The sequence below is a fragment of the Falco rusticolus genome, chromosome 8 (genome assembly GCF_015220075.1).
Source record: "Falco rusticolus isolate bFalRus1 chromosome 8, bFalRus1.pri, whole genome shotgun sequence".
In the NCBI taxonomy this organism is placed as follows: domain Eukaryota; kingdom Metazoa; phylum Chordata; class Aves; order Falconiformes; family Falconidae; genus Falco; species Falco rusticolus.
In genome coordinates this window covers 65,315,542-65,386,180 of record NC_051194.1, presented here as the reverse complement: position 1 = coordinate 65,386,180, position 70,639 = coordinate 65,315,542, and the positions used below count along the sequence as shown (strand labels likewise).

At 43.0% G+C, this 70,639-nt stretch overlaps 3 protein-coding genes and 1 long non-coding RNA gene across 8 annotated transcripts in view; 1 reads left to right on the top strand and 3 right to left on the bottom strand.

Annotated features, from left to right (window-relative positions):
* LOC119152909 overlaps positions 1-13,602 on the bottom strand; it is a 15,577-nt gene extending 1,975 nt beyond the window's left edge. The window contains exons 1-2 of one of the 3 annotated variants that reach the window (XR_005105976.1): positions 9,875-10,398; positions 8,843-8,916 (exon numbers count right to left, since the gene is read on the bottom strand). This is a non-coding gene — a long non-coding RNA (uncharacterized LOC119152909). Of the gene's footprint in view, positions 1-968; positions 1,148-1,276; positions 1,360-8,842; positions 8,917-9,874; positions 10,399-13,591 lie in introns of those variants that run through there. The other 2 variants (XR_005105975.1, XR_005105974.1) reach the window with 2 other exon arrangements.
* A 23,670-nt stretch (positions 13,603-37,272) lies between these two features.
* Positions 37,273-52,486, top strand: LOC119152906 (casein kinase I-like). Of its 3 annotated transcripts, XM_037398688.1 has the most exons (7): positions 49,157-49,237; positions 49,367-49,545; positions 50,780-50,843; positions 51,101-51,127; positions 51,499-51,574; positions 51,740-51,888; positions 52,365-52,486. In XM_037398688.1, exons 2-7 carry the CDS (start codon positions 49,514-49,516, stop codon positions 52,371-52,373), a joined length of 357 nt encoding a protein of 118 aa, XP_037254585.1. In that variant the 5' UTR covers positions 49,157-49,237; positions 49,367-49,513; the 3' UTR covers positions 52,374-52,486. The 3 variants fall into 3 exon arrangements, 2 of the variants coding, with proteins under 2 accessions (XP_037254584.1, XP_037254585.1); XM_037398687.1 differs by lacking the exons at positions 51,101-51,127; positions 52,365-52,486 and having other exon boundaries at positions 49,156-49,237; positions 51,740-52,286; XR_005105972.1 differs by lacking the exons at positions 49,157-49,237; positions 49,367-49,545; positions 50,780-50,843; positions 51,101-51,127; positions 52,365-52,486 and adding an exon at positions 37,273-37,283 and having other exon boundaries at positions 51,338-51,574; positions 51,740-52,286.
* Positions 52,487-54,613: 2,127 nt separating this feature from the next.
* LOC119152544 (caspase-8-like) lies at positions 54,614-60,392 on the bottom strand. The gene is given in 14 exon segments (XM_037397979.1): positions 54,614-54,803; positions 55,104-55,124; positions 55,126-55,283; positions 55,286-55,347; positions 55,350-55,604; positions 56,616-56,751; positions 57,255-57,322; positions 57,659-57,679; positions 57,682-57,714; positions 57,804-57,942; positions 59,133-59,238; positions 59,712-59,728; positions 59,731-59,970; positions 59,972-60,392. Coding segments are annotated over 14 exon segments (1,599 nt in total). The 5' UTR covers positions 60,209-60,392; the 3' UTR covers positions 54,614-54,697.
* Positions 60,393-65,337: 4,945 nt separating this feature from the next.
* LOC119152545 (caspase-8-like) overlaps positions 65,338-70,639 on the bottom strand; it is a 10,307-nt gene continuing 5,005 nt past the window's right edge. Inside the window, 5 exon segments of the mRNA XM_037397980.1 lie at positions 65,338-66,286; positions 67,046-67,535; positions 68,547-68,658; positions 69,037-69,043; positions 69,257-69,344. Coding sequence (XP_037253877.1) covers positions 66,136-66,286; positions 67,046-67,535; positions 68,547-68,658; positions 69,037-69,043; positions 69,257-69,344 — 848 coding nt within the window. The 3' untranslated portion in view covers positions 65,338-66,135.

Below are 70,639 nucleotides of genomic sequence, written 5' to 3'. Positions count from 1 at the left end.
AGAATTTTATTCCATCATCCTTCACTTTGGCTTTATACATAATCGTTGTGAGCATTTTAGGAAGACTCAATAACCTATTCTATTTCATAAGCTTCTATCTCTTTTAAAATAATTCAAGGCATGTCAAATGAAAAATGAGCCGTTCAGCATCAAGCTCACACCCCAAAGATCCACAAGCAAGATCAGCTGCCTCAATCAACAGAAATACCTAATTTATAGCATTTCTTCCTAACTCATGTTTCTACATGACTATTATTTTTGCCCATTTTTTCCCTAGCATGAATTTCTGGAGCTGTGCAGCATGCCATGGGGTGCCAAATGCAGTCTGTCTGAGGCACACTGAGCTGACATAGAGGTCACATCTGATGCACCTTTCCATCATTGCTTATGCTAGGCCACCATGCGGACAGGATTTCCCATAGTTCCCTTTGAAAGCAATTAAAATGCTAAAATTAATTTACAAAAAAGCAGGTTTATCATGTAACTGAAATTCTTTGAGATAGTCTGTACCTAGACTCATGCTGGCTGTGAACAGGGTGAAACGGCAAAGGACTATCAACCAGGCCCAAGGGAAGGCTCAAAGGCTGTAAGAACTAAAGAATAGTCAGGGAAGGGATCTTAGTCCAAGCCCAAGTGGGCAAAAGGAGATGACATTAGTCCTGCTGCCTGCAGGTGTGTGGGAAAATCACCTTGAGGGGGGGGGGAATTTGAGAAAATTGCATCCTAACAGAAGCGTAGTATTATGGAAAGCTTTTTTAGGGTAAATACAGCTATGGCCTTCAGGATGGTTGGCATGCACAGAATCCATATCACTAGAGTTCCCTAAGCAACACCTCTTGGCAGCTCAGCACACGCTGATAGCAGTGACGGAGGATGCGAATAAGGCAAAAAGCAAACCCCTCAAAGCCCAGAACCATTTTCAGGAACACAGGAGTTAAGCCTAAAATTGGTTGAAAGCTGCCTCCTACCTCTTCCCCCGCCACCTTTCCCCCTTCAACATCAGCACATTTCCTTGTGATCCCTTTTCACAAAAAGACTGAGGCCTGTGGTATCAGCTTGGTATTGAAGCACCACGATGCGCCTGATGGCTACATGCTCTCTTAGAAGGCTGACAGCTTCTCCGCACACAACAGCCGAGGCTTCCAGTCTCTCTGGCCTTGCCATGCCCTGTGAAACGTGAGGAAGGCAAAGACCGATAACATCTCGGCGGGTCAGGAGGAAGTCAAGTTGCACTACATTTAGAGCCCAACGCATTACCCAAAGGAATTACCACAACTGAACAAGAGGCAGGAACGATCGGTAGACAGGCAGATAACATGCACGGCAGTAATAGTCAGACTTAAGTCTTAGGGTTAAGTCTTTAAGTTAAGTCTTAACATTAAATCTTAAGGTTGAGTCTTAGGCTTAAGTCTTAGGGATAAGTCTTAAGGCTAATAATTTAGGTTAAGTCTTCAGGTTGAGTCTTAGGGTTAGTTCTTTAGGTTAAGACTTATGGTTAAGTCTCAAGGTTAAGTCTTAGGGATAAGTCTTAATGTTAAGTCTTAGGGTTAAGTCTTAGAGGTTAGAATCTTAGGGTTAAGTCCTAAGGTTGGGTTTTAGGGTTAAGTCTTAGGGTTAAATCTTAGGGTTAAGTCTTTAGGTTAAGGCTTAAGGTTAAGTCTTAAGGTTGAGTCTCTAGGATTAGACTTAAGGTTAAGTTTTAGGGTTAAGTCTTAAGGTTAATTCTTAAGGTTGAGTCTTAGGGTTAAGTCTTAAGGTTAAGTCCTAAAGTCAAGTCTTAAGGTTGAGTCTTAGGGTTAAGTCATAGGGTTAAGTCTTAGTGTTAGGTCTTTTGGTTAAGCCTTAGAGGTAAGTTAAAACATTAAGTCTTAGGGTTAAGTCCTCAGTTTAAGTCTTAAGGATAAGTCTTAAAGCAGAGTCTTAAGGTTAAGACTTAGGGTTAAGTCTTAAGGTTGAGTCTTAGGGTTAAGTCTTAGGGTGAAATCTTAGGGTGAAGTCCTAAGGTTAAGTCTTAAGGTTCAGTTCTAAGAGTTAAGTCTTATGGTTAAGTCTTAAGGTTGAGTCTTAAGGTTGAGTCTTTGAATTAAGTCCTAGGGTTAAGTCTTAGAGTTAAGTCTTAAGGTTAAGTCTTGAGGTTGAGTCTTAGGGTTAAGTCTTAAGGTTAAGTCTCAGGGATATGTCTTAGGGATAAGTCTTTAGGTTAAGTCTTAAGGTTAAGTATTAAGGTTAAGTCTTTAGGTCAAGTCTCAAGGTTGAGTCTTAGAGATAAGCCTTAAGGTTGAGTCTTAGGGTTAGGTTTTTGGGATAAGTCTTAAGGTTAAGTCTTAGGGTTAATCTTTAGGTTAAGTCTTAAAGGTAGAGTCTTAAGGTTGAGTCTTAGGGTGAACAATTAGGGTTAAGTCTTACAGTAAAGTCTTACATTTAAGACATTGGATTAAGTCTCAAGGTGAAGTCTTAGGGTTAAGTCTTAAATTTAAGTCTTAAGGTTAAGTCTTAAGTTTACATCTTAAAGATTAAGTCTTAGGGTTAAGTCTTAACGGTGAGGTTTAGGGTTAAGTCTTAGGGATAACTGTTAGGGTTAAGTCTTAGGGCTAAGTCTTAGGTTAACTTGAAAGGTTGATCTTAGGGTAAGTCTTAGGGTTAAGTCCTAAGTTTAAGTCTTAAGGGTAAGTCTCAAGGTTAAGTCTTAGAATAAAGTCCTAGGGTTATGGCCTTAGTTTAAGTCTTAAGGTTAAGTATTAACATTGAGTCTTAGGGTTAAGTCTTAGAATTAAGTTTTAGGGTTAGTCTTAAGGTTAAAACTTATGGTTAAGTCTCAGTGTTAAGTCTTAGGGATAAGCCTTAAGGTTAAGTCTTGGGGATAAGTCTTAAGGTTAGGTCTTAGAGTTAAGTCTCAGTGTTAAGTCTTATGGATAAGCCTTAAGGTTAATTCTTAGGGTTAAGTTTTACGGTTAAGTCATAGGGTTAAGTCGTAGAGTTAAGTCTTAAGGTTAAGGCTTAATGTTGTTATTAGGGTTAATCTTTAAGTTAAGTCTTTTAAGTTGAGTCTTAGGGTGAAGTCTTAGGGTTAAGTGTTACAGTTAAGACATTGGATTAAATCTCAAGGTTAAGTCTTAAGGCTGAGCCTTAGGGTTGAGTCTTAGGGTTAAGTCTTAGAGGTTGAGTTTTAGGGTTAGGTCTTAAGGTTGAGTCTTAGGGCTAAGTCTTAGGGTTAAGTCTTTAGGTTAAGTCTTAGAATAAAGTCCTAGGGTAAGGCCTTAGTTTAAGTCTTAAAGTTAAGTATTAAAGTTGAGTCTTAGGGTTAAGTCTTAAGGTTGAGTCTTAGGGTAAAGTCTTAGGATTAGGTCTTAAGGTTAAGACTTATGGTTAAGTCTCAACGTTAAGTCTTAGGGATAAACCATAAGGTTAAATCTTAGGGTTAAGTCTTAGGGTTAGGTCTTTGGGTTAAGTCTGAAGGTTAATTCTTAGGGTTAATCTTTAGGTTAAGTCTTAAGGTAGAGTCTTAAGGTTGAGACTTAGGGAGAAGTCTTAGGGTTAAGTCTTACAGTTAACTTTTAAAGTTGAGTCATTTTATTAAGTCTCAAGGTTAAGTCTTATGTTTAAGTCCTTAGTTTAACTCTTAAGGTTAAGTCTTAAAACTGAGTCTTGAGATTAAGTCTTAGGGTTAAGTCTTAACATTGAGTCTTAGGGTTAAGTCTTAGGGATATGCTTTAAAGTTAATTCTTAGGGTTAAATCTTAAGGTTGAGCCTTAGCATTAAGTCTTAGGGTTAAGTCTTAAGGTTGAGCCTTAAGTTTAAGTCATAAGGTTAAGTCTTAGGGTTAAGTCTTGAGGTTAAGTCTTAAAGATAGAGTCTTAAGGTTGAGTCTTAGGGTGAACAATTAGGATTAAGTTTTACAGTTAAGTCTTAAATTTAAGACATTGGATTAAGTCTCAAGGTTAAGTCTTAGGGTTTAGTCTTAGGTTTAAGTCCTTAGTTTAACTCTTAAGGTTAATTCTTTAAGCTGAGTCTTAAAGGTTAAGTCTTAGGGTTAAGTCTTAATGTTGAGTCTTCGGGTTAAGTCTTAGGGTTATGTTTTAGAGTTAAGTCCTAGGGTTAATTCTTAGGTTTAAGTCTTTAGACTAAACTTAGGGTTAAGTCTTAAGGTAGAGTCTCTAGGGTTAAGTCTTAGCACTAATCCTTAAGGTTAAGTCTTAGGGTTTAGTCTTATGTTTAAGTCCTTAGTTTAACTCTTAAGGTTAAGTCTTTAAGCTGAGTCTTAAAGTCTTGGGGTTAAGTCTTAACGTTGAGTCTTTGGGTTAAGTCTCTGGTTAAGTCTTTGGGTTAAAGTCTTAGGGTTATGTTTTATAGTTATATCTTAGGGTTAATTCTTAGGGTTAAGTTTTAGGTTTAAGTCTTTAGATTAAGATTTAGGGTTAAGTCTTAAGGTTAAGACTTAAGGTTGAGTCTTAGGGTTAAGTCTTAGAGATAATCCTTAAGGTTAAGTCTTAATGTTGTGTCTTAGGGTTAATCTTTAGGTTAGGTCTTAAGGTAGAGTCTTAAGGTGGAGTCTTAGTGTGAAGTCTTAGGGTTAAGTCTTACAGTTAAGTCTAAAAGTTAAGACATTGGATTAAGTCTCAAGGTTAAGTCTTAGGGTTCAGTCTCAGGTTTAAGTCCTTAGTTTAACTCTTAAGGTTAAGTCTTAAAGCTGAGTCTTAAGATTAAGTCTTAGGGTTAAATCTTAGGGTTATGTTTTAGAGTTAAGTCTTAGGGTTAAGTCTTTAGATTAAGACTTAGGGCTAATTCTTAAGGTTGAGTCTTAGGGTTAAGTCTTAGAGGTTGAGTCTTAGGGCTAAGTCGCAAGGGTTTAGTCTTTAGGTTGTCTTAAGGTTGAGTCTTCGAATAAAGTCCTAGTGTTAAGGCCCTAGTTTACGTCTTAAGGTTAAGTATTAAAGTTGAGTCTTAGGGTTAAGTTTTAAGGCTGAGTCTTAGGGTTAAGTCTTAGGATTAAGTTTTAGGCTTAGGTCTTAAGGTTAAGACTTATGGTTAAGTCTCAAAATTAAGTCTTAGGATAAGCCTTAAGGTTAAATCTTAGGGTTATGTCTTTGGGTTAAGTCTCAAGGTTGTCTTGGGGTTAATCTTTAGGTAAAGTCTTAGGGTAGAGTCTTAAGTTTAAGTCTTAGGGTGTTAAGTCTGACAGTTAAGTCATTGGATGAAGTCTCAAGGTTAAGTCTCAATGATAAACCTTAGGGTTAAGTCTTAGGGTTAAGTCTTACAGTTAAGTCTTAAAGTTAAGTCATTGGATTAAGTCTCAATGTTAAGTCTTAGGTTTAAGTCCTTAGTTTAACTATTAAGGTTAAGTCTTAAAGCTGCAAGTCTTAGGTTAAGTCTTAACATTGAGTCTTAGGGTTAAGTCTTAGGTTAAGTCTTTAGATTAAGACTTAGGGTTAAGTCTTAAGTTTAAGTCTTAGGGTTGAGTCTAAAGGTTGGTTCTTAGGGTTAAGTCTTAGGGATAAGTCTTAAGGTTACATCTTAGGGTTAAATCTCAAGGTTATATATAGAGTTAAGTCTTAGGGTTAATTTTTAGGGTTAAGTCTTAGGTTTAAGTATTTAGATTAAGACTTAAGGTTACGTATTAAGGTTAATTCTTAAGGTTGAGTCTTAGGGTATGTCTTAGTATTAAGTCTTGGGGTTAAGTCTTAAGTTTGTGTCTTAGCGTTAAGTCTTAGGGCTAAATCTTAGGGTTAGGTCTTAAGGTTAAAACTTATGGTTAATTCTATGGGGTTAATCTATAGGTTAAGTCTTAAGGTAGAGTCTTAAGGTTGAGTCTTAGGGTGAAGTCCTAGAGTTAAGTCTTACAGTTAAGTGTTAAAGTTAAGTCATTGGATTAAGTCTCAAGGTTAAACTTTAGGATTTAGTCTTAGGGTTACATCTTAAAGTTAAGTCTTAGGGTTAAGTCTTACAGTTAAGTATTTAGGTTAAGTCATTGCATTAAGTCTCAAGGTTAAGTCTTAGGTTTAAGTCCTTAGTTTAACTCTTACGGTTAAGTCTTAAAGCTGAGTCTTAGATTAAGTCTTAGGGTTAAATTTTAATGTTGAGTCTTCGGGTTAAGTCTTAGGATTAAGTTTTAGGATTAAGTCTTTGGTTTATGTTTTAGAGTTAAGTCTTAAAGTTAATTCTTAGGGTTAAGTCTTAGTTTTAAGTCTTTAGATTAAGACTTAGGGTTAAGTCTTAAAGTTAAGTCTTAAGGTAGAGTCTTAAGGTTGAGTCTTAGGGTGAAGTCTTAGGGTTAAGTCTTACAGTTAAATCTTAAAGTTAAGTCATTGGATTAAGTCTCTACGTTAAGTCTTAGGGTTATGCTTTATAGTTAAGTCTTAGGGTTAATTCTTTGGGTTAAGTTTTAGGTTTAAGTCTTTAGATTAGGACTTAGGGTTAAGTCTTAAGGTTAAGTCTTAGGGTTAGTTCTTTAAGGTTGAGTCTTAGGGTTAAGTCTTAGGGCTAAATCGTAGGGTTAAGTCTTTAGGTTAAGTCTTAAGGTTGAGTCTTAGGGTTAGGTCTTAGGGTTAAGTCTTTGGGTAAAGCCTTAAAGGTTGAGCCGTAGGGTTCAGTCTTAGGGTTAAGTCTTAGGGTTCAGTCTAAGGGTTAAGTCTTAAGGTTAAGTGTTAGGGTTAAGTCTTAGGGTTACATCTTAGGGTTAAGTCTTAGGTTTAAGACTTATGATTAAGTCTAAAGGGTTAAATTTAAGGGTTAAGACTTAGAGCTAAGTCTTACTTTCAGGTCTTAGGGTTAAGTCTTAGCGTTAAGTCTTATGGATAGGTCTAAATGGTTAGGTCTTAGGGTTAATTCTTAAGATTAAGTCTTAGGGTTAGATCTTTAGGTTAGGTCTTAGGGTTTAGTCTTAGGGTTAAATCTTAGGGTTAAGTCTTAAGGTTGAGTCTTAGGGATAAGTCTTAGGGTTAAGTCCTATGGTTAAGTCTTAAGGTTAAGTATTAGGGTTAAGTAGTCTTAAAGGTTATATCTCAGGGTTAAGTCTTAGGGTTAAGTTTTAAGGTTAGATCTTAGGGTTAAATCTTAGGATAGAGCCTTAAGGTTGAGTCTTAAGGTTAAATCTTAAAGATAAGTCTTAGGGTTAATTCTCAGGGTTAAGTCTAAACGTTATATCTTTAAGTTTGAGCCTTAAGGTTAGGTCTTAGGGTTAAATCTTAGGTTTAAGTCTTAAAGGTTGAGTCTTAGGGTTAAGTCTTAGGCATATAGTCTTAGGTCTCAGTCTTAAGGTTAAGTCTTAAATTAAAGTCTTAAGGTTACGTCCTAGGGTTAAGTCTTAGTGTTAAGTCTTAGGGTAAAGTCTTAACATTAAGTTTTAAATTTAAGTCTTAAGGTTAAGTCTCAGGGTTAAGTCTTAGGTTAATACTTAGTGGTAAGTCTTAGGGTTATGTTTTAAGGTTAAGTCTTAGGGTGAAGTCTCGGTGTTGAGTCTTAGGGTTAAGTCCTAAATTTAAGTCTTAGGGTTAAGACTTAGGGTTAAGTCTTAAGGTTGAGTCTTAGGGTTAAGTCTTAGGGTTACTATTATTACCGGGAACAGAGGTGTATTTCTCAAGTTCTTGCAACTTAGTCTTCTGCAAGATTGATCGATAGATAGATAGTCAGACGGACAGAAAAATTACGCAATAGCTGCCGTAAATGGTTCAGAGATTTGTTTCCATCAGGGTAGGGCGCAGAACTTCCTACATGTGGTTATCTACTTCCTCATGCGGCCAAGAACTCCATCGTGTTTGCCATCACTGCTACCAGTTGCTCTGTTCCTTGCTTCTTTGGGCAACTTTGGAGCCTTTGCTGTGGAAACAGGCTGGTGTGATGAAATTTAGCACATAGGAATACTTCATGGTTTGCTGGCTCTTCAGCAGGGGTTTCCTTCCTCCACTCCCTGCCCAGCTCCACCCCTGTTCTCTTCATTCCTCTGTCCCTCTCCTGTCCCTCTCCTGCCACCACACCGCCCCATCTCACCCCCCTCTGCTGCTCGAAATATTAAGGGAACTAGACCTGTATTGAAAAAAGTGGGGTTTCTCTTTCCTCTCCTGAGGATTTACCACCCAGAGCAGGCTCAGGTTCTGATCCTGCCAACTGCTCCCCAGCGCCTGGATGCTTGCTCTGGGAAACAAGGACAGCTGCTCTAATTCTTTTGCAGGCACAATCTTTGTTTAAATTCTAGTTGAAATGAAATAAAGAGCTGTCATCAGTCCCACCTGTGGCACAGAGAGACACCTGTGTTTCATGCACATGTCTGCACAGAAACACACACAGAGGGAAAAAAGCCCAGAACCGCTTTGTGCAAGGAAGTACGTAAACTCTCCCTATCAGCATTGCTGCTTTGAGCAATTGAATTGTTCTACAGTCAACTGACAAGCCGACACGCTGCCCATCAAATGAGAACCAGAATGTATGCCATTTGCAAGATGGGGCAGCAATAAGCTTTCGACCACTTTCCAGCAAGATCATGTCAAGCAAGGTGGTGTACTCATGGATTTTCTCCTCTGCAAAGCCATGAAGAAAACATGAACCGCACTCCCCAAAGGCAAAGGAGCAAACTGAGGGAGAGCAGCTCATCGGCGCCTTTCAGAGCTTCAACAGTCTGGAGAAATGGGAAAAAACCCCATACAAAGAGAAACAGCAGCCAAGAAGCACTTTTATAAAATGCATATTGGGGCCTGTTCCAGACCTCAGAATGACTTTCAATATTGCTTTGCATGACTATTAGACCAAGGCCTAAAGTGGAGTGATAGCTTCTGCTTGCCGGGGCATGAGAAGATCACTCAAATGAGCGACACAGTAACAAGTAAACACCAAAGGCAACAGCGGAGCTTACCATTTCCCTCCACTGGCGACCAGCTGTGCAGTAAACCAGCTTAACCAGCCTCCCTAAGGATGGCTCTAAAGTCACTGAAAAGGAAAAAAAGAAGGTAAGTTCCTAGCCTGGAATGCAAAGGCACCATCTTGGCTCCCAGGCAGGTGGCACTGATGGCCCAGCAGGGTCATGTCCCCACGTTCCAGGAAAGATAAAAAAAGTGCAGTGTTGCCTTCACAGGCACACGGTGACCTGGGTCAGGAACGGCACGGCGGCCGACCCCTGGCCGCGCGGTCCATTAGCTCACAGACACCAATGTGGTGGATGGCAAATGGCGTTTATTGCTGAACGGCGTGACACTATATAGCCTAGGTTTACACTGTCACTTCCGTTTGCTTACATCATAAACTAAAGCTGTTGGCTACATGGAGGGGGGCCCTGTGTTTCCGTACAGCGCGAGATCTTCCGGTCGCCAGGCCCTACCTAGCAACAGTGCAGGACGTGTTTGTGGGGTGGGTTTGATGCATCCTTTCCGTTTGGTGAAAGCCTGAGGAAGGATGTACCCCACGGTAGGACCGGTGGCACTTTAGACCTGAGGTTAAAAAAGTGCTGCACATCAGTGACACTGCCCAAGCTGCTTTCACCACCAAACAATAAAAGATTTGCTTTCTCCAGTATGGTGGGAATGATGCCATAAAGTCGGTCATGGAGAGAAACCCTCTAAGCCTTGCTTGCAAGTTTCAGAAGGCAGGCATTCTTTATGGCAGTGCTGGGAGCACGGGGGAATGTTTCCTCTGAGCGTGCTCACCCAGTTACTCGAGGGCACGCACTATGGACAGCAGAGCACTTGCACACTCATAGCGCATTACACATGCATTTTCAGTCAGGCACAGGATGGGTTACAAGTTTCTTGCTTTAATACAAATGAGCACACACCCTCAGACAGCACTGCTGAGGTTTTTTACTAGCTCCCCATGCTCCCCAAGCGGGGCCTTGCCCTCTCTCGGGGGGCTATCTGAGTCAGAGGTCGCGATCTCCCCCCACAACAATTACCTCTGCCCGACTTCCAACCAACATTCTGCGGATCGCAGCACTCTATCGGCTTGTCTCCTCCTGTGGCCACAACGTCCTCACCCAGAGGCTCTTTCTGCATCACTGAAGAGAACGGAGATCTTTTCCCCATCCATTCTTTATTCCCCATCCTTCCCAAGGCTGACTCCCTGGATGAGAGGTCCCTTAATTTGTCACTTCTAACAGCTTTAGAGAGTCAGCTTGGCCTAACCTTTGTGCGCAGGTGTGTTTAACGTAGAGCTAAACACCAAATCAGTGTGGTAACTGGGGAGCTCAGACATCTTGTCCCTTTGCCGAGCCAGCAGCCTTCCCTTAACAGAATCCCTGGACATAAACGTATATACAGTGGAATCTATACGGTGGCATCAAACGTCCGCCCAGACACCACATCCGTCCCTAAAATCCTTCCCCCCAAACAACCCTGAAAGACTTCCCTTGACCCCCTCCTCCACCCTGGCTGTTCCTGAAATCATCCCCCACCTCCACCTCCCCGCCCTGTCCCTAAAACCTTTTCCCCCAGACCCTGGTCCAGCCCTCCCCCACCCTCGGTCCGTCCCTAAAATCCTTCCCCCAACCCCCCGGTTCTTCCCTAAAGGCCTCCATTAACCCCCCGTCCGTCCCTAAAACCCTTCCCCCAGGCCCCCCAATCTGTTCTCTAAATAACACACACACCCTCAACCCCCCCCACGCCCCCACCCCCGGTTTATCAATACACACACACCCACCTCCCCCCACCCCCCACCCCCCCCACACCCACTCCCACAAACACACATCCTTGCCCCACCCCCACACACCCCGCTCCATCCCTAAACACCTTCATCCATTCCCACCCGTCCGTCCCTAAACCCCTTCCCCCCGCCCCCTCCCCTGCCCCCGTCCCTCTGTCCCTGGCACGGCCCAACTGCCCAGCACCACCAGACCACTCTGGCCCAAACACCGTAAGGCAATGGTTCCCACCTGCCAATAGCAAGTCGAGGAACATTTTTTTTTCCTAAATAGAAAGAGTTTTACTTCATACGATGCCGACTACGCCAAATTATGTTTTGCTGACTGACTGGATACACAGCAAAGCTGAACTCTACATCAAATATAATCAAATCTATCAAATATATCAAATGATGGAATATATCAAACGCAGTTTCTTATATTACAATAAAAGAAAATAGCATGCAATATGATAAAAGGAACCAGTAGCAGTTACTGTGAGCAATATGATAAAAGAGCAACAGAAGCGAAGCATCCAATTGTTATTCCAAAGTGTTAACATGCCTAAGGAAAGGAGACATCACCAATTCCCACCCCAATTCCCTTCGGCTGGGAGCCCCCTTGCAGCTGGTGCCAGGAGTCTCTCGGGAACTGGGAAATTCCCCTGGAGAAGGTGCCAGGAAGGAATTCTCTTGCTGCTTCCCACCGTGCATGGTAGCCATGTGAGGCACAGCGCAAGGGTTCTGCTCCCTGCTTTCTGTGGTGAGAAAATTGACACAGCACTTTAGAACTCATACAGAAGCAAAACACATGGCTTGGGAAAGTGCAGGGCTGCTCCCCTGGAGAGGGTTCCAGGCAGGAATTCTCTTGCTGCTTCTCACCCTGCCCTGGCAGCCATGTGAGGCACAGCACAAATGTGCTGCTCCCTGCTTTCTGTGCTGAGAAAACTGACCTCTTTTCATTTGCAATCATACACAGACCCCCAAAGTCACCTTGAAAAAGTAAAAGTGCTGCACAGCTCCCCTGGAGAAGGTGCCAGGAAGGAATTCTCTTGCTGCTTCTCACCCTGCCTGGGCAGCCATGTGAGTCACAGCACAAAAGTTCTGCTCCCTGCTTTCTGTGGTGAGAAAATTGACCAAAACCTTCTGCACTCATGCAGAACCAGAGCTCTCTTTGTGAAAGTGCAGCACTGTTCCCCTGGAGAAGGTGCCAGGCAGGAATTCTCTTGCTGCTTCTCACCCTGCCCTGGCAGCCATGTGAGGCACAGCACTAAAGTGCTGCTCCCTGCTTTCTGTGGTGAGAAAATTGACCCATCATGATTGCACTCGTAGAAAGACAAAAAAACACTCCTTGGGAAAGTGCAGCAGTGTGATGTATGAATTCACTAAGCCTTGTAGTTAAAATATAACGAATATAAGAAATATATCGTCATGAAGCTAGTAGTTGCACACAAAAGCTGCTGTGAAATTCTCTGTACAGCCCTGTACCAAGCTAAGAACTTATATTTACTCAAGAATGTAGGTATGGTAATTAGGTCATGTAACCATAGTCTGAAAGAAATAATTAATGAAATAATTAATGAAAGGAGTCTGTTTCTCTTTCTTTAACTTCCCTAACAAGGGGCCTGTTTATAAGTTATCTAGAGGGAGTGACTAAAAGAAACAAGCAGAAGAAAACAAATGGTCGACAAGGACATAAATTAAATCAATCTGGCGACCCAGATGGGACACCTCTCTGCCAGGCTGTAGGACCCGCTGGGGATAGGACTCCCTAGGGTACCCCCGGGATTTCCCAGAGGGACTCCTTGACTCAACGGATCACTGTGGTGGCAGACAAGGACCCCATTGCTGTAAGTGACGGTATTCTTTATTTTGGTTTGTTTGTTTGTTTGGTAGACTGGTCATTTGGAACTGCCCGTAAGTCAAAAGTTAAACTTCTGCAGGGTGGTGTATACTTTTGTGGCTAGCACCTTAAGTATACGTTTGGTTTGTTGGCATTCAATTGCTGTTTGGTTGGCATTTAATTGCTGTTTGGTTGGCATTCAATTGCCGTTTGGAGCCTGGCAAGTTCACCTATAGGGCTCGTTTGGTACGGTCTCGCTTATTACCGTTTTCTGACTTATTGGGTGTGGAAATTTGACTCTGATTATCGTTAGTGTGATTTCGGCTATATTCTTGGTAATTTTGCTTATTAGGTTTTCTGACTTACTGAGTGTGGACATTTGACTCTATTGTTAGTGTGATTTTGGCTATATTCTTGGTAATCTGGCTTTTTACGGTTTTCTGGGTCTGGACTTCATCTAGACATGCAGTAGCCATTTTTTTATCACACAAATGATCCGTGTATGCCTTTGAACATGCACATGCGCAATTTTAAAGCCCCACGGAATGTGTTGGAAAAATCTGTAAAGACCGCGCATGCGAAATCCCTATAGTCTAGCCATGATAGTGACGCATGTAATAAAAAAGGAATGTGTTAAGAAACTATAGTGTTTATAGTTCATTTAAATAATATTGGTTTTTATTATTAAGTGAAACATATAGCTGTAAGTGTTGGTTTTAGGTTTTGTTTTTGTAGGTTATTATTATATGTATTACCCAACCCTTTGGATTTATTTTGAAACCGTGTGTTTGACGCAAAGTAACTTCAATGAACCATTTGACAATCAGTAAAAAACAAATAACAACTTAGTAGCAAACATGAACTAGAAATTGAATAACAGAATAACAGTCCAGCAAAGTCTCATGTAATGTGAAAACAGACTTCACTCGTGAATCCAGTATTTCTCTTCACGAAGTGATGAACAGAAAAGAACAAGCCACTTGGATCCACTATTCAAGAGTAAAGAAAACTCCTGAGAAATCATGGGCCGTCACCCTGGCAGGACCCACAGGACTACGATTCTTCAGGTCATAATTATAGTCAGATGTTTGCCAAATTTGTACTTAACTCTATGGAATAAGAATGTACATTTATCCCTGGTACAAGGCATACCTCAGGCTCTGAATAAAACTGATTGTTGGATATGTACACATATGCCTGAATATGGAGAAAAGGGTATATAATTGATTGGAATTCCATTACCTAGGAATAAATCTTGGGAAAGACTGTGGGAAAATACCTCTTGGAGTATTGAAAATGATGAAATTTTGAAATTAGAGATAAATAGTCCTAAGGTGCAGGAGTCATACTATACGTGTGTTCAGAGATGTAATCCACCCAAAGGATTGGGAAACATGGACCGTAACCCTGTGACCTATGTAGGAATTCAAACTTCTTGTAATACAACTTTAAATATTGGTATCTCGATTTCTGTTAACTCCACAGCTTGGCCAGTGCCAGAAGGAAGAGGATGGTACTGGCTGTGTAATGATACGGCCCAAAAAGTTTTACCGAAAAACTGGATGGGAACATGTACCTTAGGAGCAGTAGTTCCCAATATGACGTTACATGATTCTTTGTCAAAAGGATACTTAGAAATCATATTCAGAGAATTGGACGAGAAATTAAAAATCCTTTGATAGAAAGACCAAGTGCTTTTCATAGCTTTGCTCGATGGTTTATCCCGTGGCTAGGAGTAGGTGAACTGGAAAAGACTATAGTCAATATATCAGTAATGATAGAAAACTTGGAAAACAAAACAATCAGTCCTATAAAGGCACAACAAATAGAAATATCTAGCTTGTCTCAAGTGGTATTACAAAACAGTATGGCTTTGGATTTATTATTGGCTGCTCAAGGAGGAGTATGTGCAATTATTAATACCAGTTGTTGTATATACGTAGATCAGAGTGGAAGATTTTCCACTGATTTAGAAGAAATTTGGAAACAGACCAGAGAATTATACGAGATTACAAAAGATGATCTTTCTTGGGGATTTGAGGAAATGTGGAACAAGTTGACTTCTTGGTTACCTAACCTTCAATGGCTGAAGCAGATTTTTGTTGTAATAATAATTTTTATAATATTCGGAATATTTGTATGTATATTATTTAGATGCATGCTTTGGTGTTTGAATGCAAGTAGATACATATGATGCAAAGGAATTTGCATGTACCTAGAAAAGGGGGGAATGATATTGTATGAATTCACTTTAGGATAGAATAAGCCTTGTAGTTAAAATATAATGAATATAAGAAATACATCCTAATGAAACTAGTAGTTGCACAACAAAAGCTGCTATGAAATTCTCTGTACAGCCCTGTACCAAGCTAAGAACTTATATTTACTCAAAGAATGTAGGTATGGTAATTAGGTCATGTAACCATAGTCTGAAGGAAATAATTAATGAAATAATTAATGAAAGAAGGAGTCTGTTTCTCTTTCTTTAACTCCTTTAACAAGGGGCCTGTTTATAAGTTATCTAGAGGGAGTGACTAAAAGAAACAAGCAGAAGAGACAGATGGTCAACAAGGACATCAATTAGCTCAGACCGATAAGAACACTGCAAACTTGCAAGACCATCACATACCAGGCAAAGGTGAAAAGCACACCATGAAGAAGACCTACGGCCTTCCTCCCAGAGACCACCGCCCACGTCCCGAAGACCCCTGCCCACAATTCTTGGAAGAATTTGTGCAGGCACGAAGGACTGATAAGCTAATTAACATATGAAGTGAGATTAGGCGGGTTTAGGTAGTGAATATGTATAGGCGTTAATTGAATATTCATTGTTTTATTGTATGAATATGAGATAGTTCGTCACTTCAGGCATGCACGCCTGTGGAGGAGCGATCCCCTGTGCATCTGCGCGCAATAAACATACCTACTTCATAACTTTTGAGTTATAGAGTTTAATTCCGTACATCACAGGCAGTGAGGCAACAGACACCCCCTGTAAGGGGTGGCTGCTGTTGGAGGGTCTGGTGCTGTCCTGCCCTGGGTGGCCATGGAGGGGCCCGTGTGAGGAGCGGAGCATCCGCTGAGCACTGCTGGGCTGCAGCTGCACCGAGGAAGGTGAGCGGGGAACCAAGTGATCAACTGGCAGGTCCTGGGGAAAGCCCCGAGGAGGGTGGCAGTGCTGGTGGGGTCTGAGAGGCACAGAGTGGTGGGGATGCCATGCCGTGCTGTGTCGGAGCCAGCAGTGAGGGCTGCCAGGAGCTGGGCAGTGGGGACAAAGGGGAGCTGTGCTGTGTTGGAACCGGTGGTGAGGGCTGCCAGGAGACAGGTGATGGGGAAGCGGGAGGGGAGCTGACCAGAGCTGCAGTGGTGGATGCCGTTGACTGCACCTGCCTCGGGCTTGTGTGGATTGTCCGTGCCTGGCCTTGCTCTCCTTGCAGTGTGGGGGCAAGAAGGGGCAGGTGGAGCACTTACTGGTTGTGGACAGGAGCTGCTTTGGCTGAAGCTGGACAGGCCAGAGAAATCTGGAGAAGAAGGATCACATCTTCAAGAAAGGAAGGAAGGAGGATCCGGGAACTACAGGCCTGTCAGCCTCACCTCAGTCCAGGGAAGGTTATAGAACAGATCATCCTGAGTGCCATCACGCGGCATGTGCAGGACAACTGGGGTGTTTAGACACAGACAGTGTGGGAAAGGCAGGTCCTGCTTGACAAATCTGATCTTGTATGACAAGATGACCTGTCTAGTGGATGAAGGAAAGGCTGTGGGTGTTTCCTGCCTGGACCTTAGTAAAGCCTTTGACACCATCTCCCACAGTATTCTCCTGGAGAAACTGGGTGCTCATGGCTTGGATGAGTGTGCTCTGCACTGGGTTAAAAGCTGACTGGGCAGCTGAGCCCGAAGAGTGGTAGGAGGTGGAGTTACATCCTGCTGGTGGCTGGTCTTCCCCAGGGTTCAGTATTGGGTCCAGTTCTGTTTAAGATCTTTATTGATGCTCTGGATGAGGGGATGTAGCACACCCTGAGTAAGTTTGCAGATGTCACCAAGTTGGGAGGGAGTGTTGATCTGCTCAAGGGTAGGAAGACTCTGAAGAGAGATCTGGGCAGGCTGGACTGATGGGCCGAGGCTGATTGTATGAGGCTCAACAAGGAGAAGCTCTGGGTCCTGTACTTAGGTCACAACAACCCCATGCAACGCTGCAGGTTTGGGAAGAGTAGCTGGAAAGCTGCCTGGTGGCAAAGAACCTGAAGGTGTTGGCTGGCGGCTGGCTGAACATGAGCCAGCAGTGTACCCAGGTGGCCAAGAAGGTCTATGGCATCCTGGCTTGTGTCTGTGGATGCCAGGAGCACCAGGGCAGTGATTGTCCCCTATTCTCAGCACTGGTGAGGCTGCACCTCAAATACTGTGTTCAGTTTTGGGCCCCTCACTTGAAGAGGGATGTAGAGGTGCTGAAGCATGTCCTGAGAAGGGCAGTGAAGCTGGTGAAGGGTCTAGAGAACAAGCCTTTTGAGGAGCAGCTGAGGGAACTGGGGTTGTTTAGTCTGGAAAGGAGGAGATTCAGGGGGGATCTTCTCACTCTCCACAACTCCCTGACAGGAAGCTGTAGGCAGGTGGGGGTCGGTCTCTAACTAGTGACAGGAAAAGAGCAAATGGCCTCATGTAGCGTCAGGGGAAGTTTAGACTGGGAATATTGGAAACATTTCTTCACTGAAAGGGTGCTCAAGCATTGGAACAGGCTGCCTGGGGAGGGTAGGGCATCACCATCCCTGGAGGTGTTTAAAAAATGCGTAGATGTGGTGCTTAGTGATGTGGTTTAGCGATGGACTGGGCAGTCCTAGATTAACGTTTGGACTTGATGATCTCAAAAGGCTTTCCAACCTAAATGATTCTATGATAAGAAATTGAAGACCATCTGGCCAGCAGCTGCCTCCAGCTGCAAGCAAGAGACAGCCTGCCTCTCCTGGTGGGGAAGGATCAGTCTTCATAGTCCACAGCAGGCCAGACTGCCAGCGTGCACTGCAGGGTCTGTGTGTGTCACCAACAGCGTGGTACGGCCACCATAGTGCATGAGCAAGTTTCATTCCATAAAGAGCTGTAAGACACCCATGTATTCCCTTAGGTTGAGGACAGCCAAGTGATCGGAGTTACAGAAGAGGAAGGGAGGAGAGGAGGAGACAAGAAGCATCCGATCAAATTCTCCCAGCAGTGCCAAGAGTGAGAGCTGTGGTGAGTCCTGGGCCTTTACAGTGCTGTCACCCCTCTTGTGCATCGCAGGCCCTCCTGGCCCTTCTCTTTCCCATGATGCTGTGATTTTCTTTTTTGCTACCCTGTACGTCTCCTCTCTATTCTTCACTCTCAGGTGGAGCTTGAGTGACTCTAGCCATACATTCTTTCATTATTGGTTGGTGTAAACTCTGGCTTTCATTTAAAGAACATAGTTGATAAGAAATAGAACGTGCATGCTCAGTGAGGGGTGGTCGTGCCTTGGAGGTGGGTAACTTTGTGATGGAGGTGTTAATATTATAATGAGATTATAATGAGCAAGATTCATCTAAGGAGAATAGTTTTGCCACAGTTGTTGGCCCAGCAGTGGACATCTCATATATTTTCCATTTGACAGCCGCTAAGCAGCTTATCTGTTGTATGGTACCATCAAGTTCCCAGTCCTGCAGGGAGCACAGAAGAGCCTGGCTGCGGGGTCTCCACTCCACTCCACTCTCCACTGCTCTTCTAGGATAGCAGGTTGAGTTGCCCAGGGAACCAGGTGGAGTAGATTTCATGCATGCCAACCGTCCAAAAGTGGCAACTGTGTATTTCCCTAAAAAGGTTGTTATAATACAAAACTTCTATTAGGCCTATAATTTCCCCCCTCCAAGCAATTTTCCCACAGGATCCACCCTGTGACCATAGTCACTCAACTTTCACATGAGGGCATTTAGGTGTTTACATTATGTGGAGTATCAAGGGCATATATACTGGGAACCTGAATGTGTGCCTGTTCAGTAGAGATAGTACATAGGATATTTGTCTCATCATACTCCAAATTTTTACATATATTATGATCACCAAGACAAAAAGTAAAAGAGTATTGATAACACAACAACAGGGTGAAGTATTCTGTTTAGAGTTCCTATGGCCATTGTAAACATCCAAAAGGGTGTCCCACCATTGATGTTGTCCACCTTTCTTCACTCTTTCTAGGACATGATGGATCTCTTCTGCATCATGATGGACTGTAATCAGAGTATTTTGTCCATTGTCCTTGATCTGCTTCAGCACTCGGATCAAGTCCTCTTGTTCTAGTATTTTCTCACCAATGTAAGATTCATTCCAGTGGGGGTAGGAAGTAAGTCTTGAATCAGTGTATAATTAGATCGTAACAGTTGGTTAGTTGTGATGGGAGCTGTATAAGCAAAGTCACATCCTATAGCCTTAACAAAATTACAAACACAAACATTAGAGTGTTTACTTGTATTTGCTCTGATGTTGTCTACAACTACAAAAGCACAAAGGGTTCTCATAGAAGCGCATCGCTTACCAATATATACAAGTACCATTTTGGGATTTTTGTCAGGATGTATTTCAAAATGGCAGATGTTTTGTTCCGTATCAAGACAAATATCTTGAGCTTTGATGTTATTACTTTCACAAATGAATCCTTGTTGTTCTCGCACAATGCATGTGTTAATATCAACGGTTTGCCATTTATTCCCATTTTGTTGGGGCCACACTCTATGCTCGAGTGGAAAGAGTACAGTTCCTTTGTGGTTCAATCCTAATGCAATGATTTGGTATATGGTATATACCGAAGTGTTGCATATGATCAGAACAAAGGCTGTGGCTGTATTGCTGATGGGGTCATAGGTGAAACTGACCAAATACCACCAGGACTGGAATTCCTTTTCAAATTCAATTGCATTATCCCTAATTACTTTTTGAATATCAGTGTACAAGGTACCTTCTTCACCTTCCCTTATGATTGTGGCTGTCATTGACTGTGTCCAGAATTGAAATTGGATACAACTAAGAGCCAAAGAAATATTATTTTGGATTTCTCCAAGTGCATCTACCATCAGTTGGAGGTCCTTTTGATCAGTTCCCTCCCATTGAGGCAATATATCCGATAAAAGCCATTGATTAGTTGCTAAAGTCAAAAGGGAAGTTTGTAAGGGATGTTTCAATTTGTTCAAATCACTGGTTACTGTAACCAGTTTGTTTATTAAGACTTCTGAGTCTATGCTACTTAGAACTCCCAATCCTGTTCCCAAAATACCAATCACATCCCTTTTTGTTCACTTTTGAGAAAAAAAGAGTTTGCTTGTGCAGCCATGCTGTCCATCCTGCATAAGAGGTCTTCAGGAATGGTGCACATGCTGGTTGGATCACAGAAATGTGACTTTGCATTGACAAGTTGACTTGTTTGAGGGACCATGTCAGGTTAAATAACATTTGTGGTTGACCTGTTTTTGATTAAGTAGGGGCCAATGTTATAGATCCAAGGAGACAATTCAATAGGTGGCTGTATTGTTGGAGGTTGAGTTGTAGGATGTATATCCTCAACAACAATTTTGAATTAAAGGCCCAGGTTCGACTGAGAGCTGGGATCTGTGAGTGTTGGATTAAATATTTCAAAGGTATACCAGCACTCATGTTTAAAAGAACAGGTATGTACAATGTGCACAGTCTACACCACCTTCTTCAACATAGTTTGCTACAATGTGTAGGACTTGTTACTCATTTGGTGTTGTTTCAAATTTGGCATCCTATTGAAATGATGTCTCCTTTAATTCCCTTTAGAGATGGGATGTGTTGATTCTTACTATAATTTGGGATGGTCCATTCCTGCCTGTAAAAAGTGATGTTGTGCAGTGCTACTGTAGAAAAATTTAGGTCAGGCATAGGTACATTTAGAAGTATATATTTTTCTGCCCATGGCCACCCTATTGTACACAAATTCCACAATTTGCATTCTACGATCAGGAAATCAATAGTTCTACTGATATGGAGAAATAGTGTGAAATGGGGGCAATGGACATCGATTGTGATTGTATGTGTCTGCTCAAGGAATGTGGGTATGGTGACTAGTCATGGGTGCGGTGTCTGGTCACACAGGCACACAGCTCTGAGGAGACAACTACAGTTTTGAGGAGACGCCTGCCCCTCTTCCTCTAACAATCCTCTAACAAAGGGCAGACGGGGAGACGCCTGCCCCTCTTTCTCTAACAAAGGGGCTATTTAAAAGAGAATGAGAAAAGGATGAGAGACATTCCAATGCTATCTAGAGGGAGGGAGTGCTAAGTCTCCTTGCTGGAGAAGATTGGATGGTCACAAGGACATGAATCACCTACAAACCTGCAAGACCACCACATTCCAGGCAAAGGACTGATAAGCTAATTAACATACGAAGCGGGGTTTAGGTAATGAATATGTATAGGCGTTAATTGAATATTCATTTGATTCATTGTATAAATGTGAGATGGTTCGTCACTTCGGGCATGCACGCTTGTGGAGGAGCGATCCCCCGTGCATCTGCGCGCAATAAACATACCTACTTTACAACTTTCGAGTTATAGAGTCTAATTCCGCACGTCAGTTTGGCGAGCCAGGCAGGAGGATTTCTGCTCGGCTGAGGGACCAGCTGCGGAGCGGACGCTCCTAGGCGCGCCCCGGGAGATTTCCTCGGAGGAGCCTCCTCTTCTCAGCTGTTCACCCGGGAGCAGAAGAGAAACCCCTGGATCCGCGGATAAAACGGTATGTTTAGTGACGGGGCGGCTGGTGAGACACACGGAGACGTCCGGCGCGCAGCGTAGTCCCCAGGAGGAAAGGTACCTTGGGAGGGGGTTTGCTGACCAAGGGGTGGCCGCTAGCGATCTTGAGGGCAGATCGAGCAAACCCGAGGTTACTGCCATTCCTAAAAGCCCGGAGGCCTCGTGACGGAAAGCGGGGGGCGGGACGGAATAAGGCGGAATCTCACAGGAACAAGAGGGACCTCACAGCAAAAGTAAAAGGGAAACTTTTGCGTAGGAAAAAGAGGAAGCTAAAAAACTTCCTTTAGGTTGTCTTAAGAATTGGGGAATTCCTGGAATGTAACAACTGAAATAGCGCTCTGTGTCTTGTTTGTTCTATGTGTTGCCTTGTTACATGTTCAAAACTTGGAGTTATGAAATGTATGTTGAAAAATATTAATATTCTGGTAATTCGTGGCAAATAGCGGAAAACTTAACACTCTGCTTAAGACCAGGAAAAATTGGGTTTTGTTTGTTGTTTGTTTTTCGGCAATTGTTCATTGAAATGCATACTTTGTGAACTGTTAGTGTTCCTAAAAGTTGTGCGTAAGTGCACGGTACCGTATAACATACTGCTTGTGTGACTGCGGGCTGCCCGGAGAGTGTGAATGGTGTGATTGAGATGCGCATTTTGATTTTCCGTGTATAGCTTAATTATTTTGACTGAGTGTGAGTGCAAGAGCGCTTGAGACACGCGTTTGAGTGCAAAACGAGTAAGAAGCTCTATCCGCGTTTCCGACCTTGGGTGGCTAAGGCGGCCGGAGAAAAACAAAGTAATTAAAATTGCAAAATGGGAAATGGAAGGAGTAAGCCCTGTGAAAAATCGCCCTTGGGTTGTATATTAAAACATTGGAGTGATATCGTAGGACATGGTGGTACCAAAAATAGAAGGAAATTGGTTAAATATTGTAATCAGTGGTGGCCTTTGTATAAATTGGAGAGTGATGCAAAATGGCCTCAGGAGGGAGGAACGTTAGATTAAAACACTCTCCTGCAATTAATGTTGTGTCTGAGAAGAGAAGGAAAATGGGACGAAGTATCGTATGCAGACATGTTCTTTGCCCTCCGGGACAAACCCGAGTGGCAAAAGGACTGTGGATTAGTACCCCCTCGGGATCCTATGGTACTAGCACTAGAAAGAGTGCGGGATTAACATCACCTGATCTTTGATTGTGGCTCTAGACAAGGATAGGAAAAAACTGAGACCTAAACTAGAAAGATGTTCTTGTTGAAATTTTTGTGTTTAAAAGCTCAGGTTGCGGTTCCTTCTGCGGAGTAACCAGAATGAAACACGTTGTAAGATAAAAACTTATACTAATGTGACGTGCGGAATTAGACTCTATAACTCGAAAGTTATAAAGTAGGTATGTTTATTGCGCGCAGATGCACGGGGGATCGCTCCTCCACAAACGTGCATACCCGAAGTGACGAACCATCTCACATTTATACAATGAATCAAATGAATATTCAATTAATGCCTATACATATTCGTTACCTAAACCCCGCTTCGTATGTTAATTAGCTTATCAGTCCGTTTCCTGGAATGTGGTGGTCTTGCAGGTTTGTAGGTGATTCATGTCCTTGTGACCATCCGATCTTCTTCAGGTGATTCATGTCCTTGTGACCATCCAATCTTCTCCAGCAAGGAGACTTAGCACTCCCTCCCTCTAGATAGCATTGGAATGTCTCTCATCTTTTTCTCATTCTCTTTTAAATAGCCCCTTTGTTAGAGAAAGAGGGGCAGGCGTCTCCCCGTCTGCCCTTTGTTAGAGGATTGTTAGAGGAAGAGGGGCAGGCGTCTCCTCAAAACTGTAGTTGTCTCCTCAGAGCTGTGTGCCTATGTGGCCAGACACCGCACCCATGACCAGTCACCATACCCACATTCCTTGAGCAGACATATACAATCACAATCGATGTCCATTATCCCCATTTCACACTATTCCTCCATATCAATCCCCCCTTTTCTATCAAACTAAGTAAATTCTTTTACTTAAGCAGTCTTCCCGAATGATATAAAGCATCATACATAAGTGTTACCCTTTTAAACATTCTCCAAACCCACAAATATAACATAATGATTAGTATTAAGGAAATTCCTGAACTGATCAATAAGATCACAATGGGGTGTACCATAGTGTTAAGAATTCCTGTTGCAGAAGGTGACCAGCCAAAGAGAGTATCCCACCAATTATGGTTTCCATCCTGTTCTACCTTTTTAAAACTTTCTTGATCCCCTCTACATCATGATGGATCATAAGAAGAGTTTCATGTCCCTTTTCTTTGGTTTCTTCCAGTATACGTTGTAAATCTGCATGTTTTAATAGTTCTTTTATACTGCTTATATTTAGTCCTATGGGGGTAGGAATTATCATCTGTGATAGGGTAAAGTTGGATTTTAAGAATTGATGAGACACACTGGGGCTGAGTAACTAAAATCTCATCCTGTGATAGTAGTAAAATTACAAATACAATAATTTGAATACTGTGCAGTCTCCTTTACCTCCCCATCTATGGTTACTGTGTTACACTTAGTTCTCAAACACGCACATCCCTTCCCTGCATATATAATTACTGTTTTCAAGTTTGCATTTGGTCGGGCCTCGAAATGACATATTTTCTGATCTGTATCTAAACAAGTATCCTGAGCCATTATAGTATTGCTTTCACAGAGGAAGCCCTGCTGTTCTCGCATAATACAAGATTCTAAATCTACTGTTTGCCACTTGTCGCCTGTCTTTCTGGCCCATGTTCTATGTTCAAAAGGGTATAGGAGCACCCCATTATGGTTAATTCCAAGGGCTACAATGGGGTGTATGGTAATTATTACTGCATTATGTATGGTTAACACAAAAGCTGTGATGGTGTGTGTGTTGGGGTCATAGGTAAAGTTCACCATATTCCACCATGACTGGAGTTTTCTTTCTACCTCCGTAGCATTGTCCCAAACCGTCTTTCGAATTTCCGTAGGAAATATGCCTTCCTCTCCTTCTCTTATTATGGATGCAGCTATTGATTGCATCCACATTTGGGCTTGGATGCAACTTAGAGCCAGGGCGACGTCATCCTGTAAACCACCTAATGCCTTAGTGATGAGTTGATGATCTTCCATGTTTATTTGTTCCCACCTGGGGAGTACCTTCGATATCAACCATTGGTGCGCCCCTAATGCCAATAATGAAGATTTTAGTGGTTGTTGTAGTTTTGATAGATCGGCCGTGGTGGCGGCTAGTTTATTCATTATCACCTCTGAGTCTATGGAATTTAATACTCCGAGTCCTGTTCCCAACATTCCAGTTACATCTCTCACTATTCTGTTTCAATAAATATTTCCCCCTTTTCTTAACCAAGTTGTCCATCCCTCATAAGAGGTTCGTAAGAAGGGGGAACAGGATGGCTTAGCATCAGAAACACTGACTTGTATTTGTAACTCTATTCTTTTAAGAGACCATTCTGGGTTAAACAACATTTGTTGCTGACCTGTATTTCTGATTACATATGGTCCAATTGTATAAATTTTTGGATCTGGTTTAGTTAATTTAAGATCAAGCTTTAATGGGGTTTTTGTAACTGTGGTTGTGGTAGGAACAATGGTTAGCATGATTGTTATTTTGATCTTGTAAGTCAGAGCTGTTCTTGGGGATTCCTTTCCTAGGCATATTATAAAGATGGGCTCGGTTAAGGTAAAATTGTGCCAATATGTGGATAACTGGCTAGCTGAAAAGGGTCACATAGACATAGTCCAGCTGGCTGGACAAAAATGCACATCGCTCTCAGCTTATCTGAAGTAAAGCAAAATACACTGTCTTTGGCTGTCCTTGTTACACAGTAACAGGAAGATTTTGGTGGGAAAAGAATGTTGCAGGTGGGAACAGAAAACTACAGAAGAGAAACTAGGGGCGGGCTTGGTATTTAGGCAACTAACCAATAATGAGCTTAACTTTTGTAATATGTATGAGCTAATTATAACAAGGCATAAAAGGTGACTGTAAGGGACAATAAACGAAGTCTGCTGATCACTCATACTGAGTGACTGTGTCTTCCCTCCGTCGCGACACCAATATTCCCGTGAATTAAAGCACATGGTTGTATTTAGAAGGGTAAATTCCTTATCTACCTTTCTGACATTAATCAGGGTGTCTCCCAAAATCTTGGTGTTATCCTTTTCATTATATGTTTGACACCCTACTTTTATCCTATGTCCTAATTTTCCTCATAATCGGTCGACTATGTGTACATCCTCCCGATCCCATTGATTCCTTTGGTACACCTCATTTTCAGAAAAAACCACCATAGCTAGTTTCATCTTTGAGTCCACCTTTCCCATTATTCCAGTGTGTTTTTTCTGGGCATGATTCCAAGGCCAGTTATCAGGCTCTTGGTTGCAGGCAAGAGAGAGGGTACAAAAAAACCCCAAATGGTTTAAACCCACTATTGATCATTTTAAGAATCTAAACGTTCCTCATATATACATATAAAATCTGTTTTGATCAAAATATCTTTGTTTGAGTTGGGGCTTACTGATAACAAGTTGGGCAAGACTGGCCACTGGCTCAGTCCCAGACTCTTTTGTTCTATATTGTTTGTTGTGGTGCCCTTCCCGTATGGTGGATCCGCAACCGCTCAGGTTCACTTACTTGCCACCCACATTGTTCCCATTTGTCCGAGTAAATTTGAGTTTCAGTTCTTTTTTATCTGGGGTTACTTTCCACGAAGTTGCAGGGGCTTTCTTAATCCGGGTATGGTGAATCCAAGAATTCTGTCCCTCAACCTTGATTGCAGTGTAGGTGGTGAGTAGGACTTGAAAAGGTCCGGTCCACTGTGGTTCCAGGGTTTTATCTGCAAAACACTTAACGTATACATAGTCTCCTGGTCGTATATCGTGAACAGGTCCATCCAGACCCCTACTGCGTGTTCCCATCACATGCTTCTCAATTCTTATTAACTGTTTGTTTAGTGCCACCATATAGGAAGTCATTGTTTCTTCACCAATCTGTGAAGACATCCCCTTTTGTACCCCATAGGGTCGTCCATATAAAATTTCAAATGGGCTAAGCCCCTCTTTTGCTCTCGGTCTAGTTCGAATTCGTGTAAGAGCTAATGGCAAAGACTGGGGCCAAGTTAGATTTGTTTCTTGACCTAACTTGACAATCTGTTGTTTGAGTAGATGATTCATCTTTTCCACCTGGCCACTCGATTGTGGTCGGTATGGGGTATGTAATTGCCAATCTATTGCTACATGGTGGCTGATCTGTTGCACTATTCTGGACACAAAATGTGGTCCTCTATCCAAGGACATTACCGCTGGGACTCCAAACCTAGGTATTATCTCTTGGAGTAGTATTTTGGTCACTTCCCGGGCTTTAGCAGTTCTGCACGGGAAGGCTTCTGGCCAACCTGAAAAGGTATCTGTTAGTACCAATATCGATACCCCCCTTTTCTAGGAAGTTCCGAGAAATCAATCTGCCAATGTTGCCCTGGAACATTTCCTCTACTAATGTTCCCTAGTTTTATTTTATTTGCTGTATTGGGATTATTGTGTAAACATATTTCACATTGCTGAGTCACTTGTTTTATTACAGTATACAAGTTTCGCCCTTTCAATTTCTGATTTAGACTTTTATATAAAGTATCAGCTCCCCAATGCATCTTATTAATAATAGCGCTGTGGTCCATATTAAATTGGATGGTACCACTATACGACCAGCCCTTAAATAAATCCACTTATTTATTTTTATTTTATCATTCATGTCCTGAATTACCTTTAAGTTTTCTTTAGAATAGTTTGGCTCTTGATCTGTACTTTCAGTTTGGATTTTATCATCTGGTATTAAGGATAATTCCTCCTTTCCTACCTCCTGTGTTACTTGTCTGGCCTCATGGTCGGCCAGGCAGTTTCCAATTTCCAAATCAGTGCCTCAGAGTGGGCCATGCCTCACATCAAGGCCTGGCATGGCACATGTTCCCACTGCTCAACGCCTACTGGGTTGCAGCCAGCAGCGGAGCTCAAGATTCTTCTTGGTGGCAAACACAGAGGCCGACCCAGTCTTGCCCTTGACTATGGTAGGAGGCACCTGACCAACCTTATTCCTTGTACTTCGTTGTCAATGCAGTTTCATCTGCACATCCCATAACAAGTCACTGTCATGGTAAAACACACAGATTTACATTAGTAGAACTACTACAGAGTGTATTTTATTTCACTTTTTCTGCCAATATCCCCACAGCCTTGCTGACCAAGGGATATTGTTTTTATCTGAACTGAGCAAGCCTCCCCCTTATCATTTTACTGTAACAGGTAAAGCATTTTTCACCTTTCCTGGAATTTATTTTCAGATACACCTGGTTAAAAATTTCTCTTACTTCAGGGAGGTCCTCTTTTCCTCTTTTCTGCTGAATTAAAGATGAGCTCAATATTTCAATTACTTGATCATATTTAACTTTTAATTTCATTTCCCCTTCTTTAAACGTCTAGATGTTCTAATAAATCTCATCCCAACAAAGATTTTAGTGAATTTGGCCTTCTTATTTGTTTTTTTAGTTTGTACTTTAAAGGTTTCAGGATGTTTTCCTGGTGGCCAGCAGCTCCCACAACTGTTAACAATTTTTTAATTTATTTATTTATTACTGAAGTTTAACAAATAAGTTGGTTTTGTATTCACTAAAATTCCACCTCATACCCATTCCCTGCCCTAGAGGGGCCGTTACCGGTCCTGTTGTACTGCAAATGCTGCAGCAATCGGGGTGACATTGTCAGGTCCTTCTGCTCAATCGTCAGCAACAGCGACCCCCTCCTCCTCACCATCAGAAGGATTCGGGGCAGGAGATGCTCTTCCTGCTCTGCAGGTTACACAGGCCTGCCTCTGCTACAGCACTTCTGTTTTAACTCTTTCTTACCCTGAATGCAAATCTGCTACTTGTTGCTTTAAGTCTGTTATTACATAGAACGCCTTCGCAGGCAAACAGAAAACATCCTGCCATGCATCCCAGCATGATTCAGTTGCACCTTCGAGGGGGTACGGGGGTTTGTACAAACTCACCCCAATACTTCAACACTTTCACAAGGTCGCTGATTCTCCACACGCACACACATGCCTCAGGTTTTACATACATCAGTACAAGTTTTTATATCTTACAACGTGTTTCATTCTGGTTGCTCCGCAGAAGGAACCGCAACCTGAGCTTTTTAACACAGAAATTTCAACAAGAACATCTTTCTAGTTTAGGTCTCAGTTTTTTCCTATCCTTGTCTAGAGCCACAATCAAAGATCAGGTGATGTTAATCCCGCACTCTTTCTAGTGCTAGTACCATAGGATCCCGAGGGGGTACTAATCCACAGTCCTTTTGCCACTCGGGTTTGTCCCGGAGGGCAAAGAACATGTCTGCATACGATACTTCGTCCCATTTTCCTTCTCTTCTCAGACACAACATTAATTGCAGGAGAGTGTTTTAATCTAACGTTCCTCCCTCCTGAGGCCATTTTGCATCACTCTCCAATTTATACAAAGGCCACCACTGATTACAATATTTAACCAATTTCCTTCTATTTTTGGTACCACCATGTCCTACGATATCACTCCAATGTTTTAATATACAACCCAAGGGCGATTTTTCACAGGGCTTACTCCTTCCATTTCCCATTTTGCAATTTTAATTACTTTGTTTTTCTCCGGCCGCCTTAGCCACCCAAGGTCGGAAACGCGGATAGAGCTTCTTACTCGTTTTGCACTCAAACGCGTGTCTCAAGCGCTCTTGCACTCACACTCAGTCAAAATAATTAAGCTATACACGGAAAATCAAAATGCGCATCTCAATCACACCATTCACACTCTCCGGGCAGCCCGCAGTCACACAAGCAGTATGTTATACGGTACCGTGCACTTACGCACAACTTTTAGGAACACTAACAGTTCACAAAGTATGCATTTCAATGAACAATTGCCGAAAAACAAACAACAAACAAAACCCAATTTTTCCTGGTCTTAAGCAGAGTGTTAAGTTTTCCGCTATTTGCCACGAATTACCAGAATATTAATATTTTTCAACATACATTTCATAACTCCAAGTTTTGAACATGTAACAAGGCAACACATAGAACAAACAAGACACAGAGCGCTATTTCAGTTGTTACATTCCAGGAATTCCCCAATTCTTAAGACAACCTAAAGGAAGTTTTTTAGCTTCCTCTTTTTCCTACGCAAAAGTTTCCCTTTTACTTTTGCTGTGAGGTCCCTCTTGTTCCTGTGAGATTCCGCCTTATTCCGTCCCGCCCCCCGCTTTCCGTCACGAGGCCTCCGGGCTTTTAGGAATGGCAGTAACCTCGGGTTTGCTCGATCTGCCCTCAAGATCGCTAGCGGCCACCCCTTGGTCAGCAAACCCCCTCCCAAGGTACCTTTCCTCCTGGGGACTACGCTGCGCGCCGGACGTCTCCGTGTGTCTCACCAGCCGCCCCGTCACTAAACATACCGTTTTATCCGCGGATCCAGGGGTTTCTCTTCTGCTCCCGGGTGAACAGCTGAGAAGAGGAGGCTCCTCCGAGGAAATCTCCCGGGGCGCGCCTAGGAGCGTCTGCTCCGCAGCTGGTCCCTCAGCCGAGCAGAAATCCTCCTGCCTGGCTCGCCAAACTGACGTGCGGAATTAGACTCTATAACTCGAAAGTTGTAAAGTAGGTATGTTTATTGCGCGCAGATGCACGGGGGATCGCTCCTCCACAAGCGTGCATGCCCGAAGTGACGAACCATCTCACATTTATACAATGAATCAAATGAATATTCAATTAACGCCTATACATATTCATTACCTAAACCCCGCTTCGTATGTTAATTAGCTTATCAGTCCTTTGCCTGGAATGTGGTGGTCTTGCAGGTTTGTAGGTGATTCATGTCCTTGTGACCATCCAATCTTCTCCAGCAAGGAGACTTAGCACTCCCTCCCTCTAGATAGCATTGGAATGTCTCTCATCCTTTTCTCATTCTCTTTTAAATAGCCCCTTTGTTAGAGAAAGAGGGGCAGGCGTCTCCCCGTCTGCCCTTTGTTAGAGGATTGTTAGAGGAAGAGGGGCAGGCGTCTCCTCAAAACTGTAGTTGTCTCCTCAGAGCTGTGTGCCTGTGTGACCAGACACCGCACCCATGACTAGTCACCATACCCACATTCCTTGAGCAGACACATACAATCACAATCGATGTCCATTGCCCCCATTTCACACTATTTCTCCATATCAGTAGAACTATTGATTTCCTGATCGTAGAATGCAAATTGTGGAATTTGTGTACAATAGGGTGGCCATGGGCAGAAAAATATATACTTCTAAATGTACCTATGCCTGACCTAAATTTTTCTACAGTAGCACTGCACAACATCACTTTTTACAGGCAGGAATGGACCATCCCAAATTATAGTAAGAATCAACACATCCCATCTCTAAAGGGAATTAAAGGAGACATCATTTCAATAGGATGCCAAATTTGAAACAACACCAAATGAGTAACAAGTCCTACACATTGTAGCAAACTATGTTGAAGAAGGTGGTGTAGACTGTGCACATTGTACATACCTGTTCTTTTAAACATGAGTGCTGGTATACCTTTGAAATATTTAATCCAACACTCACAGATCCCAGCTCTCAGTCGAACCTGGGCCTTTAATTCAAAATTGTTGTTGAGGATATACATCCTACAACTCAACCTCCAACAATACAGCCACCTATTGAATTGTCTCCTTGGATCTATAACATTGGCCCCTACTTAATCAAAAACAGGTCAACCACAAATGTTATTTAACCTGACATGGTCCCTCAAACAAGTCAACTTGTCAATGCAAAGTCACATTTCTGTGATCCAACCAGCATGTGCACCATTCCTGAAGACCTCTTATGCAGGATGGACAGCATGGCTGCACAAGCAAACTCTTTTTTTCTCAAAAGTGAACAAAAAGGGATGTGATTGGTATTTTGGGAACAGGATTGGGAGTTCTAAGTAGCATAGACTCAGAAGTCTTAATAAACAAACTGGTTACAGTAACCAGTGATTTGAACAAATTGAAACATCCCTTACAAACTTCCCTTTTGACTTTAGCAACTAATCAATGGCTTTTATCGGATATATTGCCTCAATGGGAGGGAACTGATCAAAAGGACCTCCAACTGATGGTAGATGCACTTGGAGAAATCCAAAATAATATTTCTTTGGCTCTTAGTTGTATCCAATTTCAATTCTGGACACAGTCAATGACAGCCACAATCATAAGGGAAGGTGAAGAAGGTACCTTGTACACTGATATTCAAAAAGTAATTAGGGATAATGCAATTGAATTTGAAAAGGAATTCCAGTCCTGGTGGTATTTGGTCAGTTTCACCTATGACCCCATCAGCAATACAGCCACAGCCTTTGTTCTGATCATATGCAACACTTCGGTATATACCATATACCAAATCATTGCATTAGGATTGAACCACAAAGGAACTGTACTCTTTCCACTCGAGCATAGAGTGTGGCCCCAACAAAATGGGAATAAATGGCAAACCGTTGATATTAACACATGCATTGTGCGAGAACAACAAGGATTCATTTGTGAAAGTAATAACATCAAAGCTCAAGATATTTGTCTTGATACGGAACAAAACATCTGCCATTTTGAAATACATCCTGACAAAAATCCCAAAATGGTACTTGTATATATTGGTAAGCGATGCGCTTCTATGAGAACCCTTTGTGCTTTTGTAGTTGTAGACAACATCAGAGCAAATACAAGTAAACACTCTAATGTTTGTGTTTGTAATTTTGTTAAGGCTATAGGATGTGACTTTGCTTATACAGCTCCCATCACAACTAACCAACTGTTACGATCTAATTATACACTGATTCAAGACTTACTTCCTACCCCCACTGGAATGAATCTTACATTGGTGAGAAAATACTAGAACAAGAGGACTTGATCCGAGTGCTGAAGCAGATCAAGGACAATGGACAAAATACTCTGATTACAGTCCATCATGATGCAGAAGAGATCCATCATGTCCTAGAAAGAGTGAAGAAAGGTGGACAACATCAATGGTGGGACACCCTTTTTGGATGTTTACAATGGCCATAGGAACTCTAAACAGAATACTTCACCCTGTTGTTGTGTTATCAATACTCTTTTACTTTTTGTCTTGGTGATCATAATATATGTAAAAATTTGGAGTATGATGAGACAAATATCCTATGTACTATCTCTACTGAACAGGCACACATTCAGGTTCCCAGTATATATGCCCTTGATACTCCACATAATGTAAACACCTAAATGCCCTCATGTGAAAGTTGAGTGACTATGGTCACAGGGTGGATCCTGTGGGAAAATTGCTTGGAGGGGGGAAATTATAGGCCTAATAGAAGTTTTGTATTATAACAACCTTTTTAGGGAAATACACAGTTGCCACTTTTGGACGGTTGGCATGCATGAAATCTACTCCACCTGGTTCCCTGGGCAACTCAACCTGCTATCCTAGAAGAGCAGTGGAGAGTGGAGTGGAGTGGAGACCCCGCAGCCAGGCTCTTCTGTGCTCCCTGCAGGACTGGGAACTTGATGGTACCATACAACAGATAAGCTGCTTAGCGGCTGTCAAATGGAAAATATATGAGATGTCCACTGCTGGGCCAACAACTGTGGCAAAACTATTCTCCTTAGATGAATCTTGCTCATTATAATCTCATTATAATATTAACACCTCCATCACAAAGTTACCCACCTCCAAGGCACGACCACCCCTCACTGAGCATGCACGTTCTATTTCTTATCAACTATGTTCTTTAAATGAAAGCCAGAGTTTACACCAACCAATAATGAAAGAATGTATGGCTAGAGTCACTCAAGCTCCACCTGAGAGTGAAGAATAGAGAGGAGACGTACAGGGTAGCAAAAAGAAAATCACAGCATCATGGGAAAGAGAAGGGCCAGGAGGGCCTGCGATGCACAAGAGGGGTGACAGCACTGTAAAGGCCCAGGACTCACCACAGCTCTCACTCTTGGCACTGCTGGGAGAATTTGATCGGATGCTTCTTGTCTCCTCCTCTCCTCCCTTCCTCTTCTGTAACTCCGATCACTTGGCTGTCCTCAACCTAAGGGAATACATGGGTGTCTTACAGCTCTTTATGGAATGAAACTTGCTCATGCACTATGGTGGCCGTACCACGCTGTTGGTGACACACACAGACCCTGCAGTGCACGCTGGCAGTCTGGCCTGCTGTGGACTATGAAGACTGATCCTTCCCCACCAGGAGAGGCAGGCTGTCTCTTGCTTGCAGCTGGAGGCAGCTGCTGGCCAGATGGTCTTCAATTTCTTATCATAGAATCATTTAGGTTGGAAAGCCTTTTGAGATCATCAAGTCCAAACGTTAATCTAGGACTGCCCAGTCCATCGCTAAACCACATCACTAAGCACCACATCTACGCATTTTTTAAACACCTCCAGGGATGGTGATGCCCTACCCTCCCCAGGCAGCCTGTTCCAATGCTTGAGCACCCTTTCAGTGAAGAAATGTTTCCAATATTCCCAATCTAAACTTCCCCTGACGCTACATGAGGCCATTTGCTCTTTTCCTGTCACTAGTTAGAGACCGACCCCCACCTGCCTACAGCTTCCTGTCAGGGAGTTGTGGAGAGTGAGAAGATCCCCCCTGAATCTCCTCCTTTCCAGACTAAACAACCCCAGTTCCCTCAGCTGCTCCTCAAAAGGCTTGTTCTCTAGACCCTTCACCAGCTTCACTGCCCTTCTCAGGACATGCTTCAGCACCTCTACATCCCTCTTCAAGTGAGGGGCCCAAAACTGAACACAGTATTTGAGGTGCAGCCTCACCAGTGCTGAGAATAGGGGACAATCACTGCCCTGGTGCTGCTGGCATCCACAGACACAAGCCAGGATGCCATAGACCTTCTTGGCCACCTGGGTACACTGCTGGCTCATGTTCAGCCAGCCGCCAGCCAACACCTTCAGGTTCTTTGCCACCAGGCAGCTTTCCAGCTACTCTTCCCAAACCTGCAGCGTTGCATGGGGTTGTTGTGACCTAAGTACAGGACCCAGAGCTTCTCCTTGTTGAGCCTCATACAATCAGCCTCGGCCCATCAGTCCAGCCTGCCCAGATCTCTCTTCAAAGTCTTCCTACCCTTGAGCAGATCAACACTCCCTCCCAACTTGGTGACATCTGCAAACTTACTCAGGGTGTGCTACATCCCCTCATCCAGAGCATCAATAAAGATCTTAAACAGAACTGGACCCAATACTGAACCCTGGGGAAGACCAGCCACCAGCAGGATGTAACTCCACCTCCTACCACTCTTCGGGCTCAGCTGCCCAGTCAGCTTTTAACCCAGTGCAGAGCACACTCATCCAAGCCATGAGCACCCAGTTTCTCCAGGAGAATACTGTGGGAGATGGTGTCAAAGGCTTTACTAAGGTCCAGGCAGGAAACACCCACAGCCTTTCCTTCATCCACTAGACAGGTCATCTTGTCATACAAGATCAGATTTGTCAAGCAGGACCTGCCTTTCCCACACTGTCTGTGTCTAAACACCCCAGTTGTCCTGCACATGCCGCGTGATGGCACTCAGGATGATCTGTTCTATAACCTTCCCTGGACTGAGGTGAGGCTGACAGGCCTGTAGTTCCCGGATCCTCCTTCCTTCCTTTCTTGAAGATGTGATCCTTCTTCTCCAGATTTCTCTGGCCTGTCCAGCTTCAGCCAAAGCAGCTCCTGTCCACAACCAGTAAGTGCTCCACCTGCCCCTTCTTGCCCCCACACTGCAAGGAGAGCAAGGCCAGGCACGGACAATCCACACAAGCCCGAGGCAGGTGCAGTCAACGGCATCCACCACTGCAGCTCTGGTCAGCTCCCCTCCCGCTTCCCCATCACCTGTCTCCTGGCAGCCCTCACCACCGGTTCCAACACAGCACAGCTCCCCTTTGTCCCCACTGCCCAGCTCCTGGCAGCCCTCACTGCTGGCTCCGACACAGCACGGCATGGCATCCCCACCACTCTGTGCCTCTCAGACCCCACCAGCACTGCCACCCTCCTCGGGGCTTTCCCCAGGACCTGCCAGTTGATCACTTGGTTCCCCGCTCACCTTCCTCGGTGCAGCTGCAGCCCAGCAGTGCTCAGCGGATGCTCCGCTCCTCACACGGGCCCCTCCATGGCCACCCAGGGCAGGACAGCACCAGACCCTCCAACAGCAGCCACCCCTTACAGGGGGTGTCTGTTGCCTCACTGCCTGTGATGTACGGAATTAAACTCTATAACTCAAAAGTTATGAAGTAGGTATGTTTATTGCGCGCAGATGCACAGGGGATCGCTCCTCCACAGGCGTGCATGCCTGAAGTGACGAACTATCTCATATTCATACAATAAAACAATGAATATTCAATTAACGCCTATACATATTCACTACCTAAACCCGCCTAATCTCACTTCATATGTTAATTAGCTTATCAGTCCTTCGTGCCTGCACAAATTCTTCCAAGAATTGTGGGCAGGGGTCTTCGGGACGTGGGCGGTGGTCTCTGGGAGGAAGGCCGTAGGTCTTCTTCATGGTGTGCTTTTCACCTTTGCCTGGTATGTGATGGTCTTGCAAGTTTGCAGTGTTCTTATCGGTCTGAGCTAATTGATGTCCTTGTTGACCATCTGTCTCTTCTGCTTGTTTCTTTTAGTCACTCCCTCTAGATAACTTATAAACAGGCCCCTTGTTAAAGGAAGTTAAAGAAAGAGAAACAGACTCCTTCTTTCATTAATTATTTCATTAATTATTTCCTTCAGACTATGGTTACATGACCTAATTACCATACCTACATTCTTTGAGTAAATATAAGTTCTTAGCTTGGTACAGGGCTGTACAGAGAATTTCATAGCAGCTTTTGTTGTGCAACTACTAGTTTCATTAGGATGTATTTCTTATATTCATTATATTTTAACTACAAGGCTTATTCTATCCTAAAGTGAATTCATACAATATCATTCCCCCCTTTTCTAGGTACATGCAAATTCCTTTGCATCATATGTATCTACTTGCATTCAAACACCAAAGCATGCATCTAAATAATATACATACAAATATTCCGAATATTATAAAAATTATTATTACAACAAAAATCTGCTTCAGCCATTGAAGGTTAGGTAACCAAGAAGTCAACTTGTTCCACATTTCCTCAAATCCCCAAGAAAGATCATCTTTTGTAATCTCGTATAATTCTCTGGTCTGTTTCCAAATTTCTTCTAAATCAGTGGAAAATCTTCCACTCTGATCTACGTATATACAACAACTGGTATTAATAATTGCACATACTCCTCCTTGAGCAGCCAATAATAAATCCAAAGCCATACTGTTTTGTAATACCACTTGAGACAAGCTAGATATTTCTATTTGTTGTGCCTTTATAGGACTGATTGTTTTGTTTTCCAAGTTTTCTATCATTACTGATATATTGACTATAGTCTTTTCCAGTTCACCTACTCCTAGCCACGGGATAAACCATCGAGCAAAGCTATGAAAAGCACTTGGTCTTTCTATCAAAGGATTTTTAATTTCTCGTCCAATTCTCTGAATATGATTTCTAAGTATCCTTTTGACAAAGAATCATGTAACGTCATATTGGGAACTACTGCTCCTAAGGTACATGTTCCCATCCAGTTTTTCGGTAAAACTTTTTGGGCCGTATCATTACACAGCCAGTACCATCCTCTTCCTTCTGGCACTGGCCAAGCTGTGGAGTTAACAGAAATCGAGATACCAATATTTAAAGTTGTATTACAAGAAGTTTGAATTCCTACATAGGTCACAGGGTTACGGTCCATGTTTCCCAATCCTTTGGGTGGATTACATCTCTGAACACACGTATAGTATGACTCCTGCACCTTAGGACTATTTATCTCTAATTTCAAAATTTCATCATTTTCAATACTCCAAGAGGTATTTTCCCACAGTCTTTCCCAAGATTTATTCCTAGGTAATGGAATTCCAATCAATGATATACCCTTTTCTCCATATTCAGGCATATGTGTACATATCCAACAATCAGTTTTATTCAGAGCCTGAGGTATGCCTTGTACCAGGGATAAATGTACATTCTTATTCCATAGAGTTAAGTACAAATTTGGCAAACATCTGACTATAATTATGACCTGAAGAATCGTAGTCCTGTGGGTCCTGCCAGGGTGACGGCCCATGATTTCTCAGGAGTTTTCTTTACTCTTGAATAGTGGATCCAAGTGGCTTGTTCTTTTCTGTTCATCACTTCGTGAAGAGAAATACTGGATTCACGAGTGAAGAAGTCTGTTTTCACATTACATGAGACTTTGCTGGACTGTTATTCTGTTATTCAATTTCTAGTTCATGTTTGCTACTAAGTTGTTATTTGTTTTTTACTGATTGTCAAATGGTTCATTGAAGTTACTTTGCGTCAAACACACGGTTTCAAAATAAATCCAAAGGGTTGGGTAATACATATAATAATAACCTACAAAAACAAAACCTAAAACCAACACTTACAGCTATATGTTTCACTTAATAATAAAAACCAATATTATTTAAATGAACTATAAACACTATAGTTTCTTAACACATTCCTTTTTTATTACATGCGTCACTATCATGGCTAGACTATAGGGATTTCGCATGCGCGGTCTTTACAGATTTTTCCAACACATTCCGTGGGGCTTTAAAATTGCGCATGTGCATGTTCAAAGGCATACACGGATCATTTGTGTGATAAAAAAAATGGCTACTGCATGTCTAGATGAAGTCCCAGACCCAGAAAACCGTAAAAAGCCAGATTACCAAGAATATAGCCAAAATCACACTAACAATAGAGTCAAATGTCCACACTCAGTAAGTCAGAAAACCGTAATAAGCAAAATTACCAAGAATATAGCCGAAATCACACTAACGATAATCAGAGTCAAATTTCCACACCCAATAAGTCAGAAAACGGTAATAAGCGAGACCGTACCAAACGAGCCCTATAGGTGAACTTGCCAGGCTCCAAACGGCAATTGAATGCCAACCAAACAGCAATTAAATGCCAACCAAACAGCAACTGAATGCCAACAAAACCAAACGTATACTTAAGGTGCTAGCCACAAAAGTATACACCACCCTGCAGAAGTTTAACTTTTGACTTACGGGCAGTTCCAAATGACCAGTCTACCAAACAAACAAACAAACCAAAATAAAGAATACCGTCACTTACAGCAATGGGGTCCTTGTCTGCCACCACAGTGATCCGTTGAGTCAAGGAGTCCCTCTGGGAAATCCCGGGGGTACCCTAGGGAGTCCTATCCCCAGCGGGTCCTACAGCCTGGCAGAGAGGTGTCCCATCTGGGTCGCCAGATTGATTTAATTTATGTCCTTGTCGACCATTTGTTTCTTCTGCTTGTTTCTTTTAGTCACTCCCTCTAGATAACTTATAAACAGGCCCCTTGTTAGAGGAAGTTAAAGAAAGAGAAACAGACTCCTTTCATTAATTATTTCATTAATTATTTCTTTCAGACTATGGTTACATGACCTAATTACCATACCTACATTCTTTGAGTAAATATAAGTTCTTAGCTTGGTACAGGGCTGTACAGAGAATTTCACAGCAGCTTTTGTTGTGCAACTACTAGCTTCATGACGATATATTTCTTATATTCGTTATATTTTAACTACAAGGCTTAGTGAATTCATACATCACACTGCTGCACTTTCCCAAGGAGTGTTTTTTTGTCTTTCTACGAGTGCAATCATGATGGGTCAATTTTCTCACCACAGAAAGCAGGGAGCAGCACTTTAGTGCTGTGCCTCACATGGCTGCCAGGGCAGGGTGAGAAGCAGCAAGAGAATTCCTGCCTGGCACCTTCTCCAGGGGAGCAGTGCTGCACTTGGACATGGTGAGCTCTGGTTCTGCATGAGTGCACAAGGTTTTCGTCAATTTTCTCACCACAGAAAGCAGGGAGCAGAACTTTTGTGCTGGACCTCACATGGCTGCCCGGGCAGGGTGAGAAGCAGCAAGAGAATTCCTGCCTGGCATCTTCTCCAGGGAGCACTGCTGCACTTTGTCAAGGTGAGTTTTTTGGGCTGTGCATTATTGCCACTGAAAAGAGGTCAGTTTTCTCAGCACAGAAAGCAGGGAGCAGCACATTTGTGCTGTGCCTCACATGGCTGCCAGGGCAGGGTGAGAAGCAGCAAGAGAATTCCTGCCTGGAACCCTCTCCAGGGGAGCAGCCCTGCACTTTCCCAAGCCATGTTTTTTGCTTCTGTATGAGTTCTAAAGTGCTGTGTCAATTTTCTCACCACAGAAAGCAGGGAGCAGAACCCTTGCGCTGTGCCTCACATGGCTACCATGCACGGTGGGAAGCAGCAAGAGAATTCCTTCCTGGCACCTTCTCCAGGGGAATTTCCCAGCTCCCGAGAGACTCCTGGCACCAGCTGCAAGGGGGCTCCCAGCCGAAGGGAATTGGGGTGGGAATTGGTGATGTCTCCTTTCCTTAGGCATGTTAACACTTTGGAATAACAATTGGATGCTTCGCTTCTGTTGCTCTTTTATCATATTGCTCACAGTAACTGCTACTGGTTCCTTTTATCATATTGCATGCTATTTTCTTTTATTGTAATATAAGAAACTGCGTTTGATATATTCCATCATTTGATATATTTGATAGGTTTGATTATATTTGATGTAGAGTTCAGCTTTGCTGTGTATCCAGTCAGTCAGCAAAACATAATTTGGCGTAGTCGGCATCGTATGAAGTAAAACTCTCTCTATTTAAGGAGAAAAAATGTTCCTCGACTTGCTATTGGCAGGTGGGAACCATTGCCTTACGGTGTTTGGGCCAGAGTGGTCTGGTGGTGCTGGGCAGTTGGGCCGTGCCAGGGACAGAGGGACGGGGGCAGGGGAGGGGGCGGGGGGAAGGGGTTTAGGGACGGACGGGTGGGAATGGATGAAGGTGTTTAGGGATGGAGCGGGGTGTGTGGGGGTGGGGCAAGGATGTGTGTTTGTGGGAGTGGGTGTGTGGGGGGTGGGGGGTGGGGGGAGGTGGGGGTGTGTGTATTGATAAACCGGGGGTGGGGGCGTGGGGGGGGTTGAGGGTGTGTGTGTTATTTAGAGACCAGATTGGGGGGCCTGGGGGAAGGGTTTTAGGGACGGACGGGGGGTTAATGGAGGCCTTTAGGGAAGAACCGGGGGATTGGGGGAAGGATTTTAGGGACGGACCGAGGGTGGGGAGGGCTGGACCAGGGTCTGGGGGAAAAGGTTTTAGGGACAGGGCGGGGAGGTGGAGGTGGGGGATGATTTCAGGAACAGCCAGGGTGGAGGAGGGGGTCAAGGGAAGTCTTTCAGGGTTGTTTGGGGGGAAGGATTTTAGGGACGGATGTGGTGTCTGGGCGGACGTTTGATGCCACTGTATAGATTCCACTGTATATACGTTTGTGTCCAGGGATTCTGTTAAGGGAAGGCTGCTGGCTCGGCAAAGGGACAAGATGTCTGAGCTCCCCAGTTACCACACTGATTTGGTGTTTAGCTCTACGTTAAACACACCTGCGCACAAAGGTTAGGCCAAGCTGACTCTCTAAAGCTGTTAGAAGTGACGAATTAAGGGACCTCTCATCCAGGGAGTCAGCCTTGGGAAGGATGGGGAATAAAGCATGGATGGGGAAAAGATCTCCGCTCTCTTCAGTGATGCAGAAAGAGCCTCTGGGTGAGGACGTTGTGGCCACAGGAGGAGACAAGCCGATAGAGTGCTGCGATCCGCAGAACGTTGGTTGGAAGTCGGACAAAGGTAATTGTTGTGGGGGGAGATCGTGACCTCTGACTCAGATAGCCCCCCGAGAGAGGGCAAGGCCCCGCTTGGGGAGCATGGGGAGCTAGTAAAAAACCTCAGCAGTGCTGTCTGAGGGTGTGTGCTCATTTGTATTAAAGCAAGAAACTTGTAACCCATCCCGTGCCTGACTGAAAATGCATGTGTAATGCGCTATGAGTGTGCAAGTGCTCTGCTGTCCATAGTGCGTGCCCTCGAGGAACTGGGTGAGCACGCTCAGAGGAAACATTCCCCCGTGCTCCCAGCACTGCCATAAAGAATGCCTGCCTTCTGAAACTTGCAAGCAAGGCTTAGAGGGTTTCTCTCCATGACCGACTTTATGGCATCATTCCCACCATACTGGAGAAAGCAAATCTTTTATTGTTTGGTGGTGAAAGCAGCTTGGGGAGTGTCACTGATGTGCAGCACTTTTTAAACCTCAGGTCTAAAGTGCCACCGGTCCTACCGTGGGGTACGTCCTTCCTCAGGCTTTCACCAAACGGAAAGGATGCATCAAACCCACCCCACAAACACGTCCTGCACTTTTTTTATCTTTCCTGGAACGTGGGGACATGACCCTGCTGGGCCATCAGTGCCACCTGCCTGGGAGCCAAGATGGTGCCTTTGCATTCCAGGCTAAGCACTTACCTTCTTTTTTTCCTTTTCAGTGACTTTAGAGCCATCCTTAGGGAGGCTGGTTAAGCTGGTTTACTGCACAGCCGGTCGCCAGTGGAGGGAAATGGTAAGCTCCGCTGTTGCCTTTGGTGTTTGCTTGTTACTGTGTCGCTCATTTGAGTGATCTTCTCATGCCCCGGCAAGCAGAAGCTATCACTCCACTTTAGGCCTTGGTCTAATAGTCATGCAAAGCAATACTGAAAGTCATTCTGAGATCTGGAACAGGCCCCAATATGCATTTTATAAAAGTGCTTCTTGGCTGCTGTTTCTCTTTGTATGGGGTTTTTTCCCATTTCTCCAGACTGTTGAAGCTCTGAAAGGCGCCGATGAGCTGCTCTCCCTCAGTTTGCTCCTTTGCCTTTGGGGAGTGCGGTTCATGTTTTCTTCATGGCTTTGCAGAGGAGAAAATCCATGAGTACACCACCTTGCTTGACATGATCTTGCTGGAAAGTGGTCGAAAGCTTATTGCTGCGCCATCTTGCAAATGGCATACATTCTGGTTCTCATTTGATGGGCAGCGTGTCGGCTTGTCAGTTGACTGTAGAACAATTCAATTGCTCAAAGCAGCAATGCTGATAGGGAGAGTTTACGTACTTCCTTGCACAAAGCGGTTCTGGGCTTTTTTCCCTCTGTGTGTGTTTCTGTGCAGACATGTGCATGAAACACAGGTGTCTCTCTGTGCCACAGGTGGGACTGATGGCAGCTGTTCATTTCATTTCAACTAGAATTTAAACAAAGATTGTGCCTGCAAAAGAATTAGAGCAGCTGTCCTTGTTTCCCAGAGCAAGCATCCAGGCGCTGGGGAGCAGTTGGCAGGATCAGAACCTGAGCCTGCTCTGGGTGGTAAATCCTCAGGAGAGGAAAGAGAAACCCCACTTTTTTCAATACAGGTCTAGTTCCCTTAATATTTCGAGCAGCAGAGGGGGGTGAGATGGGGCGGTGTGGTGGCAGGAGAGGGACAGGAGAGGGACAGAGGAATGAAGAGAACAGGGGTGGAGCTGGGCAGGGAGTGGAGGAAGGAAACCCCTGCTGAAGAGCCAGCAAACCATGAAGTATTCCTATGTGCTAAATTTCATCACACCAGCCTGTTTCCACAGCAAAGGCTCCAAAGTTGCCCAAAGAAGCAAGGAACAGAGCAACTGGTAGCAGTGATGGCAAACACGATGGAGTTCTTGGCTGCATGAGGAAGTAGATAACCACTGTAGGAAGTTCTGCGCCCTACCCTGATGGAAACAAATCTCTGAACCATTTACGGCAGCTATTGCATAATTTTTCTGTCCGTCTGACTATCTATCTATCGATCAATCTTGCAGAAGACTAAGTTGCAAGAACTTGAGAAATATACCTCTGTTCCCGGTAATAATAGTAACCTAAGACTTAACCCTAAGACTCAGCCTTAAGACTTAACCTTAAGTCTTAACCCTAAGACTTAAATTTAGGACCTAACCCTAAGACTCAACACCGAGACTTCACCCTAAGACTTAACCTTAAAACATAACCCTAAGACTTACCACTAAGTATTAACCTAAGACTTAACCCTGAGACTTAACCCTAAGACTTAAATTTAAAACTTAATGTTAAGACTTTACCCTAAGACTTAACACTAAGACTTAACCCTAGGACTTAACCTTAAGACTTTAATTTAAGACTTAACCTTAAGACTGAGACCTAAGACTATATGCCTAAGACTTAACCCTAAGACTCAACCTTTAAGACTTAAACCTAAGATTTAACCTTAAGACTTAACCTTAAGGCTCAAACTTAAAGATATAACGTTTAGACTTAACCCTGAGAATTAACCCTAAGACTTATCTTTAAGATTTAACCTTAAGACTCAACCTTAAGTCTCTATCCTAAGATTTAGCCCTAAGACTTAACCCTAAGACTTATCCCTAAGACTCAACCATAAAACTTAACCCTAAGATTTAACCCTAAGACTAAACCCTAAGACCTAACCTAAAGATCTAACCCTAAGACTTAATCTTAAGAATTAACCCTAAGACCTAACCATTTAGACCTATCCATAAGACTTAACGCTAAGACTTAACCCTAAGACCTGAAAGTAAGACTTAGCTCTAAGTCTTAACCCTTAAATTTAACCCTTTAGACTTAATCATAAGTCTTAAACCTAAGACTTAACCCTAAGACTTAGCCCTAAGACTTAACCCTAACACTTAACCTTAAGACTTAACCCTAAGACTGAACCCTAAGACTTAACCCTATGACTTAAACTTAAGGCTCAACCTTTAAGGCTTTACCCAAAGACTTAACCCTAAGACCTAACCCTAAGACTCAACCTTAAGACTTAACCTAAAGACTTAACCCTACGATTTAGCCCTAAGACTTAACCCTAAGACTCAACCTTAAAGAACTAACCCTAAGACTTAACCTTAAGACTTAACCCTAAGTCCTAATCTAAAGACTTAAACCTAAAACTTAACCCAAAGAATTAACCCTAAGACTTAACTATAAAGCATAACCCTAAGACTTAACGTAGAGACTTAATCCAATGACTTAACTTTAAGATTTAACTGTAAGACTTAACCCTAAGACTTCACCCTAAGACTCAACCTTAAGACTCTACCTTAAGACTTAACTTTAAGACTTAACCCTAAGTCTTAATCTAAAGACTTAAAACTAAGACTTAACCCTAAGAATTAACTTTAAGACTTAACTCTAAAACATAAACCAAAGACTTAATCCTAAAACTTAATCCTAAGACTTAACCCGAAGACTCAACATTAAAATTTAACCCTAAGACTTAATCTAAGACTCAGCTTTAAGACTTAACCGTAAGAGTTAAACTAAGGACTTAAACCTAAGACTTAACCTTGAGACTTAATGCAATGACTTAACCTAAATACTTAACTGTAAGACTTAACCCTAAGACTTAACTTTAAGATGTAACCCTAAGACTAAATCCTAAAGTTTAACCTTGAGACTTAATCCAATGACTTAACTTTAACACTTAACTGTAAGACTTAACTCTAGGACTTCACCCTAAGACTCAACCTTAAGACTCTACCTTAAGACTTAACCTATAGATTAACCCCATAGAATTAACCATAAGTTTTAACCTTAAGACCTAACCCTAAGATTTAGCCCTAAGACTTAACGCTAAGACACAAACTTAAGACTTAACCCCAAGACTTAATACTAAGACATACCCTAAGACTCAACCTTAAGAATTAACCTTAATACGTAACCTTAAGTCTTAATCTAAATACTTAAACCTAAGACTTAACCCTAAAAATTAACCCTAAGACTTAACTCTAATATATAACCTTGAGATTTAACCCTAAGATGTAACCTTAAGACTTATCCCTAAGACTTAACCCTAAGAACCAACCTTTAGACTCAACCCTAAGACTTAAACTTAAGACTTAACCCTAAGTCTTAATCTAAAGACTTAAACCTAAGACTTAACCCTAAGACTCAATGTTAAGACTTAACCCTAAGACTTGCAGCTTTAAGACTTAACCTTAATAGTTAAACTAAGGACTTAAACCTAAGACTTAACATTGAGACTTAATCCAATGACTTAACTTTAAGACTTAACTGTAAGACTTAACCCTAAGACTTAACCCTAAGGTTTATCATTGAGACTTAACCTTGAGACTTCATCCAATGACTTAACTGTCAGACTTAACACCCTAAGACTTAAACTTAAGACTCTACCCTAAGACTTTACCTAAAGATTAACCCTAAGACAACCTTGAGACTTAACCCAAAGACATAACCCTAAGATTTAACCTTAAGGCTTATCCTAAGACTTAATTTTGAGACTTAACCATAAGTCTTAACCTTAAGACCTAAGCCTAAAACTTAATCCTAAGACTTAACCCTAAGACTCAGCCTTAAAACTTAACCCTAAGACTCAACTTTAATACTTAACCTTAAGACGTAAACTAGGGCCTTAACACTAGGACTTTATTCGAAGACTCAACCTTAAGACAACCTAAAGACTAAACCCTTGCGACTTAGCCCTAAGACTCAACCTCTAAGACTTAACCCTAAGACTCAACCTTAAGAATTAGCCCTAAGTCTTAATCTAAAGACTTAACCCTAAGACTTAACTCTAAAACATAACCCTAAGATTTAACCCTAAGACTTAATCTTAAGACTCAGCTTTAAGACTTAACCTTAAGAGTTAAACTAAGGACTTAAACCTGAGACTGAACCCTAAGACTTAACCTTGAGACTTAATCCAATGTCTTAACTTTTAGACTTAACTGTAAGACTTAACCCTAAGACTTCACACTAAGACTCCACCTTAAGACTCTACCTTAAGACCTAACCTAAAGATTAACCCTAAGACACAACATTAAGACTTAACCTTAAGGATTATCTCTAAGACTTAACCCTAAGACTCAACCTTAAGTCTTAACCTTAAGACTTAACCCTAAATCTTAATCTAAAGACTTAAACCTAAAACTTAACCCTAAGAATTAACCCTAAGATATAACTATAAAACATAACCCTAAGACTTTAACCCAAAGACTTAACCAGAAGACTTAACCCAAAGACTCAACGTTAAGACTTAACCCCAAGACTTTAAGACTCAGCTTAAAGACTTAACCTTAAGAGTTAAACTAAGGACTTAAACATAAGACTAAACCCTAAGACTTAACCTTAAGGATTAGTGCTAAGACTTAACCCTAGAGACTCTACCTTAAGACTTAACCCTAAGTTTTAGTCTAAAGACTTAAACCTAAGAATTAACCCTAGGACTTAACTCTAAAACATAACCCTAAGACTTAACCCGAAGACTCAACATTAAGACTTAACCCTAAGACTTAACCTTTAAGACTCAGCTTAAAGAATTAACCTTAAGAGTTAAACTAAGGACTTAAACCTAAGACTAAACCCTAAGACTTAACCTTGAGACTTAATCCAATGTCTTAAATTTAAGACTTAACTGTAAAACTTAATCCTAATTGTTCACCCTAAGACTCAACCTTAAGACTCTATCTTTAAGACTTAACCTAACGATTAACCCTAAGACTTAACCTTAAGACTTAACCTTAAGGCTCAACCTTAAGACTTAACCCTAAGACTTAATGCTAAGGCTCAACCTTAAGATTTAACCCTAAGAATTAACTTTAAAGCATATCCCTAAGACTTAACCCTAAGACTCAATGTTAAGACTTAACCCTAAGACTTAATCTCAAGACTCAGTTTTAAGACTTAACCTTAAGAGTTAAACTAAGGACTTAAACATAAGACTTAACCTTGAGACTTAATAAAATGACTCAACTTTAAAAGTTAACTGTAAGACTTAACCCTAAGACTTCTCCCTAAGTCTCAACCTTAAGACTCTACCTTAAGACTTAACCTAAAGATTAACCCTAAGAATTAACCTTCAGACTTAACCCAAAGACCTAACCCTAAGACTTAACCCTAAGATTTAACCTTATGGTTTATCCCTAAGACTTAACGTTGAGACTTAACCATAAGTCTTAACCTTAAGACCTAATCCTAAGACTTTACCCTAAGACTCAACCTTAAGACTTAACCCTAAGACTCAACTTTAATACTTAACTTTAAGACTTAAACTAAGGCCTTAACCCTAGGACTTTATTCTAAGACTTAACCTAAAGACTTAACCCTAAGACTTAGCCCTAAGACTCAACCTTAAGACCTAACCCTAAAACTCAACCTCTAAGACTTAACCCTAAGACTCAACCCTAAGGCTCAGCCTTAAGACTTAACCTTGAGATTTAATCCAATGTCTTAACTGTAACACTTAACCCTAAGACTTCACCCTAAGACTCAACTTAAAAGACTTAACTTAAAGATTAACCCTAATACACAACATTAAGCCTTAACCTTAAGACTTAACTCTACGACTTAACCCTATGACCTAATACTAAAACTTAACCTAAAGACTTAACCTTAAGGCTTATCCCTAAGACTTAACCTTAAGACTTAACCCAAAGACCTAACCTTAAGACTTAACCTAAGACTTAACCTTAAGGCTTATCCCTAAGACTTAACGTTGAGACTTAACCATAAGTTTTAACCTTAAGACCTAACCCTAAAACTTAATTCTAAGACTTAACCCTAAGACACAACTTTAATACTTAACCTTAAGACTTAAACTAAGGCCATAACCCTAGGACTTTATTCTAAGACTTAACCTTGAGACTTACCCTTAAGACTTAAACATAGGACTTATCCCTAAGACTTTACCCTAAGATTCAACCTTTCAACTTAACCTAAGACTTAGCCCTAAGACTTAACTCTAAAACATAACCCTAAGACTTAACCCTAAAGCTCAACGTTAAGACTTAACCCTAAGACTTAATCTTTAAGACTCAGCTTTAAGACTTAACCTTAAGACTTAAACTAAGGACTTAAACCTAAGACTTAACCTTGAGACTTAATCCAATGTCTTAAATGTAAGACTTTACTGTAAGACTTAACCCTAATTGTTCACCCTAAGACTCAACCTTAAGACTCTACCTTTAAGACTTAACCTAAAGATTAACCCTAAGACTTAACCTTAAGACTTATCCCAAAAACCTAACCCTAAGACTCAACCTTAAGGCTTATCTCTAAGACTCAACCTTGAGACTTGACCTTAAGACTCAACCTTAATACTTAACCTTAAGACTTAACCTAAAGACTTATCCCTAAGACATATCCCTGAGACTTAACCTTAAGACTTAACCCTAAGACTCAACCTCAAGACTTAACCTTAAGACTTAACTCTAAGACTTAACCCTAGGACTTAATTCAAAGACTCAACCTTAAGACTCAACCTTAAGACTTAACCATAAGACTTAACTCTTAGAACTGAACCTTAAGACTTAACCTTAGGACTTCACCCTAAGATTTCACCCTAAGACTTAACCCTAAGACTCAACCTTAAGACTTAACCCTAAGTCTTAACCTTAAGACTCTGCTTTAAGACTTATCCTTAAGACTTAAACTGAGGACTTAACCCTAAGACTTAATGTTTTAACTTACCTCTAAGGCTTAACCAAAAGACCTAACACTAAGACTTAACCCTATGACTTAAACTTAAGGCTCAACCTTAAGACTTGACTTTAGGACTTAACCTTAAGACTTAACCCTAAGACTCAACCTTAAGACTTAACCCTAAGTCATAACCCTAAAACTTAACCTTAAGTCTAATCCTAGAGACTCAACCTTAAGACTTAACCTTAAGCCTTAACCTAAAGACTTAACCCTAAGATTTAACCCTAAGACTTAACCCTAAAACCCAACCTTAGGACTTAACCCTAAGATTCTAACCTCTAAGACTTAACCCTAAGACTTAACATTAAGACTTATCCCTAAGACTTAACCTTGAGACTTACCATAAGTCTTAACCTAAAGAACTAACCCTAAGACTCAACCTGAAGACTTAACCTAAATTATTAGCCTTAAGACTTATCCCTAAGACTTAAGCCTAAGACTCAACCTTAAGATTTAATGTTAAGACTTAACTTAAAGACTTAACCCTAAGACTTAAGTCTGACTATTACTGCCGTGCATGTTATCTGCCTGTCTACCGATCGTTCCTGCCTCTTGTTCAGTTGTGGTAATTCCTTTGGGTAATGCGTTGGGCTCTAAATGTAGTGCAACTTGACTTCCTCCTGACCCGCCGAGATGTTATCGGTCTTTGCCTTCCTCACGTTTCACAGGGCATGGCAAGGCCAGAGAGACTGGAAGCCTCGGCTGTTGTGTGCGGAGAAGCTGTCAGCCTTCTAAGAGAGCATGTAGCCATCAGGCGCATCGTGGTGCTTCAATACCAAGCTGATACCACAGGCCTCAGTCTTTTTGTGAAAAGGGATCACAAGGAAATGTGCTGATGTTGAAGGGGGAAAGGTGGCGGGGGAAGAGGTAGGAGGCAGCTTTCAACCAATTTTAGGCTTAACTCCTGTGTTCCTGAAAATGGTTCTGGGCTTTGAGGGGTTTGCTTTTTGCCTTATTCGCATCCTCCGTCACTGCTATCAGCGTGTGCTGAGCTGCCAAGAGGTGTTGCTTAGGGAACTCTAGTGATATGGATTCTGTGCATGCCAACCATCCTGAAGGCCATAGCTGTATTTTACCCTAAAAAAGCTTTCCATAATACTACGCTTCTGTTAGGATGCAATTTTCTCAAATTCCCCCCCCCCTCAAGGTGATTTTCCCACACACCTGCAGGCAGCAGGACTAATGTCATCTCCTTTTGCCCACTTGGGCTTGGACTAAGATCCCTTCCCTGACTATTCTTTAGTTCTTACAGCCTTTGAGCCTTCCCTTGGGCCTGGTTGATAGTCCTTTGCCGTTTCACCCTGTTCACAGCCAGCATGAGTCTAGGTACAGACTATCTCAAAGAATTTCAGTTACATGATAAACCTGCTTTTTTGTAAATTAATTTTAGCATTTTAATTGCTTTCAAAGGGAACTATGGGAAATCCTGTCCGCATGGTGGCCTAGCATAAGCAATGATGGAAAGGTGCATCAGATGTGACCTCTATGTCAGCTCAGTGTGCCTCAGACAGACTGCATTTGGCACCCCATGGCATGCTGCACAGCTCCAGAAATTCATGCTAGGGAAAAAATGGGCAAAAATAATAGTCATGTAGAAACATGAGTTAGGAAGAAATGCTATAAATTAGGTATTTCTGTTGATTGAGGCAGCTGATCTTGCTTGTGGATCTTTGGGGTGTGAGCTTGATGCTGAACGGCTCATTTTCATTTGACATGCCTTGAATTATTTTAAAAGAGATAGAAGCTTATGAAATAGAATAGGTTATTGAGTCTTCCTAAAATGCTCACAACGATTATGTATAAAGCCAAAGTGAAGGATGATGGAATAAAATTCTGTGCTTTATAAGTAAATACAGTACATTTAAACCTGATCTCCATGCAGGGTCCTAGTTTTTTTCTGTTTTTAAAATCCAAAAGAAGTTTAGGAAGTCTTAGAGGTTAGTATTGTGGGAAATAAATGGCTCTTCCACAAAAAATTCCACATAAGCAAGGCTCTTTGAACAATTCTTTTTTAAATCGGTTCTAACTACAACCAGTTAACAGTTTAATGTTGAAACGTATACTTGCTCTCCTATAAAGCAGTATTTCGTTTGCATTTCAGTGCTGTGAGTCTTGACAAATTTGGGAAGAGCCCGAGGGAAATTTTTCATCCTGAGCTACAAAAGGTAGGAGGTGACTTCTTTTTTTTGTTTCGTTGTGGCTTATTATTATTTTCTGGAAAAATAAGTCATTATGTATAAATGCTAGTGGTTTGTTTCTTTCGGTAGCAGGATAATAATGATGAGTAGGGTTACAGCTACAAAATAAGCTGTCTTTATCAGTTAACTGGCTACTTCGAAATTAAACAAATATACGAGTACATTACAGGGGGGTTTGTGCTGTCTTCAGTACCAGTGTGCTAAAGATATTTTTTTGTTTACAGGATTTGTTGGCTCTTGAAGAGCAAGAGGTAAATGTAAACTTTTCACTCCTAGCACTTACTTAGTGACTTATAACAACTTAGATATCAATTGCTTATTGCAGAAAAAAAATGTAGCATTTCTGTGCAACATATGAGATCAAAAATTATTTTAAGCACTGGCATAATATATCATGTTAATAGATGATCAACTTCGTATATCATAAAATTCATAATCTATGATCAAAAGTAAATTACTAGGTATCTGCTACTTGAGCATGTCATGGAGCTGGTATGAAGTGTATATTCCTGTGTGTAGGACATATACAAAAGATGTATATAAAAGTCCTTAGAGGAAACATTATTTTAGGTCTTTTGTTTGATTGTCTATTTATCCTATAATATTTGGTTTTATTTGTCAGGGACCTGTGAATTTTAAATTTGGAGTCCTTTATGCTAAGAATGGGCAGCTTACAGATGATGAAATGTTCGGCGATGGTGAGTTTTTCACCTTTTTCTTGGCTGAAGGTGCATAGAATATTGAGCTTCACTGTAAGTACAAACATTCACAGTCATGACCCTCTTAGAATTCATCTTAGAAGCCTTGAAGATTTGTATATAAATCAAATTGTTATACTGAATAAACTGTTTCTTTTTCTCTAGTGTGTGTTCCCACAATTAAGTGGTGTGGAGCTGAAGGGGACTACAATGTAATGGTGATGGAGCCGTTTGGACCGAGTCTTGAAGATCTCTTCAGGTTTTGTTCAAGGAAATTTAGTCTCGAGACAGTCCTATTACTCACTGACCAAATGGTAGGAAACTGCTTTGTTGATCTTGACGGCGCAGTATGTTGGAATATTAAAATTCCTGGAGAGATCAGAACCAAATACGTTGTTTCTGTAATTTAGAGGTGAATAGGCCTGTATCATTAAAGAAAAGACTCAAAATTGGTTTTGTTTCTCTTAAATACAAAGTGCCCCATCTAAAGTGATTACAAAGTCTTAATTGATTTTTAGAAACCAGACTTGTGCTGTTTGCAAACCATCTGTTGCACTGCTCAAAGACAGAAGAAACTCACCCGAGAAAGTTTTTGGAAACAAATGTAAAATAGACATGGGGAAAGAGCTGGAGAGGTTTATGTATTGTCTATCGAATTATGTTCTCTCTGATGCCCTTACATTTTACAATAAAAATTTCATTGCCTCTTTTATCGTTAAGACAATGTTGCTAGTGGTTTTGTAAGGAAAAAAATGTCTCTCTTGAGTGATTTTTTTTTCTCTTTATCTAGACTAGTTGAATTGAATTGAATACATTCACTCTAAGAACTTCATCCACCGAGATGTGAAGCCAGACAACTTCTTAATGGGCCTTGGGAAGAATTCCATTATTGATTCCATTCCTATAATAAACTTTGCAGTCTATGTTAGAGAGATTGGCTGCAGTGCCCATTTGTTTTCGCTAGGTGGCAGCAGCGCTCCATCGGCCTGACGCCAAAGGGCGGGTTTTCGGGATACGCATGTGTATTACGCAACCTGCTGTTGCGCATGCGCGGGAGGCCCTCTGGCACGCTGAGGGCAGCGCATGCGCAGACCCGGTTTGAGGCCTCGGGGCGGGTCTGTGCCTAGGTATGCGTATTACGAAACACGGCTGCGTTTGTCCCGGGGCTGCAGCCGTGCTGTAATTCCGTACTCCCGTGCCCAGTGCGCTCTGGCAGCGTGCTCGGGGGACGGCAGCGGCGCCTCCGTACCGGGAGGCAGCAGCGGGCGCCGCGGCACCGCCCCGCAGGCAGCGCGGGATCGCGGTGCCGTTATATACGGCGGGCAGCGCCGACTGGGTACGCGCCACCGCGCAGGCGCAGCGCCAGGGCTCAGCACGACCGCTCCGGAGGGTTTCACAATGAACCGCTAAACGACCATCAGCTATCTTGGAAAATTTCTCCTAGAATCTGGAAGCACATATTTGCCCATTTCTGTCTCTGCTTGCTGCGTCTGCTACTTGTTAGGACTCTAGTAATTCTCACAGTCTGTAATCCCTCTGCCCTTACCTTTGGGGACACACAACTGGTACCAAATAGAGAAAAAGTATTCAGCACAGGAGTCCAGGGAAGGCCTTGGGCTGTTAAAATCATTCCAGTAAAGATCTGTCTGTTTAGTTAAATAATCACCTATGCTGAAAGCCATAACAAGGATGTAACAGAGCGAGCACCTCATTCAAAACAACCAGAGAAACTAACAAAGCTTTAGTTTCTACTCAGGGCTTCCTTAAACTCCCCTTCTGTGTGCACACTCATCACAGAGGGCCATAGAAAAACGTTTTTAAGGAGCTGGGTACCTACCTAGTGATGACTTCTTTTACTGTGCTTAGAACTGAGACTCAAGTCTCAAACATCAGCAAAGTAAGTGAACACAGGGTAACCGTGAGGGAAGGTGTTAAATAAGTTTTAGTAGGTCTAATTGCTTAACGATTACCTAGATTGTTGTTGATAAATAATGCTTTGTTTACTAACTATTGTGTAAATTAACTGAAGCAAGGAGTCTACAGCTCCTCCTGAAGGACAGTTTTGTGATGAGAACTAGCTAAAACCAACTCTATAGTTTGGAACAGACCAAGGGAACAACTGAGTCTGCATGAAGAGAGAAAGTAAAAGTTCATAGTGAGGGAGACTACCAAGCCTTCATCCCCAGGACCCCAACCCAACCACCACCACCAGGCACTACGCAAGCGCAGTTGGGAGGGACTTATGGAAATTACTTCTTGGAACGAATTTTAATATGAAGCAGGGCGAGGTTATGAATATGTATAGGTGTATTTGGAAATCTTATGTATGTGCAACATTTGATTATATAAATTGAGCCAAGTTGTTGCCCCTGGCATGCATGCTTTGGTGGGACTACCCCTGCTGCTGCCCAGCGCTGAAAAAACATACCTACTTTACAATCTGGTAAGATTGTGGAGTCTGATTCCACACAGCAACTGGACATCTTCAATCACGAAGCAGTACCTGAGCAACTGATTTCATTAAGACTATCCTGTGTAAAGGATACTCTGAAATGCAAGTGCAGCCACATTCTGCTGAGGGCAACAGAGGACAAGTGCTTGTCTTTTCCTTGAGGTGTACCAAGATGCTAAAAATGAATAGTTTTAAGTGATGGGGACATCTGTTACTACAAACCATACTGATGTGAGCTGATTATATCCTATAAATTTGTGGCATCCCCCCTGTCTTTACTTTGCAAAAGTTAGTTGGGCATTAATACACAAGGCTTTGTTAACAGTGGTCTTTTAAATCTGCACTGGAACAATACCTTACTAAAGCAACTGCAATGCAGTACTGCTGATAGAGGAAACAGAGCGTATTTTAGCTAGCAAACCACAAATTGGAGACCAGTTCAGAGATGCTTTCAAGTATAAAGTGTCACACACATTAACACAGATTTCTTAAGGCTTTTGCTCCTCAGCTCTATTTTCGATAAAAATGTTTGCTCTTGTGGCAAGAGCAGACACCAAATGTCTGTTACATCTTCCAATTTCTAGCTGATACCAGCCAGTTCCAGACTGCTGCAGCTCCCTCTGCCATGCAGGTTCCCTCCATTTAGTTGACAGGAAAGATGAGCTTTTTCCTCAGTGTGAAACTGGGCTGTGGCATCTGCTTCTCTGCATTCGGCTTGCACTCTTTCTGCTCACCTCTCGATTCACTGCTGTCAGGATGGTGAGAATATCTTCTCCTCTGTGAAAACACACACATGTTTTGTATTAGGGAGGCAGTTAACATCAGAAAAATTACCATATTCTCATGTATCTTGATCTACACTCAGTGCTAATGGCTCCTGTTTGGAACAGGCTTCAAAGTAGTTAGCAAGGTGCTCTGAACAATCTGCATGGTGTTGCTCTGTCCCACACTAATGTTTTCATTCTGAGCAAGCAGTCTCACTGCATATCATCTACCTCTGCACCCAAATCAAACTCCTGTCATTCAGAAGGAAAATACAGGCGTTGCCAAAAAGCAGGCTTATGGAATCAAAGTTACCGAGGACAGCTGTACTCCAGTGCTGGCCAATGCCTGTATGTACCAGGTCCCCTGCCTTGGGCTTCTGTAGGAAACATAATCTTGCAGGGTAGCCATGCCCAGGAGGAAGTCTGCCTCTGCAGGGATGCAGTCAAGTTGAAATCTTGCATTTGTTTCTACAGAACAATCTTGCCTCTCCAGAATCTGTTTTCAATGGTTACACCTTTCTGGCAAGCATCACCTTGGCAGGCCTGAACAAAAAAACTTTTGGTTTTCCTGCGAGTGAGTGGCAATTCTGCCCAGTGAAAGAAGTGGTCAGTTCCTGGATAGGTACTTCCTGCCCATCAACGCCATATATAATGCCTCTTTTCCCATGAGACAGGATACAGCAAACAAAACAGTCTTTGTCCTTGTGGTCTTCGCGCTGGTAGATGTTCACAGTCTTACGGATTTCCTCTGCGGTGAGGTCTCTATGTTCCGCTATTGTGAACTGAAGCTTGCTAAAGACTCTTCTCAGAGCCGCTGGGAAGTAAACAGAAGAGGAATTGGAGCCATTTCATTATATGAAAGTTGCGGACTCTGCAATTGCAAATTGCATTTCTAAACGATCTTATTCTTTTCAAATCCTGCTATGCCACTATCCAGATAGTTACATTCCTGCTCTGAAAATAATCTAGTAGTCTAATCACTAATGGTATCTCTGCTGAGTTCCCTTCGCTCTCATTAATAGGCTTCCTTGCAATCTTGCTGTTTGGTATTGCCTCTCTTAAGAGAACTGTATTTCTTTCCCCCACCCACTTCACAGCTAGTCCCTTCATCTCACAAAAGGTGTTGAACAGTGCGGTTGCTTTACCCAAGAGGAGAGGGGGCACTACCCATTTGGGTAGTACCCACAGAGGAAGGGAAGGAAACCTTGCACTGAATCTTGAATTAAGTTGTTCGATTAAATCAAGGAAGGTCCGTTATCGGATTTTATCTCTTGGCATAGATAATGTAAATACAGGCATTTCACAGACCCTAGAACCTGCAAGGAGCTATGCTGCTCCTGCTGTAGGACAGCCTGCTAAAATCAGGGACCCTGAATAGCAAGGTAACAGAGTCCCTAAATTCCAGTGTCCTCCCTGACCCACCCTCACCCCACCCTTTTTTTTAAATTTTTTTTTTTTAAGTTGGATGTTAAACAACTAACACCCTGTTCCGGTTCAGTAGAAAATCTATTTCTGATTCTGCATATTTTACAAGTAGTATGCATAAGGCTGATATAAAGCTAGCCTAGCTTGTGAAGTCCAGACTGAGGTTGCTGCTTAAGGTTGCAGTAAACTCAGTAAAACAGCAGAATGCTAGTGAATTGTTCTAATCAGTAAGAACCTGATCAGTTGATTAGAGATTGTCAACACAGGAAACAGAGCCTACTCACCCACTACAACAAAAGTACCCTAGAAAGGGAAGTTTGAAATTCAGACCTTAGTACAGAAAAGAAATGAGTTTTCTGTTTTTGAAGAGATGCAAACTCGTCTTTAATGTTCACTGTACCTGCATCCACATCTGTCCCATTCCGATCCTTCATGGTTTTGGGTTCTGGCAGTGCTCTCCTGGCTTTTGAAAAATCGTGATTATTCAGGATCAAGCACACTCCACGGGGTCGGCTAGTCATTTTGTAAGCTTCAAGCTGTTGAAAAGAAACACTATTGGTTTCTTTTCTCCTGCAGTCTCCTCCAGGTGCTTCTCAGCCTTTGCAAGTGGCACAGCAGGATAATGAGGGAGCTGGCTTTCTCCTTAGGCAGCTCTCCCTACACAGCTTTGCTCCCAGGGCCTGGCAATGCACTGCCCCACTGCCTTGGGAATCCGTGCACAGCACAACAGCACCCCACCCCAGATCCACACCGTGTTGCGTTCAGCAACTTCTCCACACCAGCCATGGTGCCAACTGTGTATTTCCTGGTATAATAAAAATTGGCCATCTTGCTACCCTTGCAAACGTTTCTGAAGTTTTAACATTGCAGCAGCTGCTGCCTGTGACTTAACTTCAGAATAAAGGATGTTACAGTGGCAAATTTTTCTTCTTCTAGACAGTGCTTTTAACAGTTGGGCTTATAAATAACTGTTCACCTCACAGAGGATGATCCCTTCTAAGACAAAATGATGATGTTTCTAATAAACAAACCGACTTACCTGGGAAGATTCATTCCAGCTGCCAGGAGAATCGGGTGCCACAGATGGCGCCAGCCATCTGGCATGGGCTGAATACAGACAAAAAGATTTAAATACAGAATGTAGCACTAGAGAAAGCAGAGCACCTCTGTTCTTATTCTCCATCTCCACAAGTACCCCCTGGGGTTAGAACTGTTCTCTGAAAACACTGAATTGTGGTTGAACAGCTATTCCTGTTAGCTATAAACCACCAAATAACCAGAAGGGAGCAAAATGTATTGTGATCAGTTAGTAAGTAACTGAATACTTGATCACTTTTATAGAGAAGTGCTGTGTAAAGAAGTGAGATGCAAGTGGTGTGGAGAGTCCAAAAGGTGAAGAGTGAAAAATCCAAATATTTTTTCCCCCCGCAGTGTTTCAATTACCTTTGGGGCCTCCTGTGCTACCCTCTGTTCCTCTGTGATAAGCATCTCTTCTTCACCTGAAAAGCATTCATTATTAGTCCTGTATGATACCTATGTGCCACTACAAGAGTTACTACGGGAAAGAGGCTTGTTTGGTTTGGTTTACCAAATACGTTTAATTCATACTCTTCAATTCTCTTCAACAGGACGATGTTAATTTCTGCACAGAGACTCTTCAGGATACTTAGGTTTTCTTCTCCCAATAGCCCTTTCTTCTCCATCTCGGTGAAAATGTCGAGCATTGTCTGGGTAATCAGAAAGAAAGGTAGTTTGCTCTTAGGGCACCTCCGTGCTGCGACCGGGAGGGAAACTGCAGCATGTGTGCATACGCCTAAGCTTAATGTGCTGACAGCACATGCGACCGTCAGAGTCAGCGCAGCTGACTGGTTGCTCAGTTGAGACCTCAGCTGAGCCAATTAAACCGTTCAACAAAACCTGCAAGTACTGTCAGTTCTCGAAACACACTCGTTTCCCTTCTGCAGCTCAAAGATGCTGAGACCTAGTAAGATCTAATCCAAGAGATCTAGAGGTGATCATACAGGAATATATAATGTCATTTTTAATGATTGCTTTCATTCATTTGACTTCCAGTGGCTATCTTTCACACTTAACTGAAACACAAGAATCACTGGAGCAACCATCTTGAGCGATGGTGAAAATGGGTATAAGTGTGCAAATACGGTATAGAGATTTCTCTGAGGCAAAAGGGGACTCAAGGGACAGGAGCCCATGACTGAGTGGCTGAGCGCAGTGGTCACCCCAAGGATTTATTAGAATAGCTACCACTAGATGGTCACAGTTCTCCTGTAAGAAAAGAGAGAAAACGCTACAAGAGTTTTCATTAGACAGAACAAAGCACCCAGCAGATAGCTGAAGAGCAGCTGGATCTCCCGCAAGACTTTGTAAACTCCAAGCTCTTGGACCTTGGCCTGGATAAGGATGTGCTGCTTAGATCTGTATTCTCTGAGTTTGGAAATGAAAAGAACAAAAGCACAAACTAATAGCCACAGTGGGCGACTTTCTGTGTTTGATAATGGCTTAGAAAGCAGTCAAAAGAAAAACAGCTGGGCAAGATGAGTAAATGTGCTCATCAGTCTTCCACTGATCAGAACCACTGAGTCCCCCAAGTCCTATACAGTGCTTGCACATGAAGGCCTCTGCACCTGGTGTGGGGCTGGCCCATGCTCTCTGGGCTGTGACACTGCTGCAAAACCTACGGATAACACTAGCACAGGCAAGTCCCACATGCACCGGAATGCCCCTTTCAAGGTGCACCCTTTTCATTATAGTATTTCACCAAAAATGAATGACACCATAAGAAGAGTGACACTCATTCCCAAACGCCAAACATTCCCAAATGCAACCCAAATGCCCCTATAGACTATAATAGTCGTTAAAAAAAAAAAAAAGGGGGGGGGGTTAAATAAATTCTTACAGTCTTCGGGTTTAGCCTGCATTTTGGCAATTCGTTCCCCAAAAGAAACTTGAAAGACTTCAGTTCATTTTCAGTGATGTCTTCTGATAGCTGGAAGAGCAGGTACCTAGTAAGAGAAGTGCAGGATGCTGTTTCAGCGCGCCTCCCTCAGCACAACTTAACGCCACACTACTGAACACCTCCTCTGTCAGATCGTGTCGTGGCCCGTCCCTCCCGCACATATCCCCTTTCTTTTCCTTTTAAATGGGGGGCCATTAGTCCCAAGACAGCCTGAAGTGAAACCATTTTCCACTGCAGTTAGAAGTATCTCAAGGTTTCCTAAAATTAAAACCATGCCGAGACTCTCCGGAGTTGGAGAACGAAGGTTGACCGTGAGGGGCCCCGAGGCCTTCGGGGCTCCTCAGTTCGGCAAGGCACGGCCTCAGCTTCCTCCCTCCCGCCGGGCCGAAAACTTCCAGCTCGGCCCGTGCCCGAGCCCGAGCCCCCTGTGAGGCTGCCTGCGCGCTTCCAAGCCGCGGCCCGGCGCCCAGACAGCCGGCCGCAGAGCGCGGGGGCCCGGGCCGCCCGCCCGCCGCTCACCTGTAGGCCGACACCCGGTCACCTGCCCCGGGATCTGAAGCTCCCTCTCCATCTCCGCTCGGCTGGAGTCCAGGTGGACACCCAGGAGGTCAATCCGATTGATCCGGTAGAGCAGCTCCTTCAGGAAGGACAGGTTCCCCGCCTCCATCATGTCTTTCTCCTGCAGCACTTCGAAGAAGGCTTTGGGCTCCCGGATGGCTTCCAGCTTCCTCATGGGGATGTGCTCCAGGCTGAGGAACTTCAGAGCCGCCAGCTCGGCCTTCACCCAGCTCCTCGCTGACCGCCAGCAGCCCGCCGCCGCTGCAGCTCCATGGCCCCGCGGCGCGGCCGGCCCGCGGCCAGGCCAGGATGGGGGGTTCCCCGTCGCGCTGGGCGGGCGGGAGGCGGCGCCTGGGCCCCGGCAGCTGCAGCGCTTGCTGCAGCGCCGCCTGAGCGAGACGGAAGCCCAGCCAAAAACCGGGAGCACGACTGAAAAACGGCGCATCTCGCGGGCGCATTTTAGGGCCCCCCCGCTCGCGGCTGTGAGGCACTGCCGACTCTTGGGTCCGTTCCCGGGAACGCCCAACCTGCTAGTGCAGGGCCAAAGGCCTCCCCCCGCCCGGGCTTTTCCGGCAGTCCCCTTCATCTACCTTAAAGGCACTCACACGTCGTCGCCATTTTAATGCAAACAGCAAGAAGCTCACAAGCCCGCTGGCTCGCCCTCCGGCTGCTGGCAGGCCGTGCGGCAGCACCGCCCCCCCAGGCCCCCCGGCAGCAGGAGCCGGCCCGCAGCAGCCTCCGGTCTCCCCTTCTGGTGCAGCTCACTAGAGGTGGCACCCACGGCGGCTGAGGGAGCGGGGAATGGATCCTACCAGCTGGCACTTCACCCTGCTGAACACCTTAGTGCTCACCTTTGGGCCGGAGAGCAGCCTCAGGAGCATCCGTACTCTCCAAACAGGAACAGTGCTCTCGCTAGGCACTGTTTAAACCAGAGTCCCTTCCCCTCCAAAAACCAGTGAAAACCCAGTTTGACAAGCGACCAGGCAGAAGTCTTCACGTTGATACCGCAGAAAGTGGCTTATCTGTGTTCAAAACCCTACATGAGAGATAGATTACTGCATGTGTGCAAATGGGTTAAGGTAGACATAATCTGACGCTACAAGTCCCTTTTTTCAAGGTCCATGAGCTAATGTGCCCTCAAGTCATGTTTAAAATAAGCTCTTCCCAGTAAATTGAATGAAATACGGATCCTTCACTCTGCACTGGTATGCCTGGACCGATCAGGCCTAAACACACAGGGGCTACATGAATACAAAACCAATGAAAAAGACTCAAGCCAAGCTCAGAAGACATGTCCAGAGCAATGTTCCACCCAGCTAGAAATGTATTACAGTTGGTACCCACGAGAGCCAGCCACGTCTGGGTCCTCGGGAACTCCTGCAGTTGTCAGCAACAGAACAGAGAGTGTGACAAGCAAAGGCACAATTACAGCAAGGACACACAGAAATTAGTATCTGGGAATTCCCAAAGATGTCAACTATATTTTTTAAGCACATTGCACAGAAGTCATTGCAGATCAAACATGCCATTCTCCACTCGTAATTTTACATATCTCTAGCTGAAGAGAGGCAGATCTGAATAATTTCAGGGAGAATGTGCCCATGTTAGTTAGGGGTCAGGATATAAAGGGTAACCAGCAAGGGCTGAACACCCAACATCTCCTGAGAAAAATCTCACTCTGGACTCCCTGCCGCATAGCTTCACCTCCTGAACGGTGTGTATTTGTTTCCACTCTCCCTGGGCTTCAAGATTCCTGCAGGAGACCTTATAGATCACAGACACAGGCAACAGTTCAACTAATCAAAACTCCACAGTGCCAGATTTTGCACCACTTTGACAACTAGAGTGAACCTTATATAGGTGGTGAGAAAACCAATACTCATAGCAGCCTGTACAATGGGAGAAGCTGGCAGAAATTGAACAAGGAAGGCTCACTCACACAACCGCTACCCGCCCCAACCAAGAGCAGCACATTAACAGGTCACCCTAAAACCATTACGGTGGAGAGAATTACAAACTTCCCATGGAAAGCAGGTGTACACAGCTTGTGGGAACGGATGCTAAAACAAACAAATACAATGACCAGGCAGGGGTTCATGCCACTGAGTAAATATCATTTCCACCTCTGCGGCTAACAATCCTCCCAACTGTTCTAAGCATTTTGCTTTTCAAACAGCAGCACTTTAATTGCCTGCTTTTAGCTTAAGCCTGCAGGACTGTGACTCACCAACTTTACTTTCCTACTCACCTTCTGACTCCACTTTCTGGTGGTATTTGTTCTGCTCACTGAAAACAAACCACAGAATTGAGGGCCAGGACTGTTGTGCTGAAGTGTTTGGCCTCCCAGCCAGGAGCTGAAGAACAGGGAGGGCAGGCAAACGCCTGTAGCCGAAGGCCTTCAGAGAGGAAAGGCAATCACCCCTCACCACTCTCTGAGTTGGGCTACAGAGGAAAAACCGAGTCAGAGAACTGCAGATCCTCCTTCCTTCTTCCCTCTCGGTTCTGTGGGAGAGCCACAAAGGTATGCGAGAACACACCAGCCACCTTGCTGCAGGTACATGTTGGTATACTTTGCTCAGAACCATAAAACTGAAAGGATATTTTCTCCTTCCTTGACCGCTGCATGAGCCACACACAAACTCACAGTACCGCTACTTCTTCCAGTCCTTTAGAGGATCTTGGTGGCGTTTTCTCTCGCTTCTAGTAGGTCTTCATCCACAGGCAATCGTGATAGCTATGGAGGTGGCCTGATTTTAACAGGTGGAACAAAATACCGTGCCGATTTAATGACAGGGTGTGACTGACCAGCACACCTCAACAGTGAAGGACAGCTCAGAGGAGGGCAAAAACCCAACAGTCTCAGGGAAGAATATATTGTAAGGAAAGCTCAAGTTACTTCAGCATCAGGGAGACCAGAGGGTAACCTTAGTTTTACAGAAGACAGCTGTACCTTTGAATCATCAGGTACCCCAATTAACAAAGAATAACGTCTTCCTGGGCTAGCCAGACCAACATGGGGGGAGTGCATACATGGCTGAGCCCAGCATAAAAGTGTAACAACTGGATAACTGATAAAACATTTAAACCCTGAAAAGAGCAATGGGTTTGAGCTGGCTTCAACCCACACATTCCATCATGACTGGGGATGCTCAGTGTCATGATGGTGCGCACACAGACAGGTAATGAGAATCATGTTTGTATTGTGATTCAGCTGTATATTGCAGTTGCTACATTACGCTTGTGTTGTAATTTCAGTATGTTGCTGTATCACTCTACAATCAAAATCCCACCTAGCAACACATATAACAAATAAGTGATTTTGATATCCAGTTCCCCTTCATGTGGAATATCTGCAAGCTTCCTCTGAGAGTACTGAACTCTGACACAGAGAATATGAAAAAACCTGAAATGTAGATTCACAATTTCACTATTGGAGCAGCTGCCACCTTCCAGCAAGTTTCTCCCACAGGAAGCAGTTATTTCATTTAAGCTCTATTTCCTTATCATAAATCAACATTCACAAATCTAATTACTAACTTCATATCGGGGTCTCATTTATGAAACATCATAAAATGTGAATAAATTGTTGCCACAGTTCCTTCAATGGTTAACCAACAGAACTGTATCACACCTGGTAACACCTTCTGGTAGCTTCTGCCACAAACAGCACTCTTGTTTACATAGTGCTGGTAACGTCTATTTTTATTTATGAACCTGTGTGAACAGAGCTGTGATTCTACGAATGGGCATTCTCCTTTTACCTGGAAGGTGAAAAAGGGTGAGGGGAGAAAAATGCAACTCCCAACACAACGTATAGAATTAGGAAAAAAAAATGTTTGCTTCAAGAATACAAGTAGGTTGAATAAAGAACCCTGCTTCATAGCTAGACATGCATTCAAAGAAACACCAAATAAAAAAAGCAGAATTTACAAAGTGTCTCAAATCCATCCCTATCTTATTATGAACTCAAAAGGAATGTAGCTGTTAGAATCCCACACACCTCTACACATTGCCAAGGATGCAAGGTAGGAACAGCCTCACTGGCACTATGGGGAAAATCACCTTGGGGGGGGGGGGGCGGGGGGGGGAATTAGAGAAAAATTGGGTCCTAACAGAAGTGTCGTATTACAGAAAGTGTTTTGGGGGTAAAATAGAGCTATCGCCTTCAGGACGGTTGGCTGCACGAAATCTCATCACCACAGTCCTAAGGCACACAACCTGCTATCCTAGAGGAGCAGTGGAGGGTGGAGCAGAGTGGAGGACACCACGGCAGGCTTCTGCTGTGCTCCCTGCAGGACTGGGAATGCAATGGTACCATACAGCCGACAAGCAGCATAGCAGCTGTAAAATATATGAGAAGATAGCTGGTGCTGGGCCAACAGCTGTGGCGAAGACCAAGAGCCTCACTATCTGCGAGAGAAGGTTGGGAACTCGGCCCGCTCAGCACTTCAGAACCTTCTAACAAGGATGTGCTAACTGCTAAAAGAAAACCAAACTGCTGAAGAGATAAAATTAAAGGATGCTAGGGTAAAATAATTGTGGTAGTGGGAGATCGCGACCTCCTACTCAAATGGGCCCCCCGAAGAGAGTGAATCCCCCGCTCGGGGAGCATGCCCAGTAAATTTAAAATGAACTCTACCTTTAAATGAAAGCGAGAGAACTTTGCACCCAATGATAATAAAGGAATGTATGACTAGAGTCACTCAAGCTCACCTGAGAGTAAAGAGAAGCATAAAAAGTGATGAATGAGGGGGACAAGTGGGGAAGACACCACCAAAGAGCAAGTGAAGGGAAAATGCCACCGAGACAGACTCCTGGGATCAGCCGGCGGGCTGAGCCTTGCTTCTCCCCCCTCGGGACGCCTTGGGTGAGACTGAAACCAAGTGCTTCATTGGGAGACTTAGAAATATCTCTAGAGAGTTACTTTTTAATATTTGTAGCCAGGCTGCATTGTTTGTAACTTTTCCACATGTATTACACTTTATAACATTTTATTTGCACATGCCTTTTTGCAGACAGTCACTATCACTGGCAATCCAAAAGCCGTGTATCTGTTACACAAATACAACTGCCCTGTTAAGGAGCTGGTCCTCAGTTTCTCATGGAAGGTGACCATACCCTAGAGTGTGGCCATGCTAGTTCATGAGCACGGCTGGACTGGCAGTGCAAACTGCTATCAGTGTATCCAGGCCCATGGTAGTGTAATATATATATATTAAATGCGACTGGACTGACAGTGGTAAATTGGACATAGCTTAGAATTTAAACCTAGCCACACCTAATCTACCACCTCAGTGAGGAGAGTTGGAAGGCGGGTGTGTGTGTGTATTTTCTGCTAAATTACTCCATCCTCTTTAATGCAACACACCAGCTGCCACTATCATGAAAGTCCTGAACTTCACCTGACTCTTTCCTCCCATCTGTCCAGCTGCTAATGGAGGGATATCAATATGCTGCCCCTCAGGGTGGCTGCCATTGAGTATTTCAATGAGAGCAAAATAACTTCTGCTACTGAAGTAAAAGCACTCGTCATGCTGACTGCCCCTCAGCCAGCTCAGCTAAAAGAGAAACACACCAAACACAAAGGTAATATGAAAACCAAGACTGTTTATTACAACAGAAACAAGAGTCCACAGGAACTAGAGTCAGTCGCCAGGAGGAGAAGGCATCTCAGAGCAGAGGGTCTAATGAAGTGGGACCTTCCTTCCAGCAGTCAAGAGCCATTCAAAACAGGCTGTCCCCTAAGAGCTCTGAGAAAAAAAACACAAATAGAACCCTTACTATTTAAAAGCCTAAACAGCAGTGCTGTTTAGCCAAGTTAATTAAAAAAATAAAGTAAGCCAAATATTTGGAGGAAATATTATCATAATAATATCTTTTTTTCTGTCCTTCTGGACAGGGACGTTATTTTCCATGAAAAATTATACAGCTTCCAGAGACAGCCAATGACCCACCTCTGGGTAAATCTGTTACAATCTTACACATGCCCCCAGTGAAGAGATCTAGTATTCCCAATGTATCTGTTCTTTTCTTCAGATTCCAGGAACTTAAAACAACTTGGACAGAAACGGAACTTCCATTGGTATTTCCAGAAACTCTTAAAAATCATACTACTTGGAAGTGCTTCCTCACTTGAAACCCAGACTGAACAGACTCCACTGCTTCTGCAGGGCAGAAAGCCAGACCCGTACTCCTCCACGGCCTTACCAGACTGCTACAGATCCAGGTGACAGGAGTCTGTTTAAACTCGGGAATGGGACAACTTAGGTCCCATGGCCCCTTGGAGGAGCCAGGCTAACTACACAGCTCCAGATAATTCCTCTTGCAAATTCTCTTCCTGTGGAAGCCCATTCCAAATGCGATTCCTAACTGAGTGTATATTTTTCTACTTTTCAGTTGACTGACATTGTGAAATTTGGAAGATCAATTGCTTCCGTAGGGTTGATGTTATCTTTGGCATCTGCTTCCATCCATTTAACACTCTTCCTCCCACTTCCTTGTTCACTTCTGTCAGGATTGTTATGAGATCCTTGCGGCTTGAATAAAAATGAAGAAAAGTTACATTGAGATACATGGTACTTGCAGCTAGGAGGCAAGAAGCTGATCTGTTTGCTCCAATCAAGTGGTATCTCAGGGAAGGCTAGTATCTTCCCCTCACCCTGCCTGTCACTGAAATTGCATACTCCGTTGTGCAACCACAGAACTCACTGTGTTTGGTGGAAAAAACCGAAACCTCCATGTAGCATCACTTTACCAGCAAATGCAGTTCCCTGCTTTGGTTACAGTCAGAAGAGCACACTAAGATGAAACAGAACTAAACCTATGCATTCCCCACACCCTCTTCTCAACACCATGAAAAAGTCATGTCTGAAGAGAAATTCTGTTTTCTGAATCAAGATTATGATGGAGATGGGAGGGAGGCAACAATACAAGTTATGACTAAAGAACACTGATATTTTTGTCTGTGTAATCACTCAACAAATTGGCCTCTGATTAGGTGTCACCGGAAATAAAACCATTTACCAGTCAAAAAACTGTTCAAATGCATGCACACACATACACACACTTGTTTATATGTAATGTTCCAGCATTACAACCCTGGTTCTGCCACAGGAAAACTAGGGAAAGTCACTTGTACTTTGGTTCATCTGTAGAATAACAATGTCGAATCTGCACTGTTCTCCAGGTGAAAAGCATATACCACAAATGCAAAACACTCGTGTTTCAAGCACAGCATGCTTAAGCATGTGTATCTGCAATACTCCAAATGTACATGGATTTAAAATAGTACTTACAGTGGGCACAGCAACTCCATTTTGTCACAGAGGCACTGAACGTAAATGCTGCCAGTCTTTGTACAGCGGTAGCACTCGTAGTCTTCCACTGTAGCCATGCCAATGAGAATATCAGCCTGATCAGGAATGGAAATCATAGGGGTAGCATCCACCTCAAGATGGCTAGAAAAGTCTTCTTTTACTGTGACAGCTGGATGACCTGCAGAGCCTTGGCAAGCCTGGATGAAAAACAGCTTGGGTTTGCCAGCAAGAGACGGACAATTTGATCCACTGAAGCAGGAGACTAAATCTCTAATATTTACAAACTGATGATCAACACCTTTTATTTTGTCTTTTTCACCATGGGAAAAAATGAAGCAAACAAAACAGTCCATGTTACTATGATCTTTTTTGCTGTATTCTTCAACTTTTGCGTACATTTGCTTTGCTTCTAGATCCATGTGCTCAACTGTCTCAAACTGAAGCCACTTGAAGACCCTCTTCACTGCCTCTGGAAAAGAAGTCAGAAGGCACTTGGTTAAACGTAGACAGTGACAAGGAAGATGCTAAAATATCAGTCCGTGTGGTAGATCAGATACTATCAGAAGTGTTCAAATCCCACCAATAAACTCACCTGACTGATCATAGCCCGCCAAATGTAATTAGCAAATCACAAATGCCTAGTTTCACTTTTTTTAAACGCAACTGGGTTAAGCATCATGCTATCTAAAACAAAAACAGGTTTCAGATTATCTGATTCATCGGTACAAATTAGTGAAGCTTACTGTGTTAAAGCAAGCTTTAACTATGCGTTGCATAGTAACCTCAGATGCTTAAGAGCAGGGGTCCTCAAACTACGGCCCGTGGGCTGGATACGGCTCCCCAGGGTCCTCAATCCGGCCCCCCGGTATTTACAGAACCCCCCCGTGCCCCCCCACCGGGGGCTGGGGGCGGGGAACCAAGCAGCCGCAGATGACTGCCTGCCACTGCATCCGCGCCGGCGCCCTGGATAAAAAGTCTGAGGACCCCTGCTTAAGAACATCACTTAGCAAGTTAAAGCAGGTACCTTTTTTAGAATGACAAATTCTGCCACTCTTAAATGAAGTAGGTCCATCATTCTGTGACAATGATCAATGCAGCAAGAAGGAAGGCAGGGTAACCCGCTAACAAATGCTATGCTGACTTTTTGCAAATGCTGGCTTAATTGTGTGGGTGGTGAGAGAGTAGCTGGGAAGCAAGCAGCCAGCAGACGGGCTGGATGAAGTTAAAAGATCAGTGATGTGTGCTTTCATGAAACAGGTTTTAATTTTTATTTAAGATACACTCTTGCTTATCTTAAAAGTGACTCTTGCAGAAAGACAGGCTTTAAGGAAAATGATAAAGCAGTAGCATTTATTGAGAATTAAAGAGAATTTAAGGGAATAAGAGACCTAAGCTTAAGTGGACATGATTCTTCTTCACCAGAAAGATTAGATAATTTTTCAGAGAAAAAAACAAACCAGTAATTGGATTAAGTACTTACCTCCATCTTTCACTGTTCCTTCTCTGGCTTCTGATGGATTTTTAAAAATGTAGTTGTTAAGAATCACACAGTAACCATGGGGGTTATTTTTCATTTTATATGATTCCACAACCTGTAGAAAGAAAGCAAGCTGATAAGAAAGCAGTGCCATGCATCCAAAAGAGAAAGATGCTATACACGGGTTGTTGGTCCTTCATGTCCAAGCACAAAAAAAAGCATGAGGGCCAAGAAACCAGAAAAGAAAGTGTAAGTATACAAGCTAGCTACAGGGGAGAGGAATCTGCTTTGTCTCCCTGAATCCCTCCTCTCTCTCTGTGGTTAGGATATGATTTCAGCATGGGAGGAAGCGAGCATCCAGAAATGCAAATTTGCATGTGCAGAGGAAAAACATTCCCTCCGAGCATGTAGTAGATTCTGTGATTCCCTTTCCATCTGTCCAGGAGTATCCTGACCAGGACTTTAATGTCCCCGACTCCATTATCATTAAGACTGGTTTTCTTCACACAAAAGTACTCCTTCATTCTTGCCAGGTCCTCACAAAGGAACAACGTTTGCTCTTGTTTTGGAAACAGGCATTGTTCCAAGGCCTACATATAAAGCCAGAACCCCTCCCTTTCAGCTCTTCCACCTGCTTAGTCTTTAAGAGTTTATGCTCCTCCCTTCCAGGAGTTGGAGAAATACTTTAAAGGGGATCTTGAGGTATTTCTCACCAGGTGTGGTGTCTCCCCTCTGCTCCTTGTTCTGCTGCATGCACAGACGCAGATACTGGGTGGTGGAATTTTTCCTTAGAATCATTTTCTAAGAGGGAGAAGACAAACAGAACATTTTAGGACTAAAAAGATAAATCCTCCACTGTGCCTGTTTCAACACTCAGAAAAACAGTACAAGAGTGGGGTAGAGGGTGGTTTCCACATCACTGAGACACCATCATTTTGTGGAGCTGGGCTAAGCAGGGTTCCAGTTTCACAGACTGCTGGTTATTGAAGTTGTGCTCCATTTCTTCTCTGCTCTTTCACTGGTGGCAAGATCCAGATAAAAGGCTGAATGTGAGCTGTCACCCAGGCAAGCCAATAGCACCTCCACTATGGAATACATAAGTGGAAAAGGAGACCCATTTTTTTACCGTGGTACACTACAGCTAGTTCATTTACTGAGGCCATTGCTTCTCCACAGAACTCTACCATTTGGGTGGACCACCGAGGATGCAGCATACCATAATGGAAGATCTCCTCAAAGCGACAAAACACATCTTTGAATACAACTGTCTGAAATAAGTGAAGAAATGATCAAATCCATGATTCTACCCAAGGAAATAAATCACACTACCCTTTTTACAAGTTACACCGATGTGTTTAAATGGAATGTAATTGTCAGGGCAATAAGATCTATAGGACATGCTCTTTTGCTACTTATCAAGGGGGACAAAATAGTAACAATACTACTAAAAGCCATTCCCCTGACACAGGGCTTGCTTACACTAGCCACCCTCGGCAATTTTCTTCTGCTGTTTAGAGACACAAGCATATGCTGGGGAAACTAGTGAGTATTTCTGCAGGAAACCACATGGGCTGTATTGATGTGTCTAAGACACATATGTCCCGAGTCATCCAAAAGAATGTTCTGCGGAAAAATTTAATAGGCCTCAGTTGTTGCTTGACATACCCTGTTTCACAAAGATGAAGGCCCAGCTGTGGTGTCAGAAGTCACCACCTCAGCTGCAACAGCCCAGATATACTGATGTACTTGAAATTTCATGTCTGGTACAGAAAGTTAATGGTTACACTTTAACCAAGTACCTAGTCTCCAAGGAGGCTTCCTTTGACTAGGAGCAAACAGTCTGGCTAACAGAAAACAAGGGTGACAACCTCCCAATACAAGTTTCCCCAAGGCAACTGTCACTTTCAGTCTCTTTCAGCGACTGAAAACCTATGCTGGTCCAAAACCAGCACTGCACTGTTTCCTGAAGAGAAACATTGCATGTAAGGCAAAAAAGAGGAGGGAGAAGCAAACCATTTGCAAGGCACAGAACGTATTTCAAAGAGAGACACAAGAAGGTACGATGGGATAATGAAGTAGCAGAAAACTTCAAAAAC

What these genes read in the sequence shown, in the direction of transcription:
- LOC119152906 (XM_037398687.1), top strand. Translation starts at nt 49,514, where the DNA reads ATGTTGAAGGGGGAAAGGTGGCGGGGGAAGAG. An exon ending in GAAAGGTGGCGGGGGAAGAG is followed by an intron (nt 49,546 to 50,779) that starts GTAGGAGGCAGC and finishes TTTGCATTTCAG; the next exon opens with TGCTGTGAGTCTTGACAAAT. An exon ending in TTCATCCTGAGCTACAAAAG is followed by an intron (nt 50,844 to 51,498) that starts GTAGGAGGTGAC and finishes TTTATTTGTCAG; the next exon opens with GGACCTGTGAATTTTAAATT.